This window comes from Setaria viridis, chromosome 2, assembly GCF_005286985.2.
Source record: "Setaria viridis chromosome 2, Setaria_viridis_v4.0, whole genome shotgun sequence".
Classification (NCBI taxonomy): Eukaryota; Viridiplantae; Streptophyta; class Magnoliopsida; order Poales; family Poaceae; genus Setaria; species Setaria viridis.
In genome coordinates this window covers 32,655,288-32,726,346 of record NC_048264.2, presented here as the reverse complement: position 1 = coordinate 32,726,346, position 71,059 = coordinate 32,655,288, and the positions used below count along the sequence as shown (strand labels likewise).

At 46.9% G+C, this 71,059-nt stretch overlaps 3 protein-coding genes across 3 annotated transcripts; 2 read left to right on the top strand and 1 right to left on the bottom strand.

Annotated features, from left to right (window-relative positions):
- Positions 1-37,514: 37,514 nt before the first annotated feature.
- On the top strand, positions 37,515-40,619 carry LOC117843613 (protein CURVATURE THYLAKOID 1D, chloroplastic). The gene is made up of 5 exons (XM_034724263.2): positions 37,515-37,715; positions 37,804-38,018; positions 39,983-40,087; positions 40,272-40,343; positions 40,430-40,619. The coding sequence occupies exons 1-5, from the start codon at positions 37,640-37,642 to the stop codon at positions 40,499-40,501; spliced, it is 540 nt and encodes a 179-aa protein (XP_034580154.1). The 5' UTR covers positions 37,515-37,639; the 3' UTR covers positions 40,502-40,619.
- Positions 40,620-43,448: 2,829 nt separating this feature from the next.
- On the top strand, positions 43,449-47,728 carry LOC117843611 (glucose-6-phosphate isomerase 1, chloroplastic). Its single transcript, XM_034724261.2, has 14 exons — positions 43,449-44,108; positions 44,577-44,690; positions 44,805-44,903; positions 44,991-45,074; positions 45,225-45,368; positions 45,439-45,504; positions 45,592-45,660; positions 45,749-45,856; positions 45,973-46,025; positions 46,102-46,240; positions 46,321-46,477; positions 46,565-46,643; positions 47,207-47,273; positions 47,350-47,728. The coding sequence occupies exons 1-14, from the start codon at positions 43,572-43,574 to the stop codon at positions 47,488-47,490; spliced, it is 1,857 nt and encodes a 618-aa protein (XP_034580152.1). The 5' UTR covers positions 43,449-43,571; the 3' UTR covers positions 47,491-47,728.
- A 159-nt stretch (positions 47,729-47,887) lies between these two features.
- LOC117843612 (uncharacterized) lies at positions 47,888-50,318 on the bottom strand. The gene is made up of 6 exons (XM_034724262.2): positions 49,935-50,318; positions 49,023-49,113; positions 48,676-48,830; positions 48,558-48,585; positions 48,373-48,481; positions 47,888-48,201 (listed from the first exon to the last, which is right to left on the bottom strand). The coding sequence occupies exons 1-6, from the start codon at positions 50,211-50,213 to the stop codon at positions 48,120-48,122; spliced, it is 744 nt and encodes a 247-aa protein (XP_034580153.1). The 5' UTR covers positions 50,214-50,318; the 3' UTR covers positions 47,888-48,119.
- Positions 50,319-71,059: the final 20,741 nt, after the last annotated feature.

The window sequence follows — 71,059 nt, the reverse complement described above, 5'->3', positions numbered from 1 at the left end:
CGGAGGAGGGAGAGGGCGATGAGCATATGCCACAGGATCTCGGGCTAAATCGGGAAACGAAAAGAATGAGGAGTGAAGAAGGGCAAAATGAAAGGAAGGAAGAAGATAATAGTGAAAAGTACAAGGAACAACCTAGTATTAAAGGGGCAGGTCTGAGAGCCTTCAAAGACAAAGTGCAGGAGATGAATGAACAAGAGTTCATGGCTTTCTTAAAAGAAAAGGTAGAGGCAATCTTTGATATAGCAGTGGCTAAGACATTAGATGATTTATAGAAGAAGGTCATGGCAGAAGATGAAGATACTTCGATGTTGAATATTGATTCAGCAAAAAAAGGATTGCACCTTAGAGCAGTTGATGGAAGAATCAATGGACAATGAATAGGGAAATAACACTCCTCATGTTGAGGATAGCAGGGCCGGTGAGGAAGGGCAAGTTGGGCTGAATTTACAGGAAGATAAGGAAGGAAGTGGGAATTCCAAACATAATATGGAGATACTGGTGCAGATCGCAGGGGAGAAGGCTCTGCTGTCTCACTATGTCAAGGCTGGGGCTGTTGAAAGTGGGCTGCCAGCTGCTGCAGCTATTCTAGAAGCAGTGGTTTCTCCCATGAGAGCTAGTACGAGGCTGGTCAAAGCTAATGAAGAGCACATGTTGGCAAAGGTCGAGCGTAGGACGGCTGAAAAGAATCTGGAGCACATGGAAGCTAACGTTTCAAACAATCCTTGCCCTCCTTTAATTTTAAACAATGCTATGTTTAAGATTAGGTAGCTAGAAATTTGTTGCGGTTCCTCTGGTAGTGAGGCTGTTAGTTTAGTAGAGCAGCTATTTTCCAGTAAAAATGATACTACTTCACTTTCTCTTGGTGTCGGTGTTTAGACCCAGCAAACTACCGAGGGGGTGCCCGAGGTAGTGTTTTGGTTAGTGGGGCTCACCGAGATCAGGAACTCAAAGGTAAACGCAGACAAACGATTTAGATAGGTTCGGGCCAGTAGATTGCGTAATACCCTACATCCTGTGTGTTGGTTGGATTGAATTGATTTGGAGGGGGACCCTGCCTCGCCTTATATTACCGGGGGCAAGGTTCCGGGTCAGTTGGTTACAAGAATACTAGTCGGATACGACTAGAGGAGTTCTACTCTTATGACAATGAGTACTTTCCTAATCGTCGACTAGTTCATGTCTTTCCATATAGACTATGTCATCCTGGACCATGGTCTCCATGTCGGATGTGTCTTGGTATCCAGCCCCATATTTAGGACTGCCCAAACCTTCTAGTGGGCCCATAGATGTATGTACGACAAGCCCTCGAATACTTTTTAGTCGCATGCAGCAGTTCCAAGTACTTTTGTAGACTTCACCGACTAGTTTTGGTGCTCTTCGAGTACTTCATCTGGTTAAATCTTCGAAGGTACCCAAAAACTATCATGCGGCTAGAACGTGCTCAAGCCTCATTTAACTCAGTCCCATATCCTTCAATGTTGAATTTTATATGGAAGTACAACGAAAGTCACACTCCATATGGAGTAGCCCCTGATCCTTAGGTTGAATCGAAGAATTAGGCTGAGGGTCAATCTGTAATTTGCATCACTTTCCCCTTAAAACTCGGAGAAAAAACTTTTTGTCAATGGACATGTAGCACACAACCCCCGAGCCTTTAGCCGACTAGTTTGGTGGCTATAAGGGTCAACCTTTAGTCAACGTGACCTTCTCTGAAAGGAGATCTTATCTCCTCCTGAAATAAAGGTAACTGACAATCAGGTGTCCAGAATTCTAGGGATCCTTTAAATCAAAATCCCTTTATTTGCACAGTTTTTACCGTTCCACTGTTATAAACAACGGAGAAAGTTATCCCATCCATTTTACCCTTGCCATTTGCCTTTCCAACTCCCACACTTTAGCCCTAACGCCGCCACCAGCTGTCGGTGTTTAGACTTGGCATGGTACGATCTCGATTAGTGGTTGTTGATGGTGCCGCCGTCCTCCCACCAAGCAACCCCCGAGCATATGCGACAGAAGAAGCTCGTGACAGCAAGGATGGGTATGAAAGTTGCTGCGTCCAAATTAGGCAAAGGCAAGAAGAAGAAAACATCTGATAAGAAGAAAGAGCCGCAGTTGCCACCGCCCAAATACGGGAAAACCGATCAGACCACGCCGCCAAATCCCATCTGTGCCTGGAAATGGTAACTTTGAAGGAGGAGGATATCAAGGCGCTCGTAGCCACAAATTTACTCCAAGATAAGGACTTTATCAACTCGCGATCTGCATATGGCAATGCCTACCCTTGGAGACCTATCCCAATGAAACGGTAATATTTGCTCACTTTATTGAGCGGGGTCTCACATTGCCAACTTCTGATTTCTTCCAAGGCTTGCTGGATTTCTATAAGTTGGAGTCGGTTCATCTGAATCCCAATGGAATCTTCCACTTTGCGATCCTCGTACATTTTTGTGAAGCTTTTCTAGGGATTAGGCCGCATTTTCAATTATTCCAAAAAAATTTCCGTGTGAAGCCACAACCCTCGAGGGAACACACGTTTTTGTTCGGGGCGCCGAAATTCAGATACGGGAGACAACCGGTAGCCAGTATTTGGATTACGAGTTGATAGACTCCAATGCTGACAAGGCACTGTCCCTCCTGGAACAACCAGTGGCTTGATGAGCCAAAGCATGGCGATTGCCTGCAATTGCCCGATTTGATGGATAGAATTGCCCAACTGAAACAAGAAGGCCTTACTAGAGTAGGAATGGCCTGCTTTATGAAGCGTCGCATCCAATATCCACAGCTGCAGTGCCATTATGGCTATGAGTATACCGGCCTCAATGATCCATCCAGATTCTCTTCTGATGAGTATTAGCACAGATGAAGTCACGGCGAGGCTCAAGTGAATGTTCAAGAACGTGGGCGAAATCCCCACTATTGTGCGGGAATTCAGTACCTCACACCTGCCGAAGCCTGTAAGTACCCGTGGCCTTACCCCCCAAGTACTTATTTTGAATGTCCTAGTCAACTGACTTGTCTCATTTTGTAGGAAGATGTTGCTTTGTAGTTCTCTGCTGCTCCTCCTCCCGGATCTGAAAATGTCTGTGAAGCCGCTCCTTGCTTGTTTACGCGAGAAGTCATAAGAGGCGATGACCAAGAGGAGGAGGTAATCAAGTCCTCCAGCGGAAATAGTTCTGATGCCGCAGATAAAGTCAGGCTCAGCCATCTGCTAAGGCTAGGTCTTCTTCCGTGGCGAAGAAACGCTCTGCAATAAATGAGCTTGAAGCCGCAATCCCTCCACCACCGAAGAAAACGAGGACCGTCATAGCGAAACGGGGCGTGAAGAAGTTTGTAGCAGCAGATGATGTGCCTCCCAAGGTAATTACCTATGAGGAAGGACAAGATCTTGATTGTCATATACTCGCAAAGGATATTTCCAATGTCATCACCTTATCTACTCAAGATGACATTGGTGGACTTCAGGTACTCGAGCCAGTGACGGATGCGAAAAAGGCAACTGCTCTGGCTGCGCAAGACAAGTCGCCGCTCATCGAGGAGGTGATCAACATTGAAGATCATCCGGAGCCTCTTGTAGTTGTTGATAGACACACCTGGATAGGTGGTGGACCCTGCCAACGCAAGAATAACTCAAACAGCAGAGGTGGTGGCTAAGGCTGGCAATGATTGTGCTACAACCATTCAAGTCGCTCCAAAGAGACTGTCTCCCACCACCAAACCTCTGCGCCTTACAGGAGAACCTTCTTTGAAGTTGAAGAGATCTACAAGGTATGTCTTGCTGCTCCTTTGAGTACTTATTGTAACTTCCTTTTCTATCTATTTGACAAAAGCTTATCTGTTTAGGAAATCTTCAAACATGGATTTGTTTAGACTTGACTCCGGTCCTTCGGCTGATGATGATAGCTGCCCAACCCGAGACATCATCCTGGCTCAAGCAGTCCTTTCGTCACAGGAGAAATTGTACAGAAACCGTCTACTCCAAGGGCTACGTCTGTCATGGCGGCTCTTATGCATGAGGTGTTGCCATTGTCTACCGATGTTGTGCCCTCAGCCCCGAGTGACAAGTACACGAAGAAGTGGCGGTGACTACTTCTGGCACCGTGGCTACTCTCATAGCCCCGAAGCAACAGGTGGAAATTGAAGCGGCGACAGTTTTGGAAGTCATGGCTGCCGACGCGTCCTCCGAGCTAGGTTCGTCGACAAATCTTGATGTGGTTTCGCATAGCACAACTGATTCTAAAGCTCGTGCGAATCCTCTGTCGGCCAGAGAAATTCGTATCAAAGAAATCCAACTGATCGACGATCCTCTGTTGCGCATGGATGTGGTTGATGGAATGATGGAGATGCACCATCGTATCAGCGCTTAATTAGAGGTATGCTTGTTCCGGCTTGTTCCATTGACACATAGTTTGCAATTAGTACCCATGCCTTGATACGAGTACTTATTGTGTGGCGCAGGATGTCATCAAGCGCTCCCGCCGCAAGTCTGAGATGCTTGAATAATATGGGGACATAGTACTCCGTGCTGAGGCCCTTGAGAAAGAGCTTGTCAAGGAGAGGGAGTACTCCTCCTAACTGCTGACGAAGTATGATGGAACTGCTGCTGAGTACCATAGTCGCATCCAGCAACTTGAGGAAGAGAAAAACCGTCTCAGAGGGTGCAATAAATCATTGAACCAGCAAATCAAAGGTAATTGCTCTCCTCGTTGGATTCTGAGTATTGATTCTATTTGTAATATTGATCCTCTTGTGCATTATTTGTGCAGCGCTCGAAAAGTCAAATGAAGATCTCCAGGGACAAGTCACAGATTGGAAGAATGCGCATTACCGCGTAACCGATAAGCATAATAAGCTAGTATTGAAATATGAAAATCTAGAGCATCACCTGTAGAAGGAGCAGAAAATGCATGAAGATGGTGAAATCAACTTGGTTAATGCCATGAAGACCATCCAGAAGCGTGAGGCTGAAATAATGATGGCAACATCCTTTTTGAGCAAAATTGTCGAAGCTGCCCAGCCAATTGCGGACATGATCGAGACCCGAGTTGAAGGTGTGGACTCTCGTCCGCTAGCAGATATACTCAAGGATGTGCCGAAGAAGCTTTCTGACTATATTCTGTAGATGGCCAAGTCGATCTCCCAGCAAGTGTTGAGCTTCGTGAAGTCGTTTTACCCGAAAGCTGATTTGGCACCCGTTGCTGAGGGCGTGGCGGATGACTGCACTGATGAAGCACATCAACAATATATGCAAGAGATGGCCCCAATTGCTAAAGAAGTGTCCAAGCAATTGGACCTTGAGTAGATCTGTATCAACCAAACATTAGTATTGTAAAGAAAACAATTATGGATGCTCGATATGTAATATATATATATATATATTAGTCTTTGCACAATTATTTTTTGTTGTGCGACTTGTTATTTTTAGTGCCTCTCACAATTAATCCTGATGCTTGCTCGTACAATTAATGTGAGTGTCTGCGCACAAGGCTTCTTTGTGAGCCTCATCAGATGCACATTGTAGGGTACTTAGGACCCGTGTCCTTTTGTGGAGCACGAGTACTTGAGCTATCTAGATAGTAGACTACTGGGCGACAAGTCAATTTAGAGTTTCGATGACTAGAGCCTATCTTTACAACTTCCCCAAGTTGTATTGATGTTACCCTCTAGAAAGCCTGGAACTACGGACTTGTTATTACAAGCCGAGACTAGATAGATTTGTCTGGTGAAATGTTACTCAAGAAGTTAATTAACTCTTGAGACACTGATGGCTTCTTTTTGCAAACCGTTAAGGGACAGATTTGTCCAATGAGTTAAGTCACTCATGGAGTTTACTACAGACTTTCTTTGCAGGCTGCAATTGGACGATTTTGTCCAGTTAGTTGAATAACTTATTAGAATTCTGCAGACTTGTTATTCCAAGCTATATTTGGGCAATTTTTGCCCAAGGAGCTAGATAGCTCGTTGGAGTTGTGCAAACTTGTTATTACAAGTCACAATTGGGCGATTTTGCCCAGGGAGCTGAATAACTCATTAGGAGTAATGTGAACTTGCTTTTGCAAGCCACGATAAGGCAAAAATAAGTAGTTGAATTATGATGAAAATATGACTACTTTATGGAATTGTAAATCTACGACTGGGCGATGGCTGATTACATGAATATGTAAATCTAAATAAAGGATAAAATTGATATAGTTGCTCGATGTTCCACAAGTTGTCGACGTCTTCACCAGAGGAGTGTTGTAGTCAATATGATCCAGGTCCAGTGACCTTGGAGATGATAACAGGCCCCTCCCATGGTGAGTTGAGCTTGTGCAACCCCTTGGTGTCCTGGATATGGTGAAGGACCATGTCGCCTATGTTGAACGATCGTTCTTTAATGTTGCGATCATGATAGCGGCGGATCCCTTCGATGTATCTCGCAAACTGGACAAGTGTTGCGCATTTTTGAGGCTATCAATGTCTAGATGCATTGTTTCTTCTGCTGCGCCTTCCTCATACTGCTCGATTGTTGGGGACTTCCACATGACGTCAGCGAGCAGTACGGCTTCAAATCCAAAGATAAGTAGGATGATTGCCCTGTACGCTTGCATGGCTGGGTACATAGCCCCCAGAGTACATTGGGTACCTCTTTGAGCCCCTTGCCTCCCTTAGTGTAAGAGATGTCGTGCAGCCTTTTCTTGAGAGCGTCAAGCATCATCCCGTTGGCGCTTTCAACCTAGCCGTTGGTCCGAGGATGAGCGACGGAGACATACCGGACGTTGATCCCACTGTTCTCGCAGTATTCCCAGAATCCATGGTTGTTGAAGTTTGAACCTAAGTCTGTGATTATGCGATTGGGGAAGCCGTAGCGATGAACAAGCTCGTCGAGGAAGTTGAGTACTCTGTCTACTTTTGGGCAGGTGACTGGCTTCACCTCGATCCACTTGGTAAACTTGTCAATGGCCACCAGGACTCGGTTGAATCCTCCAGGCCGTGGGGACCATGCCAATCATGTCGAGCCCCCAGCACGCGAAGGGCCAAGAGGGTGGTATGGTGATCACCTTGTAGGCAGGGATGTGCTGCTGCTTGGCGAAGAATTGGCACCCTTGGCATCGACGGTCTAGTTCCTCAGTGTTAGCGGGAGTTGTTGGTCGATAGAACCCTAATCTAAAAGCTTTACCAATGATTGTGCATGAGGACGCGTGGTATGGTGATCTAAAAGCTCATCGAGATCAGGAACTCAAAGGTAAATGCAGACACACAATTTAGACAGGTTTGGGCCGCTAGATGCGTAATACCTTGCGTCGTGTGTGTTGGTTAGATTGAATTGCTTTGGATGGGGTCCCTGCATCACTTTATATTGCCGGGGGTAGGGTTACAGGTCAGTTTGTTATAAGAATACTAGTCAGATGCGACTAGAGGAGTTCTACTCCTATTACAACGAGTACTTTCCTAATCATCGACTAGTTCGTATCTGTTGGGGATCGCCCAAAAGGCGGTCAACCTCGAGCCTCGTTCGAATCAATTCCTGCCCATATAACACCGCAAACCGCTTGACGTCGTAAAAGATCTAGAGCTTCGGGCGGAAAAAGGCAGCACAAAAGGGGCAACTTTGACTGAAAGTGAAATAAGAATGAACCACTCCTTCGATCAGTAGGCCTTGATTATGCGAACTCTTGAGATTAACTTCAGGTACCGTGCTATCTATTATTTAGTGCCAGTTCGCGTCCTTTATCGACAGGAGGTAAAGGATGAAGCTAGGATGATCAGAGCTCCCAAAGCTGTACTAGCTTCGGGTGCAAAGCTGTGGACTCAAGGACGGGGAACACTACTCTCCAACTGGGAACGAGAGCGAAGCGATCGAAAATTGGAACGCGAAGCCCAGGCAGGCTGGAATCCCGAAGCCAGACAAGTCTCATGCGCGAAGTCAAGACTCATGACGTGAAGAGGCGTTGAAGCGGTCAAGGTGTGATTTACGGAGCACTGTGAGAGCGTAATTTGCGTAGCTGTCGGCCGACATGAAAAGCATGACAACCAAATGACCTTCGTGTAAAGCATATTCTGAGAATGTAGTGGTTGAGTAAGGGTAAAGATGTAATGTAAAATACCCCTCGAGGCACTATAAAAGGGGATCCCTACCTTGTTGTAAGTTTTTACGTTCACCATTGAATGAAAGGATAACCATTGTACCATTTTCGTTCGAACCTAAAGAAGTTGAGCATTCTAAACTCGTTGTATCTTGACCTCGCAAGGAAGAAAGACACAACATTATCTTTCCATGTAGACTACATCGTCCTATGTCATGGTCTCCATGTTGGATGCGTCTCGGTGTCCAGCCCCATATTTAAAACTTTCCAAACCTTCTGGTGGGCCCATAGATGTATGCCCGACAAGCCTCTGAGTACTTTTTAGTCGAATTCACCAACTAGTTTTGGTGCTCTTCGAATACTTCATCTAGTTGAATCTTCAAAGGTACCCAAAAACTGCCAAGTGGCCAGAATGTGCTCAAGCATCATTTTACTCAGTCTCAAATCCTTCAATGTTGAATTTTCTATGAAAGTGCGATGAAAGTCGCACTCCATATGGAGTAGCCCCCAAGCCTTAGGTTGAATCGAAGAATTAGGCTGAGGGTCAATCTGTAATTCGCATCACTTTCCCCTTGAAACCCGAAGAAAAAACTTTTTATCGATGGACACGTGGCACACAGCCCCCGAGCCTTTAGCCGACTAGTTTGGTGATTATAAGGTTCAACCTTTGGTTAGCGTGACCATCTCTGGAAGGAGATCTTATCTCCTCCTGAAATAAAGGTAACTACCAATTAAGTGTCTGAAATTCTGGGATCCTTTAAATCAAAATCCCTTTATTTGCGCAATTTTTACCGTTCCACTGTTATTAATAACGGAGGAAGTTATCCCATCCATTTTACCTTGCCATTTGCCTTTCCAACTTTCACACTTTAGCCCTAGCGCCGCCGCCAGCTGTCGGTGTTTAGACCTGGCATGGTAGGATCCCAATTAGTGGTTGCTGATGGTGCCGGCTCTGTTATGGACAGCTTGTGTAGCTCATGGATGAAAACTCCTGCTGGAACTTGAGCGCGGGTAGATCCGAGCTTTGATAGGATGTACACAACAACGTTATTGTCGCTGGCGACATGATGGAACCCCAAACTAGAGAATTTGTTCTCTAACTTATTTACTTCTAGACAGTACGCATCCATGTTCTCCTTGTGGTAGTCCCAATCATCATTGACTTGATTGATCACCACCGGTGAGTCGCCGTAGACCAACAATTGCTTTATTCCTAGCGAGACTGCCAGGCGGAGACTGTGCAAAACCGCCCGCTTCATTATTGGATACTTCCCAGAAGATTTGCAGGACTTAATTGAGTTGTTCGCCTTTGGGAAATATCAAGAATACCCCTGCGCCGACACCCTCGAGCTGGAGTGATCCATCGAAATACATGACCTAATGCTCTGGACGCTCCGCTGGTGTTGGTAGTTGATTCTCCCACCACTCTGCCATGAAATCGACTAAGTCCTGGGACTTGATTGCAGTTGTCGACTTGAATTCTAGGGATAATTCTCCAAGTTCTACTACTCACTTAGATATTCTTCCTGTTGCATCCCGATTGTGAAGACTTTCTCCTAGGGGGAAGTCGGTGAAAACGGAGATCTTGTGCTCCTGGAAGTAATGTCATAACTTGCGCGAGGTGAGTAATATCGCCTATAGCATCTTCTGGACCAGTGGATATCTGGTCTTAGAGTCTGACAACACCTCGCTTATGAAGTAGACGGGCCTCTATATTTTGAATACATGGTCTGGTTCCGGTCTTTCAACCACAATCACCGTACTGACAACGTGAGTAGTTGCGGCAATGTAGAGTAGCAAGTATTCATTAGGGTTTGGTGCCGTAAGGATCGGTGTCTTTGATAGAAAGTTCTTTAATTGTTATAGGGCTTAATCTGCCTCCTCGGTCCACTGAAACTTGTATTATCGCTTGAGTAGTTTGAAGAAGGGTAGCTTAAGATGAATCTGTTGAGGGCCGCCATGCATCAGTCAGCTTTTGGACGTCCTTGATGCTTGATGGGGCATGCATATCGGTGATGGCGGAGATCTTCTCAGGGTTAGCTTCAATGCCTCGGTGACTAATGATGAACCCAAGGAGTTTCCCGGAAGGCACGCCGAAGACGCACTCTGTTGGGTTGAGCTTCCACTGGAACTCTCGCAAACTTGCAAAAGTTTCTTCTAGATCCGCAATCAGGTCATCTTTATGACCACGTCATCCATGTACGCCTCCACGTTGTGGTGTAACTACTTCTTGAAGCACTCCTGCACTGCTCGTTGATAAGTAGCGTCTGCGTTCTTCAACCCGAAAGACATTGTTGTGTAGCAGAAAGCTCTGTAAGGGGTGATGAACGCAGTCTTGATCTGGTCTTCCTTCTTGAGAGCTATCTGGTGATACCCCGAGTAGCAAATCGATGAAACAGAGGAGGGCGTATCCAGCTATGGAGTCGATGAATTGATCGATCCTAGGGAGCTCGAAGGGATCCTTTAGACAGTGCTTGTTGAGGTCTCTGTAGTCGACACACATCCTCCACTCATTGTTGTTTTTCTTTCGCACTAGGATGGGATTGGCGAGCCACTCTGGATGATAGACTTTTTTTATGAAGCCTATCGCAAGTAGTTTGGGCAGCTCTTTCTTGATGGCTTCCCTTCTATCTTGGGCGAATCATCGTAGGTGTTGCCTTTTTGGTGCAGCTTTTGGATTCACGTTGAGTGAGTGCTCGATCAACTCCCTAGGCACCCCTGGCATGTCCGCTGGTTTCCATGCGAATATGTCTTGGTTGGCCTGGAGGAAGCTGATGAGCGCGCTTTCCTATTTGGGATCCAGTCCTATGCCAATCAGGGTTGTCTTGGAGCTATCACCAGTCTCAAGGTTAATGGCTTTGATGTCTACTTTGCTTGCTGGCTTGACCTTGGTTGCCCCCGACTTCTTTTATGGAATCTCGAACTCTGTCAGGGACAGCTTCTTGGATGCGTTGAAAACTTTTATCGTTGAGTTTGGTACTTGGGTAGTTGCTGCTAGTTCCACGGCTTCTATGTCGCAGTCATACGACCTCTTCAAGTCTCCGCGCAAGAAGAGTACTCCCTTGGGTCCCAACATCTTGAGTACTAAGTACACATAGTACGGCATGGCCATGAATTTGGCCATTGCTAGTCTTCCAAGGATGGTGTGGTATGATGTTTCGAAGTCCGCCACCTCGAACTAGATATATTCCGCCCAGTAGTGTTCTTTGGTCCTAAAGGTAACTGGCAAAACCACCTGTCTGAGGGGTACAGCCGCGTTGCCCGGGATGATACCATAGAACAAAGAGTTCGTTGGGGTGAGCATATCGGTGACGTTGAGACCCATCTTCTTCAGTATCTTGGCGAACAGGACGTTGAGCTCGTTGCCACCGTTGATAAGTACTTTAGTAAGTCTGGAGCTAGCGACAACCAGGTCCAGGATGAAGGGATACCGACCTAGGTCTGAGAAACTAGTCCATTGGTCCTTCCTGGAGACGGTAATTGGCATCTCGGACCATTTGAGGAACGTTGGCATTGCAGGCTCAATGGACATTATCTCTCGAAGGGTGAGCTTCTGGGACCTCTTAGTAGCAGTATCCGGGGTTCCACCAAAGATGACATTGACGGTGTTCAGTCGCGTAGCTAGGATTTCAGACTAGGGTGGTCCAACTTAGCATAATTTTTTGTAAGACTATGAATTTAATATGTCAATTTACCAAACACAATTCAATCAAATAAAAGAGTCATACGAACATCTTAAAATAATGAAGTATGAAATATTGCAAATGTGCATCCTCACAGGGAAATGATTACGGTACTTGCGCCCTTTCACTTTGTGGCATCCTCACAGGGAAATGTGCATCCTCACAGGGAAATATTACCAATTTGTGGCGTTGCGCCGACTGTCGCCATTGGCAAGGCAGTTCGTCCTGCATGGGGTTTAGTGGGGAGAGAGTCAGGGGCACCCGACAAATGGCCATACAAGGGAGCAAGGGGCAGAGGGGGAGACAAACGGAGAGACGAGGATGAGAGATACCGCCCACCACCCATTGTTAGCTGTTGTTCACCGACACCTGCCATCTCTGGTTTGCACCTTGCGCAACACTACCAAGGGTGAGCTAGGAGGCAAGGGCACTCTCTTCGCAGATCGGCACAGCGACGAACCGACGAATGATGCGAACAGAAGAGACACCGGCCAAAATTCTTCAGACGTAATGGGCCTTGTCCAAAATTCTAGGGTGGTCCATGGCCCACCCGGACCACCCTGTGGCTCCACCCCTGACGGTGTTGGATGGATTCTGGAACTTGCCATTATCACCATCGTCTTCGTCTTCCTTGGTCTTGCCCTTGTCTTTGGTGCCAGATGGCTCTGGTAGTTCAATCATGACTCTTCGTAGACTGAAACAATCTATCGCAGAGTGCTTGTGGTATGAGTGCCATGGGCACTGTTTCTTCAGGAGCTCATTGAATGAGGGCCTGTCTTGATTCTTACCGCCACCTTTCTTGGACGACTACGAAATTGCCGCGACAGTATTGTCTGGCTTGTGCTTGCGATTGTAACCTCCCGAGTAGTTATTTCGGTTGTCATTGTTGGGGCGATCGTTACATTGGCCATTGTTCTGATAGTTGTTGTTCTGGCCCTTGTTGCGATTAGACTCGAACCTTTCGATCTCCCTGTCCTCTTCATCTGCCCACATCTCTAACATGATCTTGAGAGATTTGACATCATAGTGGCGTCTTCTGCCAAAGCCATGGAACATTCGGTGCTCGTGGAGGCCATTCTGGAAGCAGTCAGTAACGTCGCGCTCTGTGACATGCGTGATTGTAGCCTTCTTGTCGCTAAGCAATGTAAGTAGCTCCACAGGGTCTCGCCTTCTTGTTGTTTAACTTGAGACAAGTCGATCATGTTGTTAGGATGCTGCATTGCCCTTGCGTAGTTGTTGGTGAATGCTACCTTCAGGTCCTTCCACGAGTCGATGGAGTTCTTATCCAACGATTCGAGCCATGTAAGTGGCACCGTCTCCATGCAGATGGGGAAGTAGATGACTTTGATTTCGTCATTTCCCCCAGCTGCTTGTACTAACAGCGAGTAGCATCGAAGCCACTAAACTGGGTCTTTCTTTCCATCGTACTTGGTGATACCCGGGGGTTTGAACTTTTCAGGTAGAGTTGTCCTCCTCACACATCTTGAGAAGGCGGGGAACCCATCAATATCATCTCCTGGGTGTTCGACTTCTTGCATGCACTCGCGGCGCTGTCTGTCGATGATGGTACGAGCATCGCGGTTTGCGTTGGTCTTGTTGTGAAGGTCTCCCACTGAGCATTCAGTCTATGGGTTAGCCCCACGATGGCCACGGTCTTCCGAGGGTCCTGCCCGACTACCTTCAGCTCCAGGTTGGCTTGGTCTAGCGTCTTCAAGTTGACTTGATCTGGACGAAGGGCCTCTATAGCAGCTGCCATGTTGACTTCACTGGGATGGGGAGCGTTGGACTTACTATTATCAGTGTTTAGACCCGGCAACCTACTAGGGGGGTTCCCGAGGTAGTGTTTTGATTAGTGGGGCTTGTCAAGATCAAGAACTCGAAGGTAAATGCAGACACACGATTTAGATAGGTTCGGGCTGCTAGATTGCGTAATACCCTACATCCTGTGTAGTGGTTGGATTGAATTGCTTTGGAGGGGGACCCTGCCTCACCTTATATTGCCAGGGGCAGGGTTACAGGTCGGTTGGTTACAAGAATACTAGTCAGATACGACTAGAGGAGTTCTACTCTTATTACATCAAGTACTTTCCTAATCCTCGACTAGTTCCTATCTTTCCATGTAGACTATACTGTCCTGAGCCATGGTCTCCATGTCCGATGCGTCTCGGTGTCCAGCCCCATATTTAGGACTGTCCCAACCTTCTGGTAGGCCCATGGATGTATGGACGACACTTGATTCTGATGATGAGAGTAGACTTTTGTCGCATGATAGTGAAATAGAAGATAGCATAGAAGTGCTGGAAAAGATGGCTATTAAATAGCTCTGCGAGGATCTAGTGGAAGAATTGTTTGATGATGACAGTTATCACCTATGTAGTGATTTTAGTACTGTCACAAAAAGAAACAAGTCTAGTGCTCAGTCGCATAAGAAAAAGACTTGTAAGGTGAACTTATCTAATAAGATGACAATGGTTTTGTAATGAGAGGAATTTTTTGTAATAGCAGAGGTCTTAGTGACTTGGCTAAAACTAGATTCCTAGCAGCTAGTGTAAAAGAACATGGCTTAGATTTCATTGCTCTGTTAGAAACAGGGAAGAAAGATTTCTCCCAAGCAATGCATAACAAATTCTATGGGGGAAGAAATTTTATTTGGCACTGGACAGAACCTCATGGAAGGTCCGGAGGGATTTTACTAGATGTCATTGATATTGGGAGCATTGATGAAGGGGACTTCTATGTGAAATTCCACTTGAGAAATATGAAGGACAACTTCCAATGGGTGTTGGTGGCTGTTTGTGGGGCAGCCCAACCTGAGTTCAAGGAAGTGTTTCTCACAGAATTAGTTCATGCATGCAGCAAAGAGAATCTACCTATTATGTTGGGAGGTGATTTCAATATCATTAGAAACCCAAGTGAAAAGAATAATGATAGGTATGATGATCAATGGCATTTCCTTTTTAATGCTATTATTGATGGCTTAAATTTATTTTTTGAAATGAGCCAGCAGGAGAGCTGCCGCTATATTAATATAGAGGAAGAGCCCGACGGGCTAGGGAAAAAAAGTTCTATACAAATTGTACACTCGCATCCCAGAACAAGGGGAGCCAAAACTCCGCTATGTCAACTAAAAAAACTAGGGAGAAGGAGGGAGTAGTTCCTGCAAGTGTTTAGCCCCCGCAGCAACCCACAGCGCTGCTTGGCTCTTGATGCCATCAGTTATCTGAGCAAGTGTCATTTCTTGCCGTTGAAAGATCCTGCGGTTCCACTCTAGCCAAATCTCCCAGAGGACAAGCATGATAAGGGTAAGCAACCCTTTTCCACCACCTCCCGAGGTAGCAAGTGTAGCAGCCCGCCAACTACGTAGAGACTCATACCTGTCCCAGCGGCTTGGGTCAATGTTAGGGCATTGAGTCCAAATATTGATTTCACCCCAGATCCGGCGTGAAAAGCTGCAATCGGCGAATAGGTGGTATCCAGTCTCCTGAATTGTGTTGCAAAGGGCGCAAGCTGGGTTGTTAGTCCATCCCCGATGTTGCAGTCTGTCCGTTGTCCATATTCTATCTTGAATGGCTAGCCAGCTAAAGAATTTACACTTTGGTGGCGCCCAAGCTTTCCATATAAGGTCATCTAGGTTAGTTGTCATGGTCCCTATGAATTGTGCTCTGTAGGCTGACTATGCGGTGTACCTCCCACTCTGTGTGAACTTCCATGTAATGGTATCCGGTATACTCGGTGTAAGGTGGAGCCGGGTAGTCTCGACAAAAGTCGATGATACTCCATGAAGTGTTCGGCAGTAAACCCTTGATGCAGAAGGTTTATATCTCTTATCTACGTATGCTTGTTGATTGCATCATGAAGCGTCCAATTTTTACTTTTTGAGATGTGATATAAATTCAGCGCTAAGTCCCTTGGCCTTTGTCCACCTACCCAGCCGTTGTCCCAAAAAGAAATCCTATTGTCATCTCCTACAGTGATTTGTGTTGCCGTTGCAAAGAGTTTGCAATCCACTTGGGAGCACGGGATCTCCTGAGTCGCCCAGTGTGGACTTTCATTCATCCATTCCCGCCAAAGCCACCTTAAGCGCAAGGCCCTAAAGAATTTTCCTTGGTGCAAAACGCCAAGTCCGCCTCCCTTTCTATGCCTAGTTGTCCACGTCCAATTCACTTTGCATTTGCCTCCTGTGACCTACTCTGTCCCTGCCCATAGAAAGCTTCTTCGTTTAGCGTCGATACTCTTCATTATTTCCTTTGGCGCTTTGAGGGTCGACAATAAATAGACAGGTTGAGCAGTCAGGACCAATTTCACCACAGTTAATCTCCCCGTTGTAGTCATGTTTCTTCCGCTCCAACCACTTAACTTTGCCGCAATCTTGTCTAATAGTGGTTGGAAATCTACCGCCTTAAGTCGCACAGTGGACAACGGAAGCCCTAGGTATTTAATCGAGCAGACGCCCCTTCTTGCTGGCAAGTTTTCAAGAATTCCACTTAGTTGGACACCTTCACAGCATATGGGGATGGCGGTCGATTTGTGGAAGTTCGTTTTGAGCCCCGTCGCTTCCCCAAATAGTTCCAGAATGTTGGCAAGAGCACCAAGTTCCTCTTTTCTTGGCGCTATGAATAAAGTTGCATCGTCCGCATACATTGAGATACGACACAAAGGCACTCTTTCGCGTAGCTTTGTAAAGATGTTCATATCTGTCGCCAATTCTAGAATTCTTTACAGCGGGTTGATCGCAATAACGAAGAGCAGTCGCGACAGTGGGTCACCTTGCCTCAACCCTCGGCCATGCTTTATTGGTGGGTTTGGGACGCCATTAAGGAGAACGCGCGAGGAAGAAGTAGAGAGGATCACCGCAGTCCAATCACACCAGCGAGTAGGGAATCCCAGTCGATGTAGCAGCAGTAAAAGGTAGTCCCACCGAATGGAGTCAAAGGCTTTAGCGATGTCCAATTTAAGAAAAACCGCCGGCACCTTGTCCCTATGATATCTACTGGCCGTGTTTCGTACTGACATGAAGTTGTCATGGATACTCCGCTTCTTAATGAACGCACTTTGACATTTGGAGACAATTGAATTCATATGGGGCTGCAGCCTGAGTGTCGTAGCCTTCGTGATGATCTTAATGAACGAGTGTATGAGGCTTATGGGTTGAAAGTCTTGGACGGTGTTCGCTCCCTCTTTCTTCGGGATGAGTAGAATGCTCGCTGTGTTAATGAGTTGGAGGCTATTGCATCGGAGACAGTAGAAGGCATTAACTACGGCCATGAGGTCCAGCTTGATGGTGTCCCAGCATGTTTTTAGGAAAAGGCCTGTAAAACCATCTGGGCCAGGGGACAAGCCCCTGGCATATTGCAGACTGCTTGTTTGATTTCATCTTCGGAGAACGGGGAGTCAAGGGATGACAGTTCATGATGGTTGAGACGAAGTAGATCCCATCTAAGATCCACCATGCGTGGCTAGGGCTGCTGCAAGGCTGTTGTATAGAAGTTTTGTATGTCGGCTGCTTTTTCCTCGTGCGTACACACCCAACCATTCTCTCTTTTAAGCTTCTGAATGTAATTCTTGCGCCTTCTCGAATTAAGTCGCCGGTGGAAAAAATGTGTGTTGGCATCTCCTAATTTAATATTAGAGATTCTGCTAGCTTGACACTTACGCGCACGCTCAATTATCGCCAGCCCCATGACCCTTAGCTTTAGATGGCTACGCAGGGTTTGCTCTGCCTCTGAAACCTGACGATGTTCCTGTGCTATGTCAAAACATAGAATCACATCTAGGGCCATGTGCAGTTGCATTCTCGCATCTGGTATGAGGCGTCCGCTCCACTCTCTAAGAGCTACCGCAGTGGTATGAAGCTTGTGGTAAAGTCTATGAAAACATTCATGATGAGGGGACTGTGTAATCCATGCTCGTGCTACCGTTTCCTGGAACCCTGGGAGCATTGTCCAAAAGTTCTCAAACTTGAAGGACCTGGGACGTCTGGGGCCACTCTGATTAGAGAGAAGGAGAGGGCAATGGTCAGAAAGGGAAGTTGACAGCGCGTGCAGGACGTGTGAGCTGAAAGCACTTTCCCATTCCGCATTAGCAAAAACTCTGTCCAATCTAACAAGTGTCGGGCGTTGCCTCTCGTTACTCCAGGTGAATTGCCTATTTTGGAGATGTATCTCTCGTAGATCGCTGTCATCCAGTGCTTGTTTGAAAAGGTTCATAAGCCTCAAATTCAATTTGCTATTGTTCTTGTCACTCGCCTTGTAAATGAGGTTGAAGTCGCCAAGGACTAACCATTGAGAGCCACGTTGTGGTTGTTGCGCTTGAATTTATATTAGGAACTGAGGTTTCTCACTATGACGCGTCGGGCCGTAAACTACGGTTAGCGTGAACGTGTTTTCCGTTTCCTGCATTGCAACTATTGCTGTTATGTGCAAAGTACCTATGACAATGTTTGTGAGTGCGACGTGGGAGTTGTTCCATAGCAGCAGGATGCCGCCCCTAGTTCCATTGGGTCCTCCTGCCGGCTTGTAGGAGTGGCTGTCGAGTCTAGAGCCTCCTAAGTAACTGGCTGTGAAGTAGTCAATATTGCATAATTTTGTTTCTTGAAGGCACGCAATATGGCACAAAGTGGAGGAGATGGTCTCTCTTACTGTATCTCTTCTCGCTCTTTGGTTTAGGCCTCGCACATTCCAGCAGATGATTTCAAGATTCATGGTTAGCTTGTAAAACTCTTATCCCCGTGCTTATCCCAAGGCTATCTGCCTCCTGGATGCTTGCAGCGACACAGGTGCAGGCAGCACAGCAAGGGAGGCATCTCACACAGGATTTGCAAGCAGCACACAGCAGGTAATATAATAGCAACAGAAGCAGCCAGGGCTTGGACAAAGCATAGGCCGGATAGATTGCAGACATTCAAGAAGCAACATAACACTGTTCAGGTTCATAGGTTACATTCCAGTTGAGGCGAAGCATAAATGGGATGACGGCTGAGAAGCCGCGAGTAGTGAACATAGATGATGTGGATAACATGATAGCTTGCAAAGCTCTAGGTGGCTGCAGGGTGATCATCAGTTGTCCATCAACGCCGGTGCACTGGTGGCAGCAACCACCTCCACATGGTTATTGTTAGCGCCTTCCCCTCCTCCTTCCTGAGCAAATTCTCCCTGGATGCCCTCGATGGCCTCACCTACAACCCTGGCCATGGCCTCGTCGAGCTACTGGGCCACCGGATCATCAAGGTTAAACGCCACTGTCAGCGCCGCAATGATGTCTTGAGGCACCGGGCCTTGGAACATGGCCAGATAATCCTGCAAAGTAGCCTCGATGGGCTGGAGTTCATCTGTTAGAAGCCCCAATTTGCAATAGAGATTGTGTTGCACTCTTTGAATCATCGGCATCGGCCTGCGACTGGAGAGCCTTGCACTGCGACGTACCGTCGACAAGTCAAAAACACGCCTTAGGTGGCTAATCTTGGCCGGCTTGGCCTGTTGGCAGTGTGTGTGGTCCTTCAGCTACTGCGTGTTGTCCTTCTAGCCTACTCCCATTAGTGATAACTGGAGCATCAGTGCCAGCCTGGTGAAGAAGGCACCTCCCGGAGTTGTGTTATTGTCGTTAGTTTCAGCACCTTCAACGGTCGTCACCTATTCAACCTGGGGAATGTTAGATAAGCAATTGTCACTGTCCACCAAGGTTTGTAGCGTCGCTTCTTGGCTTAGGCTCTGCAGGTGCACCTGGAGATTATTCAGTGCAGACTCTACCTCCTCCATGGAGATCGGATCAGCAGCACCGTTGTTTGCACCCCCTGTGTCATCGGTGGAATTGAGCGCCATCTGTTGAGGAACCAGGTCAATGAGAGGGAGGCAACTTGGTGTGTGAGTAGCATGTTCAGGCGAGGAAGAAGGCAGTAGCGAATATTCAAGGTTGTAGGAGGAAGACAAGTCAGCTTTGATGCGGTCGAACACCTTTGCCTTTACCGTCGGCAGGATGAATCTATCCTTGCCACACTCCCCGGACCAGGCTTCATCCCCTTCATACGATAGGCGGAGAGCATTGGTCAAGTTGATCGCTTTGTTGATGTAGTCGTGTAGGTTGGGTAGCTGGGGGGTGTTGTCGTCGAGCTTGGCATTCCCGGATTTCCTACAGAGATAGTTTGCAGCAGCCTCCTTCATAGTGGAAGCGTGGTTAGTGAACAGGAACTGCATCTCAACTGCTCTCGCGTCGCGGGTGGGGCCAAACATAGAGAGCTGATGAGGCCTGGTGTTGCCGGGCTGATGATGTGTGGTGTTGCGCTGCCGCTCTCCACAACTGCTCCTGCCGCCCCATGTCCGTCGCCTGGGTGAGCGGTCACGCTCGTGGCCAGATTCCCTACCCGTGCCCTTAAGCGCGTCGTGAGCGCGTCGAGCACGGTCGCCTCGCCCGTGATGGCCACTGTCATCGTCGTCGTCCTTCCTGCGGCGCCAGACATTCCACCTGCTCGAAGAGTGATCGTTGTTGTAGCTCTTCCGCTGGCGTTCCTCCTTGCCGTTGCGCCACTCAGTCTCCCCCGCCGCGTTGCTCCGGCCATGGTGAGAATGGTCAAAGCGCGGGGCCGACTGTTGGCGTGCAGCACATTCCACCGCCCGACGAGGCCTCGACTCCCCATCAATGCACCCAAGATGCCAAGGAGCGAGCCGGCGGATTGACGGCGTGCAGGACGTCCTATCGTCGAGGTTGACGTACACCAGGGTGTAGTCCTGGATCTCTTCCAGGTGGAGGATGATGCAGTGCTTGACGTCGCGTTGCTAATGTCCTGGCAGTGTCTTGGTCACCAGCACATCCTCCAGCCAGGGATTGCGTGCCCGGCCGGTGAACGTGAGCCAGACGCACTTGGGGATGGAACTTGGGTTAGCTGTCCAAGCCCAAAGGTTGATCGTCTTCATCTCCAGCGGCTGCTCGAGGTTGGTGTCCATGGCTTCGAGGGCGCAGGTGCCACCGATGATCCTCTCCGTGATGTCGGCTCGCCATGTGTGCATCGGCACCCTATCGAGGCAGAGTCTAACCCGGAAGAGCAGCGCCACCCCTTCCGCGTCACGGAGGCTCCTACACCTTGTGAAGAAGACTTCGACACCAGAGCCTGCAGCCTTCCCCTTCTAGAGTGCTTCGGCACAATGGCAGTTGTGCTTAAATTTGATCAAGAAAGTCACAGAAAAATGGCATGAGACCATTACCTCACCGTGCCACAGCCTGAACTCCTCCCTGATGGCGTGCTTGACATCGCGAGGATCCACCGGTTCCTGGCCTCGCACAGCCCAGGTGACCGCCGCCATTGTCTCCCACTCGCGCAGATCGGCGTTGATGTCCCCAATTGCTTGAATCAAGCAATCCACCTGCTCTAGCCTTGTCTCGAGGTCGCTAAGCCGAGACATGATCATCGAGGGTGTAAGCTTCGGTGGGGGAGGGCAGATGCTGTTGAAGCGCCGCCTGTCGAGGATGCGGCTGTTGTCGTGGTGACGAAGGCGGTTGCTGGCGTGGTGAAGGTGTCGGCTGCTGAGGTGGTGAAAGTCGGGCTTGGCGACAGCGAGGGAGCTATCGAGGTTGGTGAAGAGGCGCTCGGGAAGGGCAGAGCTTGGCACGGTGGCCGGTGCAAAGGCAGCAGTAGCACCGAACGGGTTGGCGGCAGGACGCGGCGCGGTGGTCCGTGTCCAAGCAGACAAAGCAGCGCCTATTCATTGTGGCCCGGAAAGCTTGCAGAGTTGGTGAAGGCTGAAGCTGGGGGTGGGCACTGGCGGAGCGGTGTTGAGGAGCTGGCCAGCCAGGCGGACTTGAATGACGCCCATTCCTCCACCAGTATCGCTGTCTGACGGGAGTCCAGCCATCCTGAGGAGTGAAGGGCCGTCCTTGTGCCTCTCGCTGGCCACCTCAGGCACAGCTACAGAGGCGGCAGGGCGACGGCCATCCAGAGGAGTGAAGCGGTTGTCCTTGCGCCGCGCGCCGGTCACTTTGTCGGGCATGGCGATAGAGGCGTCTGGGCGGGTGAAGAGTGGAGAAGGTGCGCGGCGAGAGTTACTGCGGACAGGACAGTAGCTGGGCAGAGGGGGTGCGTGGCCGGGAGCAGAGTTACTGCGGCGGGTGGGAGAAGTAAAGGCAGCCGGTGGAGTCTTCGCAGCAGAAGTCAACTTCGGCGCAAAATCACCCAAGACAGCTTGCGCGTAGGAGAGGTGAGGCCGGGGCGAGGGGAGGCGGTGCGGCTCTTGTAGCTCCGACGATACCTGCACGGTGGATCTTACCTGAGATGCGCATGGGGTCCTGAGATTCAAAAACTAGAAAGGGGATCTGGGGAGATTTGTGGCTGCGGAGATCTGCTGAGATCTCTGCGGTGTGGGGCGGGGGCTGGAAGGAAGGCGACGGGCTGGTGGGGACGGCCAAGAAGCGGTCGAGGTTCTGGGCGCTAGGATGGCACGGTGGTACGGCTTGGCTGCCGGCGGGACGGGAGTCGCCGCCGCCCGGGGTGAAGCGGAGGCGAGGCGTTTCATCTTTTTTTTGATGGCTTAAATTTAAGGGGATAGAAATATCAAGGCGCAAATATACATAGGCTAATTCCTTACAAACACCAACATATGAAAAACTTGATAGAGTGCTAGTAAGCACGGAATGGGACAAAATTTCCTCTAGCCACAGTTGTTGCTCTGAGCAGGGAAATTTTAGACCATACACAATTGCTTTTAGACATGGGGGAACACACACAAACTAAGAAGCAAGCTTTATTCAAGTTTGAACTTGGGTGGTTTTTAAGAGATGGTTTCTTTGAGATGGTGTCGGATGTTTGGAACAAAGAGAATAAGGGTTCCACGCCAGTGCAAAAATGGCAGAATAAAATTAAGAGACTGAGATAGTTCTTGAGGGGCTGGGCCAAGAATATGAATGGGGCATATAAGAAAGAAAAACATGAACTTCTTAGAAAGGCAAAGGAATTAGATAAAAAAGGTTGAATCTCAGCTTCTAACACAATAGGAAATTGATTTAAAGCAATGTGTTAAAGATAGATTGGCACAACTTATTAGAGAGGAAGAGATTAAATGGGTTCAAAGAGCCAAAACTACGAAGCTTTTGCAGGGAGATAGCAATACCAAATACTTTGAGTTGGTGGGAATGGCAAAAGAAGGAAAATAAGAATTTTTAGGCTTCAAAAGGATGGAGTTATAGAAGGGGAAGAGAATCTTAAGAAATATATCACAACTTATTACAAAGGGTTGTTTGGCCCGGGAGATAAAAACAACTTTTATTTAGATGAGGCTAGAACCGAGGATATCCCTCAAGTGACTAGCCTAGAAAATCAGATTTTAACAGAATGCTTCACAGAAAAAGAGATCAGAGATTCCATTTTTCAAATGAAACACAACAAAACACTAGGGTCTGATGGCTTTCCAGCTGAGTTTTATCAAGTGTTCTGGAGCCTTATAAAAGATGGCACGATAGCCATTTTCAAGGAATTTCATGATGGCAACCTCCCTCTGTTCAGTTTAAATTTTGGGATTTTAACGCTCATCCCAAAACTGAAGGAGGTTAAGATAGTGCAACAATATAGATCAATTTGTATGCTAAATGTTAGCTTCAAAATTTTTATAAAGGTTGTGGGTAATAGGCTTAGTATAGTAGCAAATAAGGTTATCACACCAATGCAAACAGCCTTCCTACTAGGGAGGTACATCATGGAAGGGGTGGTCATTCTGCATGAAACAATTCATGAACTCCATAGGAAAAAACAAGATGAGATCATTCTCAAACTAGAATTTGAGAAGGCTTATGACAAGGTAAATTGGAACTTCATACAACAAGCACTAAGAATGAAGGGGTTTCCTCCTCAATGGTGTCAATGGATTGAAAGTATCGTAAGTGGGGGTAGTGTGGGAGTCAAAGTGAACGATGATCTTGGACACTTCTTCCAGACAAAGAAGGGGTTGAGACAAGGGGATCCCTTGTCACCCATCCTTTTCAATATAGTTGTGGATATGCTAGTGATCCTTATCTTAAGGGCTAGAGAGAATGATCAGTTTAGAGGCCTAGTGCCTCATTTGGTGGAGGGAGGTTTATCGATTCTCCAATATGCCGATGATACAATCCTTTTTATGGAAAATAACCTTGAGCAGGCTGAAAACTTAAAATTAGTGCTATGTGCTTTTGAAAAGTTATCTGGCCTCACAATCAATTTCCACAAGAGCAAATTATTTTGTTTCGATAAGGCTAACGATCTGGTAGGAGAGTATATACAACATTTTAGCTGTAGAGAAGGAACCTTCCCTTTTCGGTATCTTGGCCTACCAATGAAATACCGTAAAATCCGTAATAAAGATTGGAGTGAGATTGAAGAGAGATTTCATAAAAGAAATTGAGCAGTTGGAAAGGGAAATGTTGTCACTAGGGGGAAGACTGGTGCTTATAAATTCAGTTCCCTCAAGCTTGCCTATGTTCATGATGTCCTTTTTTTAGAATTCCTAAAGGAGTTTTAAAAAAGCTAGATTATTATAGATCTCATTTTTCTAGCAGTGTGATGAGCACAGGAAGAAGTATAGACTAGCCAAGTGGAGTATTCTATGTCAAAAAAAAGTATGGGTGGTTTGGGAATTATTAATTTAGATGTCCAGAATAGATGTTATTGAGCAAGTGGCTATATAAATTGTTAAATGAAGATGGTGTATGGCAAGAAATGCTCAGGAGAAAATATTTAAACAACAAAACACTGTCACAAGTAGATAAGAAACTGGGAGACTCGTAGTTCTGGAGAGACCTTATGGAAGTTAAAGATCAGTTCATGTCCAGAGGCTCCTTCAAAATCCAAAGTGGAAACCAAACTAGATTTTGGGAGGATTTATGGGTAGGAGATATAACTTTAAGAGATAGATATCTGGTGTTGTATAGCATCGCTAGGAAGAAAAATGAATCGGTGGCCAAAGTACTAGGCACTATTCAACTCAATGTATCCTTTAGGAGGACTCTGACTGGGAATAAGTTGGCTCAGTGGCTTGATCCGGTGGTGTCGTTGTCAAGAATCACGGGTCAAAACTACGACAAGTGAATTTGTTTTCTATGCGCGTAAGGCTTGGATGGTTGCGCGTAAGTCAAAACTACGACAATGTATCCAGTGTGGGAGACTGCTCGTGTTACTCGTGCAGAGTTTGCAGTAGGGGTTACAAACGGGCGAGAGAGGGAAGCTGGTCCCAAGTCTCTGTGATCGTCTACTGATGCTCGTGAAGAGAGGTTGTGAGTTAGGGGATGATCGGTTCGCTTGAGAGCCGTCCCTGTCTCGGGCCCTCTGGTCCTCCTTTTATAGTGTAAGGGGGGCACAGGAGTTACAATCGAGCTAGGAGTCAAGGGAGGTAAAAAAGGTAAGCAGGGAAATAAAGCGCAGGGAGAAGGACCGAGCCTCCGGGGTCGCCGCCTTCCCTTCCGGTTTCTATCTCCTGTCAGCATGGCCACCGGAGAGGGATGGTTATCGTTGGGCCCCGTCGACGACCTAGCGATCAGCCACTGTAGCTGAGCATGCGAGACGTGTGTGGCGACCGACCACTGTAGCCATGCAAGTCGATGATGATGACTGGCCGTCGTAGTTGTGCACGTCGTGGATGACGGGCGACCTCTGTAGCCTCGCGTGCTGACTGGGAGGCGCGGCCAACATGCCCCTGCCGTCGGGCCGAGCGGGAAACAGGGCGGCGCTCCCTCCTTTGCTAGGCGGCATGGGCAATGAGTGCCCTATGACGAATGTCACAGGGGAGAGTTAGGACGGTGCAGGTGTAGCCCCGTGCGGTCTTGGCTACAATGTACTGCCCGAAAACTTTGGCGGGTCACGTCGAGGAGCACGGGCGCCTTTCTACGTGTCAGAGCCGCATTCCGGATTGGCGCACCCCATCGGTTGCATCTATGGCGAAATTGGTGGGGACCGACAAGATCGGGCCCCTCGTCTGCTGGTCCGCGCACATCCCCGGGCGAGGCGGAGCTCTGTTTGGTGGGTCCGGATACGTCCGACCCCTAGCGCCCGGGGTCGGGCGAGACGGGGCCTTGCGGCGAGGGGTCGGGCGCATCCGACCCCTTGCGCCCGGGGTCGGGTGAGGCAGAACCTTGCGGCGAGGGGTCGAGCGCGTCCGACCCTAGAACCATGGGTCGGGTGAGGCGAAGCGGAATATTCCCTGGCTGTGCCAAGTCGACGGAGGTCACTGTTGCTGTAGGTGGGCCTGGACCCTTATGACCGTTGTTTAAGGAAAATAAGGAAGTCGTTAATATTTCCCCCCAACAGGTGGCAAGAGTAGCAGGTATCTCTCTGAATGGATAGAGGGACGTGTTTGTTTGGAAGCTGAACAAGAGCAACAAATTCACAGTGAAATCCTTATATGCTGATTTCATGAGTACAGAGGAAACACCTTCTAAATGTGCCTCATGGAAGCTAAAAATACCTCTCAAGATTAAAGTATTTTTATGGTATTTGATGAAGGGAGTCATACTGACAAAGGACAACTTGGTTAAGAGGAAGTGGCAGGGCAACACTAAATGTTGCTTTTGCTGCTCTCATGAATCCATACAACATCTATTTTTTTGATTGTCATATAGCTCGGTCCATTTGGAATGTTGTACATATCATTATTGGTATTCAACCACCCAGTAGTATCTCTAATCCGTTTGGTTCTTGGCTTGCAAACCACCCAGTAGTATCTCTAGTATGTTTGGTTTTTGGCTTGCAAATTTCTCTTTGAAGCTTAGAAATCAAATCCTTGTGGGGGCTACCGCTCTTTGCTGGGCATTATGATTGAGTCGAAATGATGTTGTTTTCAACAGAATTTCCTCTAACTCCTTTTTGAGGTTATTTTCAGGGGATCTATTGGACAAGAAGTTGGTCGCTGCTATCTAGAGAAGAAGAGAAGACTAATCTAAAAGAGAGTTGTCACAAGCTAAGAAATTACAGTAATGAAGTTTTTCAACAGCTTTGGTGGAAAGCGAAGAATAGACTCCAGAACTAGTTTGTGTTTCTTTTTCTCTGTTTGCCGTTGTAATGGTAGTGGCCTAAGTGCTACTTTGTGACCTTCACCTTGGCTGTAGACATTCATCGCGAATTGTCGAGGCCGGTTGTTTTCCTTAATTAAAAAATAAAAAAAAAAGTACCTGAAATTTATTTACAAGAGTTTATGAAGGTTTTAGAGCCGATGGTTCAGTAAAATGTACCTTGAGAACGAGAATCGCTAGTTGTTTCTTTTTTCTTTTAAAAAAAGGAACGTGAATGTCAAGTCCCGTCGGGGTCCAATCCAACACGGAGTCAATGCACTCGTGACGTGCTGCTCGGCGGCACGAGTGCCTTCCCTCACCGATGCGGTAGGTGCCGTTCACGTTCGTGATAACAAAGAGCATGGCCTCCCAGAGGATATAAACTGGCTTTGGCCCTCTTCAATTGATGTCCGACCTACTTTTACTAAAATTGCGGAAAACGGATCTCTACAGTGGACCAGCAGCTTCATCTCGGCATCTTCGTGCTGTTCGGCCCTGCGCTGCTGCAAACTGCACCAGTCCCCTACTACTCACTGTTCTGTCTGTTCGACTCGTGACCGCTGCCCGATCGGGGGGTCGTGTACGTCGTCCCTGCCATGTGCCCAGCTGCGAAAGTCTCTGGCTCTCCGCGCGCCCCCGTTGCATCGCTGGCTCCCCGTACCTCGGCTTCTCCCCTCTCGCCGTCGTTCCACGGCCGCGTTCGCTCGCCGGCCGCGATCAGCCGTCCACCCTCGCGGCGCGCCTGCACAGAGCACGGGAGCACGCGACGGCGTAGCCTTTGCCCCCATCCGGCTATGCGCCGTAGGCGGGCAGGAGCAGTGCTCGGGCTCCGCGCGAGCGCGGCGTCCCATAACGGCCGGGGGATTCCTGGCGTCCTGCGGTCCTGCCTCTCGGCGGAACGGCAGCCGAGCCGCTCGGCCTGGTGTTCGTTCAATGCGAGCGCCGACCGACAGGCGGGCCAGGCGTGCGCGCATCTCGTGAGGTGTCGGCCCGGCCGGCGCGGCAGCAGGGGATGGGATGGTCCTGGTCCAGGTGTGCAGTACGGCGTACGTATTGAAGGGGGTCACGGCATCTGCGAGAGCCCGGTCAGCGACCGGGTACCCACCCCTACTACTGACGTTGACGTGTGTTCCGTTCTCGGGCCGGTTCCCTCGGTCAAGGGGGCGTACCGCGTACGTAATCGTAGGCCAGGGCACGCCTGCTCCGACGACGGACGGAGTCGGGTGACCACGCTAGCGCTAGCCACTCCAGTGGTGGCGGAGTGGGAGGTCGCGATCGAGAGGTCCTCCCGGCCACACACACTTTGCCGATGCGCCATGATCCATTTTGCTGAGGCTGCGAGGGTACATGGTCCACGGCGAGGGTGACGGCAGGCGGTGATCGAGATCCGAGCTCTCGAAATGGCCGCTTGACCGTTCGAGGAACGTTGTTTTCCAAAAAAAAAAAAAAACGTTCGAGGAACGCCTTTGCCCTTTTGCCGGGGCGCTAGTTTTTTCCCCCATGAGCCGGGAAGGTGACCACTCACGCAGTAGCTTGCAGGTCGTTACTGCTTACTAGTATAATACTTGCCGGGCGATGGCGACGGCGTCACGGCGATGTGTGTACGCGCCGAGCCCAAGTCCGAAACAGTGGCGCAAATGTGGGCGACTCGTGCCTGCAGGCCCTGTGATGGTGGACAGTTCGAGCTGCTATTTCTTTCAGTTCGGCAAGGCTGCAGGTAGCTGCGAAAGTCGGCGTCCGGGTGGAGTACTTTGCATACGGCGAAGTGCTCAAGTGTAGACCATGTCTCCACATGACCGTTCACGTTATCACGTAGAGTACTACGTGGGTACGTACACGGACACGATGCCGACGGGCCTGTGCTGTCTGATTACTTTACATGAACAAAGCTTGTGAAGTGATATTCCACTTGGTAAATGTTAGTGTCTATGACGATTGACGATAATAGTCTATCAAAATTTTATTCTCAGGTAAATTGAATAGTTTGCTGTTGGATTAAGGTACATGGTTCAAAAAGGTGTTTTCTCTTGCACCTACTCCGTGTCATCGGCTGTGTTGAAGTAGAGACAGTCAAATGTACCATTTTGATAGTTGGCGGGGATGGAGTCAGAAACTCGATTTCCGGTGTTAGAGAGAGAGAGAGGGAGGGAGCAATGCTAAATTTCTCAAAAATTAATCAAATTTTGAAATATTTTTTTTTTGTGTGTGGTGGGGGTGGGGGTTGGCGGCGGACACAGGAATTGAAGGTTGGGTGTACATAGGTCCTGTTTGTGATCACCACTCCCGCAGCAACGCCGACAAACTCGGTTAATCCCACAAAATGCCGCGCGGCAGGCACGCTTCTCCTCATCGCGCGGCTCCCACACTTCAATTTTTTAACGGGCCGTCGCGAGAAGTGAGACACGGCTCGCCACGCTATTTTAGGGATCATGAATGTGGCATGTGGCATACACGATTCCTACAACCTCGGTTCCAAACAGGACTATAGATATTTATGTGCTTGAGGTTCTATGCTTACCACTTTGGTTCCACTTTGAATTCTGTGCTCCACGATTTGCAGTACTGGTGTGGAGATACTAGTTGCAGATGATTTGGCTTCTTGGTTGTTCTAGACGATAAAGATTTCAAATCAATATCCTTCAATCTTTTCGACGCCTACAATTAAACAGATATGCTATATCAAACTACTGAATCAAATATTGAATATACCAAATCACCGAACCTGAATCAGTTGCAACAAACACAGACTGGAACTAATGAATTAATGGCCAATTTGCACTTCGCACGAACCATCGGTGCCACAGCTGCTGGACTTCCTATGGCTGTAGGCCTGTAGCTGCTGCATGCGGCGGGGATGTGGCCTGCTCATCCTCGGCGACGGCTGCGTATGCCTTCTCCGCATTTGCACTCGCTAGCGCCACTGCGCCAGAGCTGGTCATGCCTAGCCGGCAATGCTTGCGGCAGCCGGCACTTCCGCGGAATCCGCGTCCGGCGTCTCTATGAATGTTCTACATCTGTCATGGCCACCCGCCTGGCGCGGTGGCGCCTGTGCAGCTGCAGCGAGCATGGGTCGCGGGCGCTGCCGACGCGCCCTACGTTTGATCAGCGATCGGTGAGCAAGCGCGCGGACCCTTGATTCATCCACCCTTGCGCTCCCCTCCCAGGCGCCGGTGGCCCGCCAAACCTAGGTCCCTAGGCCTAGCGGCGCACGCGAATGAGAAGTCGAGATACGTGTGGCCGAATCGCAAGCATTCGAGCGTCGTGAGGCAGCATGTCGGCGTGCAGGCCTATTTCTCTCGTTTGGGCTCAAATACATACCATCTGACCCGTCCTAGCTAAGATCCTGTTTCGTTCTTTAATCTCACTTTAGTTCATGGACTAAAAGGTGTTTGGTTCTATGAACTAAAATCCATAAATACTGTTGAACAAAGACGCTTCTGCCCTTCTTCCCCTACCCCTAGTACTCCTGTGTGAAAAACATCCTTGCGCTCTTCCTCACCAGCATCACTTCTCCGCCCCGCGCCACTTCTCCTCTTTGGTGGCGGCATTGGTCTCTAGCGGGTCGGGCAGCGCACTCGAGTCCTCCTCCTCCTACCTCCGGTCCCAGGCCGAACCTTACCTCGCAGCGCTCCGCCGCGTGTCCGCGCTCGCTGAGGAGGCAGCGCTGCCCGCGGACCCATCAGCCGCGTGGACCGGCTCCGCAACGCCATCGAGGAGGTCGTGGTGCGCGGGGACGAGGCCGTCCGGAGGGTGGAGGATGCGGTCGGGTTCCTCGGCTGGACCATGGCCGCCGTCGTAGGCTCACCGAGGCTGCCGCAGCTTGGCGGATCCGGCGAGGGAGCTTCGGGGGCGGCGGATCCGGCGTCGGGGATGGGGGAGCTTTGGGGGCGGCCGGACCAAGGCCGCCGGTTTCGATGGACGCCTTGGGTCGGGTGGGAGGCTAGGTGGGAGGGAAGCCGGCGAGGAGAGAGGGATCGAGCGGCGACCGGGTTAGGGGAGCGCAAGGACCGGCAGGGGAGCGTGCGGGGTCTGCCGGTGGGGATGGGAGTACTTGGGGGTGGCGGATCCGGTGGGGAAGGGCGCGGCCGGCGGTGCTTGGGCGCGGGCACCGGCGTGGAGGAGGCTTCGAGCGGCAGCCAGGTTGGGGGAGCGCAGGGACCGGATGGGGAGCGTGCGTGGTGGGAGGACTTGTGGGCGACGGACCGGTGGGGGAGCGTGCGGCCGGCGGCGGTTGGGCGCGGCCGCCGGCATGGAGGATGGATCTAGCGGCGGCGGGGTTGGGCGAGTACGGGTCTGGCGGCGGGGGTGGGAACGGTCGTGAGGAGGGTGCGGGGGTAGGGGGCTTCCAGAATGCTCGAGAGTTAGTTTTAGTCGCTTTTAGAAGGGGTGGGGGACTAAAAGATTTGAGCCTTCTAAAATGTTTTAGTCACCTTTTAGTCAGCCTGTTTGGCTATTTAGCTACCTTTTAGTCACTTTCATTTTAGGAGGTGGGAATCAAACAGGTCTAATATTTTTTTCAACAATTATTAGGTGTACATATGTGCGCTCCATATACCTCTACTGGGTCCCCGGGGGGCGGCGCGGGGAGCATGGACCCTTCCATCTGCCACTGATCGTTAAATTGTGTGTTTACGTCGATGGCTCAAAACAAAAGAGAACCAACTGAGGTTATGAAAATTGCAAGAGTTACGTGCTAGATGGTTACACATCCACTAAGTCATCGTTACCCGTTCCTCCCTCAATGTGCTTTATCTCTTCCTCCAATTCGGCACCTTCCTCCTTTCATCCTTTCATCTTGTTTAATTTCTTCCTCAACTCTGTCGCACCTAATGCCTTCTATGACTCCATTACGACCCTTCCCTACCTCCAAATCCATAACAGTTGATTGCCACTCGATGCAATCCAATAAACGCTTGTCGCCTCACCTTACAACCCACTACCGCCTATGAGTTTGTACTACTAATCTACTATTAGGGAGCAACCCCTTTAAATTTATGTTGAGATTCCCTCCCCAAAACCTATACCCTAAATTCCTTAGAGCAATCCATTTATTTAATTTTTGATAGCTTATGGATAAGTTAAATCTCAATCACCTCACAAAATAATACATAATGTTTCTCCAAACTACAAGTTCAATATTTTCCTATTAGATCAAAAATCTAAGGGGGTGTTTGTTTCTTTAGTCCCTCCTAAAATTCCTATCACATCAAATGTTTAGATACTAATTATGAGTATTAAACATAGACTAATTACAAAACCAATTGCACAGATGGAGACTAATTTGCGAGAGGAATCTATTAAGCCTAATTAGTCCATGATTTGACTACGTGATGCTACAGTAAGCATGTGCTAGTGATAGATTAATTAGGCTTAATAGATTCGTCTCATGAATTAGCCTCCATTGGTGTAATTAGTTTTATAATTAGCTCATGTTTAGTTCTCCTAATTAACCTCCAAATATTTGACGTGATATGAATTTTAGTCCGGACTAAAGATCCAAAACTCCCCTAACGATCCATCATTTTCTCGTCCAACCGGCCAACCTTATAGTTTTCCCACCCTAATGCTCTACCCTTGAGCTATCCGTGACTATGTCCCATCTCCCTTGGTGTACCTCATCCTCCCTCTTCATGTGTCCCTTCTCTTACAATTCGGCATGTTTCTCATCTCAGACTTCAACAAGCCTTACCCTCCCCCCTCCTCCCCAACAAAAAAAAAAAAAAAACAGTCTGCTGCGCCAGTCCCCTTTCTCCAATCTCCGGTCTTCGAATCCATGACAATTGACTGCTGCTATTGCAAACCATTCACCACTTGGCACCTAGTCGTGGTGCACTCTTGCACACTCCTTGCCATGTCTTATCACTGCCCCGGATCTCCACACCAAAACCTAACTCATCAATCTTAGACCCTAAATCAATCCATTTATATTGAATTTTTATGGCTTATGGATAAGACCTCAGTCACCTCAGAAATGAGTAAATCCCCAAACGTTTTTTTAGGGCAGTAAATCTCCAAACGTTAACGCGAAGAGAAATGGGTTGAGTGAGCTCACTCGGCAAAAGAGAAAGAGATCTCTGATCCTTTTTCTCCTGTACTAATGGACGGAACTACTTTTTTTAATCTTAGGACGTGTCATGTGTGGCAATCCTAAACGCTAGCTGGTTAGTGGATGATAAGCGGTCATTTCGCTTCAGCTTATCCAGCCGGCTTATCAGCCACCAAACAATATTTTCCTCTCACAACAAATCAGCCGTTTCAGCTTTTCAGCCGACTTATAAGCTGAAGCGAACAGGCCAAAGCATTTTGACATGAAATATGAAACTACGTACAGGTACCACTACGTACTGTATTCACGAATCCCTAGTAAGCAGAACGTACAGTGAGACATGTACATATGCATGTTCCACCGCATCGGTGGTCGTGACGATGTCGCGTTCCTGGTCATGCATTACCTACGGTGGGTGCGCTCAGCCCTGTCATCACTGCAAGATCAAAAGTCAGAGGGGAAGATTACAAGGCGGTAAAAACAAAACAAGCGACAGTCTCCACAGCGCCGTGTTGGCTTTTCCTATTTGACCGATCTGCGCCTACGCCGTGCTTTGCTGCTTCGAGCTCCATCTCCGAGGCACGCACACATGACCCGAGGTTAATGCAATCGTCGGTCCGAACGGAATCGTCGGCACCTTCTCAGATTTTCAAACGGAACAGGGAGCCGGGGTTGAGGAACGGGTTGGTGAAGGTGCTACCGTCCAAGCCTAGAAATGGAGAGCGTCAACTTTTTACGTTTGGTCGTTGCGTTTGGAGCTTTGAGCTCCCACGCTTGAATCCAGATAGGTCGCTGTGCATCAAGTCAACATTGCATCGGACACTGAGCACCAGCCACTGATGCGACGATGAGACCAATTTGATCGATGAGACAGGCAGTGTTTGCATGATGCCAGTGGACACATCCTAGCTATCTCCCGAGTTTTGGAAGCTGCGTGCCATCTGCCATGGATTGATTTTTACTCAAGTTGAGCATGCATGTGCATCTCTGATTGGATCAAAGGCAAATTGAAGATGCTGGAGCAGCAGGTCCTCAAGTTACATGTATGTTCTGGAACATCACTTAAGTTAGTAGGACGAACACGGGGAGCAAGGCATTTCTTTTTTTCTGGATCGAGAAGCAAAATATTTTTGTATGCATAGTAGAGGAGCGAGGACATCGCATGTCATCATATCATACCACTCTCTAGATCTGTCAGCTGATCGATCTGGTCATCCGGGTAAACCGGGTCGCCGTCGTTTATGCATGCTACAAATATATCGCGCGCTTCGTTTCAAAAAAATACATCGCGCGCTTGGGGGTAGCTCGATCGAGTAACGGACCCGGCTCGAGACCCCATCTGCACTGCACCGCGCGTCGACCGACCCACACACCGCCCTGCCCGTCCCCAGCTCGAGCTGGCCGGCCGTGGCCCAGCCCCAGCGCGGCAACGGGGACCGCGGGCAGTCTGCCGCCCTCGCCGGAAGCCGCGGTTGCTGCCAGCTCGAGCGGCCGTGCCCGCACCCTCTAGCCCCGCGGTCAGCGGCCGCGCTCTGCCCTGCCCATCCCGCCGACCGTACTCCTCGTGCCCGCCCGCCCGCCGTCGTCATCTCCCGTGGCGGTAGCCATGTTCCGCCCCAACTCACCTGCCCATCAGCCCACGGCGACGATGTTCCTGCAGATCGAGGCAAAGAGGGACGAAGGGGGATGGGAACGGCAGACCTGTTCGCTTCAGCTTATAAGTCGGCTGAAAAGCTGAAACGGCTGATTTGTTGTCAGAGGAAAATAAGTGGCTGATAAGCCGACTGAATAAGTTGAAGCGAACAAGCCGGCCGGCGTTGTTGGGCCCATCATCCTTGAATTGAGTGCTATAGAGTATCGATGGGTTAAGCGTGAGCACCTTCTCTCTCCTACATGGAGCTCTTATAGAGAGCATATCAGCCCCATTGCGAGTGCCCTAAGTACTATCTACACACACTACATTGGCAGGACGGTGTTTTCGAGTCCACACTAAACTCCAATCACGTACTCTCCCTCTTTGGTTTGTGGCGTGAATAGGGATGGTAATAGATCGTAGCCGTCATGTCTCATTTACAATCCAATTTAGTTCTATCTATTTTTATTTCAAAATCATATAATATTATGATCTGATTTTTATTAAATCCGATTTTTAAATTATTAGGTTATAGCGTGATTGGCCCTTTTGAGCGGTTGGAAGGCGGAGCGCTAGCTGCGCGCTCGCGGCCGGCGTGCGTCAGCGATGGGAAACCCGAGAAGCTGCTGTTAATTGCAACTGTATACATGCGCCTCGATCGGGGTTCATTATGCGTAAAGAAATGTTGCCCGATGCATGATCAAGCAGCGGTGCTCGCAAGGCTCAAGGAGGAGGGGAAGCAAAAGAAGTGGCAAGAGAAAATTAAGGATGATGATGATTGCCGCACTATTAGCTGCAAAAGCCAAAGGGAGACGGGATTCTTTGCGTTTCAGGTAGTTGAGTTTAGAATATGTCCTGGAAAGAAAGTGTTTAGAAGGTCCATGCTTGATCGATGCTTCGATAACGAAATGCTTTGCAGAATTGCAGTTAGGCCTTGTTTACTTCCCTCCAAATTCCCAACTTTGACACTATGCAAAAAGAAGATTCCTCATCACATCAAACTTGCGGTACATGCATGGAATACTAAATGTAGACGAAATCAAAAACTAATTGCACAGTTTTGTTGTACTTTACGAGATGAATCTTTTGAGCCTAATTAGTCAATATTTGGACAATAATTCACAAATACAAACGAAATACTACAGTTGCGCATTTATGGTAAAATATCAATTTTACCGCTCCCAAATTGGGAACTAAACAAGACCTTAACAGTTGCTAACAACACTGGCGGGTGTCGGCAGCGTTATAGGGCCTATCCGCCTATGGCAGACTGGCAGCAGATACGGAACTTGGGCCCTTCTTTACAGATAAACCAGGATGGAGCCCAAAAGTAGTGTTGGTCCTATAAGGTGACTTTGGCCCAAAAAATTTACTCAAGCGGCGGCGGCAGCGCGGCTAAATGAGGAAAGCCCATCATTTTCGGAAGAAACGGCCCAAAGCTCGCCGTTATCGCCTCTTCGACGGCACGCCACGCGGACGCGCGGACCAGTCGCCTCCCCACTCCCCAGTGGCCAGTGGCGTCCCCACTCGAAGCGCTTGCCTCGCTGCGCACCGAACCAAACGCCACGGCACACGCGGCGCTCCGGACGAGGCAATTCGGAGGGTGTCTACCCCGGAGGGCATCTTCTACTGGCTGACGCGTGGAAGAAAGAGGTATGGTTGTGTTAGAGATTAACGGCCCTGGATTTATAAGCCGGCTGAATTTAATATGAGAAAAAAGTATTGTTTGGTAGATAATAAGTCGGCTAATAAATTGAAGCGAACAGAGCATTAAGTTAGTGGAGTGCTAATGAATTTGCTTTTTTTTGACTAATGTAAGCAAGGACCATGGTACTTCCGTGTAAACAATAGGTCCTTCCAACATCATTTGTTTTATATCGTATAAGTATTTTTTAAAACACAATAATATTTTTTTGCATTACTACAAAAATCGTTTCATTCTTTTCATTTTTTAGGGGGAAAATATTTTTCTTATTCTAATTTCTCTAAACAAGAAATAAATTTACATCATAATTCTAAAAAAATCTAATTCAGGTTTTTTAGAAATAAACCGCATGCATGCGCATGTACAATCTCAACTCTAAAAATTCATCTGCTAAAAAACAAAAAATGTCTACCATCAACAAAAATGTTCATGAACACATAAAAGATTTACAAATCATAGTGAAACAAGTCACCAAAATGAATCTGTGTGCACCCTCGAGCATCCACCGCGTCCAAGAACCTTCAGGAAACCTCCTCTGGTTGCCGTCACCATCGTCGTTCCACACCGGCGAGCAATGTTGGGGAAGGATTTCTCCAGTTGATGCCAAGCCGTGCGCCGTCACGGGGAGACATGGAAGAGCTTATGAACGACGAGGAGGAAGGTCGGGGACGGCTGCCTCCACGGATCCAAGGATGGGTGGGAGAGAAAGGGAGAGAGTACCTTGCCCTGTCGTGAAGGAGTTGGGTCCCGCCGCTCCTCATCTCCCACATCGACTCAACTCCCCACCTCCACCACAGAGCTCGTGGAGGAGCTCGCCCTCTTGAGATCTAGCATCACCTTATCACGAGCCCATCGTTGGTAGGTAGCGGGACCTCGAGCTCCACCATGAAGAAGCTCCACCTCCACCGGATCTGGTCGAGGACGACGGTATGCGGGCGTCCACTCCATGGATCTCACAACCATGGCTGGCCTCTCCTTCATCGGAGGAGATAGAACGGCGATGGGTGGGAGGAAAGAGAAATGGAGAGAGGGAGTCAGCCGCATGTGGCATGGGGAATTGAGCAGGTTCGTGTATTGTCAATACGATCCTGCAGTAAATATGTGCTAATTAGAATTAATAAATTCATCTCGCGAATCAGCTTCCATCTGTGCAGTTGGTTTTGTAATTAGTCTATATTTATTAGAAATTTAAATATTTAATGTGATCGGGACTAAATTTTAGTACGTGGAATCAAAACACTAAGGATAACGATCTCTTTCCTAGTCTCCCTTCTCTCGCCAACTTTCTCCATCGATCCTCGATCTAACGGCGACGGCACACCACCTCCTGGGTACGCACCCGCAGGAGGTGATTTTCGCGGCGCTCCGCAGCGCAGCGCGTCTGCTGCAGACCTGCAGTGTACCGAGACGAAGCGGCGCCGCCAGCTCCCCAAAACCTCGCCACCTCTCTGCCCTCGCCAGAGAAAAAGCAGAACGAAAAGGGGGGAAAACAGAGCTCAAGCACTCACCGCAGCAATGGCTCTCACCGCTCGCGCCGCGCTCGTGCGCGTCCTCCCTCCGCGACCCTCACCGACCTCGCAGCTCAAGCAAGGTACGCTTCGCTCTCCCCCGCTCCCGGTGTTCGGATCCCACGGGTGCCGACAGAGCTAAAACCCTAGTTTCGGTTTTGCCCCCACAAGGTTTAGGCGGCCGCGGCCGGGCCTCGCTCGCCGTGCGGGTGAAGGACTCCGACGACTACGGGGCCCTGCTCTCGGAGAAGCCCGCGGCGCCGGCGAAGCGGGACGGGTGGGAGGGGTTTGGCCGGGGCGTGACCAGTGCGGCGGAGGAGGAGAAGGAAGAGGAAGCGCAGAGCGAGCCGGCCTCGTGGGATGTGCTCAACCAGATCGGCGTCGAGGTGAGCGCGCGCAACCTATTGCTTGTAAGCTTGTCGTGTTGTGGATTCGAAATGGTTGTGTTGGCTTGAGGTGAAAAATGCAAGGGAAAATTTCCTGACGCTTTATTCAGTGCGTTAATTTACACAAGGTTTAAAGCATATTGAGCAGTATCGAAATTAGTGCAAACTACAAAGCCGCAGCTGATTTGTTCTTAAAAGTAGAGAGCACGCAAGCCACCAATCACTAATTACCATGCTATCGAATTTTTGTGAAGAAGGTTGGTGCTGAGATGCATGTTTTTTGATCTAATGTCAGTCTTTAGAGAATGGTTGATGGATTTGATGATAAAACTAAAGCATTGTGCTCGTTATTGTTCTCTCTCTATATATTACAATTGATGCTGTAATTGAGTGCATTCATATTCTCTGTTCATGGAAGAAAACTTTTCATGCAACCTTTTAAGAAAGGTTTCAGTGCACCATCAAAAGAATAAAAGAAGAAGAAGAAAGGCATCGCATCACACATTTTGGACAAAATCCAAAATAACCTTTTTATGAGACGTCGTAAATAATTCACATATCTTTTGTCAATGAGGTAAATGACAAGAAAGGAAAGACATGCATCTTAGATTCAGAATTTCTTTTCATTTGGCCGCATGATTCAAAAATTATATCTGATAACTAGTGCTTATGTCTTACTAAAAGGAAAAGGTATAGTAAGCTTTCTCAGTTATAATAGAAACTGCAGCTCGGACAGATTAACCACTCATTGGTAACTGGTAAGGGCTTGGGGATGGGGATAACCACCTTGGACGTTGGAGGGGCTACATCAATGTAGTCACTATTAACGGAGGGGAATGGACTTTGCACGTGTTTCTGGGACTACATCTTTTCCAATCGTTGCATTCACAAAACTGTCTGCTGGTTTGTTGTAGTTTGATAGTGTTCTGTTACTGAAATACTCAGTAAACCTTGGTTGCTGCTTTGATTTGGTATGTTTTTACTACTTTCAATTTACTTTGATAACTTTATGCTAGGCATTTGTAATTTCGCTGTAATTGAATTCTGCGGAAGTGGGGATCTTCCTGTTATGGTAACATGAACGGGAGCAATAAAATGGATGGAATGGTACAAACTTAAGGGCAGGAAACCAGGAACTGTAAATGGTAATGCACTGTGTCAAGATCTTTCGGTGTTAAAATACTAAAATGGGGGTATCATCTGATGGTATGTCGCTGTTTTTCCTTCTTAGAATGGCTATCCCCAAAGTTAACAACCTAGAGCGTCTCATCCAAGGATTAAAAAATCAGATATAATGAAAAACATGGACCTCCACTGGTGCCAAAAAAACCAGGTGGTTACTGGTTCTATACCAGCCAAATATACTGTCCGTTTTTTCAAATTGAAGACTGGTTACTGTCCGGTAACCGACTGACATTTGCTGGTATTCTGCTAGTTGGCAATGAACAAAAAACCATGATTAGTTGATTACTATATTATATTGCAGACAGAATAAATATTGCAAATGCTGAAATATTGGTTCCTAACATATGCTTCTTAGGTAATAAATTTTCAGTACAGCAAAATTTGATATTTGTAAGGCATTGAGTACACTGTACGCCAAAGGTTGCTCGTTGTGCACAGTGTCACGTAAATATCTTGGAATAGGTGCTTCTTTCTATTAGTGTGGATGAACTCAATTAGTTTGACACTATATATACTTCAATTGAACTTGAGTAAAAGAAAGAAAGCTACAATTTTCTCGAATATTTTAAACCCAGAGTTTGAAGTTATAATTCTAAACTTGTTGGACTGGTATTAATTTAGTGGTCCAGGCCATCCTGGTTGGTTACTAACGGCAACTGACTAGTAACCTTTGATTTGTTATTTTTGATTAAGCAACTGACTATCTGATGGATTAAGCAAGAATACAGTTTTCAATTGCTTACCTATTATGTGTGATTCTAAGAACTATTCTTGTGCAGTTGGACTCTGACAAATCATATTCCGCCCTCGTATATGGCACATCTGCTCTTGTTGCAATTTGGATATCATCAATTGTGGTTTCTGCACTTGACTCAGTCCCTCTGGTATGTAACCTTCTCTTCTCTGAGCATGTGATATGTTTACTTCAATAACAGAAATAGCAGTAGATAAGTATTAGTAGGATCACAAGACCAATGATAGTTTTGAGCCAGCTGGAGTGTTATTCAAACAACTGGAAATTTTTGGATAGCGTCTCCCAACAACATGATGATTGTTTTGTATGAGCAGGTTCCTCAGGTGATGGAAGTTGTTGGCCTTGGCTTCACAATTTGGTTCACATCAAGATATCTGATATTTAAGGTGATTAGGCATGCTCCATTAGAAATATCCACGTCCATTTAATGGCTCCCGTAGTGATATTTCGGTGTGTTTTTGTGTGTGTGCAGGAGAACCGTGATGAACTTATCACCAGAGTTAGCTCCATCAAGAAGCAAATATTAGGGTCTCATGAAAACTGAGCGTTACTCTTACGTTCCGTTAATCCGTACTGGGTTTTATTGAAAACATTGTTCTAAATAATTAGCAGTCTTTTTTGGACTTTTCCTTTCACTAATCTAAAAAGTGGCAGTTGGGCTATGTCATTTCCAATTAATTTAGGTAAGGGCAGGCCGCTATGCGATTCTCTTTTGCACAATTTTCTTTGTGTGCTCTGCGGACCCATCGAGGCGGCTAATCCTTCCAGAGTCGTTCTTAACTGCGTAAGGTATGTCATGGGTGCAGTACCTGTCAATTTTGAGCTGTGCCTAGGCTCCTCTGACCCGTCTTACGATTTGGTTGGTGCTGAAATGTAGTTTTTGCCGCCGCTCGCCGCCGCCCGTCCCTGCTCGCTTGTGCTTCTTCGACAGCTGCTGCTGCGGCTGCTGCTGCATGCAAGCCGATCGGCTGCACAGCTAGAGCACATGTTTTCCAAAAAAGAAAAAAGCCTATCAGATTGCTTTTCTTTCTTTACTCATAGGACAGTAATCTGCTTGTAAAAAGCGGCTGCTGGCATGCTGCTGCAGCGCCTGTAGCTGTTGCTGGGTGGCTGCAGCAGTTGCAGCCACAGCAGCTGCAGTAATCTGCTTGTAAAAAGTGTTCTTGTTCCGTTGCTCCTACTGTGTTTGGGAGGAGGAGGCTAAATTTTAGTCCTGTCACGGATGTTTGAAGACTAATTAGGAGGACTAAATATAAGCTTATTACAAAACTAATTGCAGAACCCCTAGGTTAAATCATAAGACGAATCTATTAAGACTAATTAATCCATCATTAGTGAATGGTGACTGTAGCATCATATTGTCAAATCATGGACTAATTAGGCTTAATAGATTCGTCTCGCGATTTAGCCTAGGGGTTGTGTAATTAGTTTTGTAATTAGTCTATGTTTACTACTCCTAATTAGTGTCCAAACATTCGATGTGACGGGACTAAAATTTAGCCCCCTCCTCCAAACAACCCCAGCCCGGCTGCTCGCGATTTAGCCTAGGGGTTGTGTAATTAGTTTTGTAATTAGTCTATGTTTACTACTCCTAATTAGTGTCCAAACATTCGTGATGGGACTAAAATTTAGCCCCCTACTCCAAACAACCCAGCCCGGCTGCTCCGTGGAAGGGACTTCCGGTGTTTGGTGTCCGGTCTTGCCTACAGTTACGTGTTTGACCCTTGGAGCTTGCAGGAAGCTAAGGGTCAAAGGAGAAGCGTAGTGGGTGCCTGGTGCAGCATGAAGCATGTTCTTTCTTTCGAGAGCCGTGAAGCATTTGGGATACGGAAGGGATCAGTTAGCCGGTCAGGTTAGGGAGGAGGCAATCAGACAGAACTAAACGGCCGTTAGCGTTTGCATGAGGCAGCAAGTGTATGATCTGTCGCGGTGGGCTGACCACTACAGACGGGGCAATTAGCAGATAAGATCCACCATAAACTATTGACAAAAGGTGTACTAGATTATCAGTGAGACCAAAGGTTTGTCTCGAATGCAAGAGTTACCCCTGGAACAGTTCGAGTCCCATAAGTACTGCGAAAAACAGCTGTGTTCGAAACAACAACAAAAAGAAAACCTAGCGGAAGTGGACCCAGCTTGGCAGGCCCCGAGGCCCGTGAATTGGCGCAAGTGCCATCAAAATTGCTGGCCACAAAAAAACACGCGTAAAAGTGCCGTCGATATCAGACCACAATCCCACGGCCACCATCGTCCAAGTTTTTTACGATAGCAGAGAACGGCGATTGCTCTGTTCGCCTCCTCCGCCGGGGTCGCCGTCGACGAGCCCGAGACCAGCCAATTTTGAGACGCAAGAAAACACGGACGCGAGGCGCAAATATCCGCGAGCTCCTGTGTGGTTTACACACTAATTAGGAATATTAAATATAGATTAATTATAAACCAATTGTACATATGGAGGTTAATTCGCGAGGCGAATCTATTAAATCTATTTGTCCATGATTTGATAATGTGATGCTACAGTAAATGTGTGTGTTAATTATGGATTAATTAGCTTTAATAGATTCGTCTCGCGAATTAGCCTCCACCTGTGCGATTGGTTTTGTAATTATTGTATATTTAATACTCTTAATTAGTATCTAAACATTCAATATGACCTGGACTAAGGGCTTGTTTGTCTCCCAGCGGTTAAACTTTAGCCCCTATCACATCGGATGTTTGGATACTAATTAAGAGTATTAAATATAGGCTAATTACAAAACTAATTGCACAGATGGATGCTAATTCATGAGACGAATCCATTAAGCCTAATTAGTCCATGATTTGACAATGTGGTGCTACAGTAACCATTTGCTAATGATAGATTAATTATGTTTAATAGATTCGTCTCGTGAATTAGCCCAGAGCTTCTGTAATTAATTTTCTGCAATTAGTTTTATAATTAGCCCATATTTAGCTCTTTTAATTAGCATCCGAACATTCAAAGAGCTAAACTTTAACCCCTAACCTCCAAACAACTTCTAAATTTTAGTCCGTGAAACCAAACATCCTCCTGCCCGTGCGGGCAAGAATTGTAACCCAAGCTGGCTTGGCAAGAATTGGAACTCCTCGTTTGTCCCGTACCCGGCCCGTCCCCCTCACGGCCTCACGGAAAGATCCCCGGGCCCACGCGCGATGCGCGCAGCCGCAGCCAGCCACCACCTCGCCGTTCCTGTTCCGATTTTTCCCTCGACCCCGGCCGGCGACAGGCGACAGCGTGCCTCACCTCCCCCACACGTGCGACCACCCCCTCCCTGGTGAAAATGCATCGTCCCCCCGTGGTACCGAGCCCACCTCTGGCAGGTGGGGTGGGTGACGGGTGGGGCACCCAGGTGACGCGGTTGACGTCCGCCTTCGTCTTCCCTTTTCTTTTTTCTCTCTGTTTTTTTTAGGGCGGCCTTCGTCTTCCTCTCCCAAATAAAGCCAAGCCCAGCGAGGCAGCGAGGCCACCAACTCCACCTCGTGGACTCCTTCCCCCAAAACTAAACCCTCGCATAGGAGGCGCGTGAGCCCGTGAGGTGGACCAAGCGAGGGGCCCACGCCGCCACCGCTACCTGCTGCGACGACTCCGGGCGGAGATGGCGTCCATCTCCGGCGCGGCGGCGCCGCCCTCGTCCGCCGCGTGCCGGCTGCGGCTGCGGCGGCACCTCCTGCTCCGCCCCTCCCACCTCCGCCTCCGCGCGCCCCACTCCATCGCCGACCTCTCCCGCTCGTCCAGCTCCTCCGACTCCGCCCCGACCCCGGCCCGGCCGCTGGGCTCCAGGGCGGAGAACGGCAGCGGCGGCTGCCGCGCGGTGGAGAAGGACCCAATCAAGCTGTGGGAGCGCTACGTCGAGTGGCTCTACCAGCACAAGGAACTCGGCCTCTTCGTCGACGTCAGCCGGATGGGGTTCACGGAGGAGTTCCTGCAGCAGATGGAGCCGCGGATGCAGCGCGCCTTCGCCGCCATGCGGGACCTCGAGAAGGGCGCCATCGCCAACCCCGACGAGGGCCGCATGGTGGGGCACTACTGGCTCCGCAACCCGGCCCTCGCGCCCAACTCCTGGCTGCGCGACAAGATCGAGACCGCGCTCGACAGCATCCTCGCCTTCTCCCAAGACGTCGTCTCTGGCAAGGTCGCTGCAAATTTCCCATTTCTAATTACTTGACATACTTGCAATTGCTTCTGCTGCAGAGTTGGGATTGCTCAGCATGCTTGGTTTGCAGTGCTAATCTAGCATTTTTAGCTCCATCCATTAGAAAACCTCATTTTCATTGTAATTCGGCAACCATAGCGAATCTCAAGTCTGTCCGAGAAATGGTGCCAGCTATACGTATGTTTATCTGACCGAGGCAAAGCACCAGGAACAATTTAGGGGATGCGATTGTACAAGTGGATTACAATCATCTCTCTTTTTTTTAATATGGGTAGTCCTTTGTTACAAAATATTGTGATATGCCATCACGAGAGAGCTTAGAGGAGCATACCTGCGAATAATCTTGCTCCAATGTACTGAAGATATGACATGATAATCATATACATCTTATTCAGGCTTTTGGTACATTCTTTTTTGTGCTGATGTCTTATAACATGGTAAATGCAGATTCAATCCCCATCTGGTCGTTTCACTTCAATCCTGTCTATAGGAATCGGAGGATCAGCTTTGGGCCCTCAATTTGTCGCTGAGGCACTTGCACCTGATAACCCCCCACTGAAGGTACGCCCCTAATTCATAATCCAAGCAATGCACTTTAATTGCATTAGTCTATCCTCTGGATTTAAGATGTCCGTCAGTTGTAAGATATACCTCTTATTATGCTTGATTTCTCAGATAAGGTTTATTGACAACACCGATCCTGCTGGGATTGATCATCAAATTGCTCAACTAGGACCTGAACTTGCGACTACTCTTGTAATTGTCATTTCTAAGGTACTGAAAGATCCCAAATTTGATTAGTTTGTAGATCTTCTCCCAGCTGTATTATTAACTTATTTGTGGTACTGATTATTTTTACAGAGTGGCGGCACACCTGAAACCCGCAATGGTCTGCTGGAAGTACAGAAAGCCTTCCGAGATGCGGGGCTGGAATTCTCAAAACAGGTTTTGACCTCAGGTTCTTGCTTGTTTTTTATGATTCTGTTGCAAGTAGTTCAGGGGCAATCGTTTTTGTTGGTTCTTGCACTGTTTCCACATGCTTGATATATGATCGCGTGAACAATTCATTATTTGACAGAATGGTCTGTTTTGCAGGGTGTTGCAATTACTCAAGAAAAATCTCTGTTGGATAATACTGCCAGAATAGAGGGATGGTTAGCTCGGTTTCCTATGTTTGACTGGGTTGGTGGGAGAACTTCGGAAATGTCAGCTGTGGGTTTACTTCCAGCTGCATTGCAGGTAAGTGCTTTCCCACTTTTCCTTTATGTTTATTCCACACTTCCAAATTAACATGAGGAGTTGTTGCCAGGGTATTGATATCAAGGAAATGCTTGTTGGCGCAGCTTTGATGGATGAGGAAACCAGGAACACTGTGGTATGATTACAAGAACATGGACAATGTACAGTTGAACGATATGGTCATCTATCAAGAATGTTTCAAACATGGTTTTCCTCTTGACAGGTTAAAGAAAATCCAGCAGCATTGCTTGCATTATGTTGGTACTGGGCATCAGAAGGGATAGGCAATAAGGTTTGCAGCTTCATTGGTTGCAGCATCTTCTATTGATGAATGTAGTTCTTAGTACTCTCCTTACTGTTTTGACTTTCCTCTCTTTCAGGATATGGTTGTACTTCCTTACAAGGATAGTTTGCTACTTTTGAGTAGATATTTGCAGCAACTTGTCATGGAATCCCTCGGGAAAGAATTCGACCTGGATGGCAATCGGGTAAAAAGTCTTAAATATTTTAGTCAATTTACTGTAACCGGTTTCTCTGAACTAGTAGGTTTCAGATTCTATATTCATCACTTCTCTTTGTTTAACATAGAAATTTCCAATGGCAGGTTAATCAAGGGCTAACTGTATATGGTAACAAAGGAAGCACTGACCAGCACGCGTAAGTGTGTGCTCACTTTTCTGCAATATTTACTATAGTTAAATTGCAGGATCTAATGAATTATTTCTTATCACAGTTACATTCAGCAGCTGAGAGAAGGTGTACATAACTTCTTTGTTACTTTTATCGAGGTCTTGCGAGACAGGCCTCCTGGTCATGATTGGGAGCTTGAACCTGGAGTCACATGCGGTGACTATTTGTTTGGGATGTTGCAGGTCAACCTTGAACTTTAAGGAGACAAAATTATGTTGATTTGTCTATGATAGACATAACTGAGATATACAATATTTTGCAGGGAACTCGCTCTGCTCTTTATGCAAACGACCGGGAATCTATCTCCGTTACGGTTCAAGAAGTAACTCCTAGAGCTGTTGGTGCACTGGTTGCACTTTATGAACGTGCTGTGGGGATTTATGCTTCTTTGGTAAATATCAATGCCTATCATCAACCTGGTATGCTTCTCAAAACAAAGTAATGTAGCTCAGTATCATTAAGCTATTTTGTTTTATGCATTTATGTGTGGGCTATGTGATCTACAGGTGTTGAGGCTGGTAAAAAGGCAGCTGGAGAAGTATTGGCACTTCAGAAAAGAGTGCTGATTGTATTAAATGAGGCCACGTATGGAATCTCTGATTTATTTTTTGGTTATTGTTTCTCTATGAAGTGATTGGTTGTGTGTAGTATTTTTTGGTCATATTACTAGTTATGATGCTTTACTTGGATCACTAGAAGTGCACCCCACCTCACAGTTGTGATAATGCCCCTTTCTCCTAGAGATTTCCATTGAAAGCCTTTTAGAAGTTCGGCATGGTATATATTTGAAAAAAGAATATTTTGTTGGCTTATTAGTAGTCCTCTTGGGGCTGCAAAACTGCAGATAGACGCCTGCTTTTTTAGCAGTCACACATCCTTGAGTAGAAAACAATCAATATTCTAACAAATAGAAACATGTGTCTTGTATTTCAATATAACTCAACATTTCCTTACTCATGAAACATTTTTCTTTGTTCCCAATTTCCAATGCACATGAACTCAACTTTCATCAGCACAAGCAAGGACAAAATTTGCACATGAAAGGACATCACTTAAGTTTGTTTACAAATATCTGCATTTTACTCCCCCAATTGATTGATTCCTGAATGTCTGGATTCCTCCTGATTTATGTATTTGTTGTCTCCCAGCTGCAAGGACCCTGCTGAGCCATTGACCCTAGATGAAATCGCAGATCGCTGTCATTGCCCTGAAGATGTAAGTTTCACAGATTTTCATCAGCATAAACCAGTTGCTCTTTGAACTAACACATGCTGTACACTTGCTCGCTCAGATTGAGATGATCTACAAAATAATACAGCACATGGCTGCGAACGACAGAGCGATTATAGCAGAAGGCAGCTGTGGTTCACCTCGGAGCGTCAAGGTTTATCTCGGAGAATGCATTGTAGATGAAGACATGCAGGCTGCATAGATTTGGGGCGGTATGGATCGGTGTAAAATTATGTTGGAATAAAAAGGAGCCTCACCATGCGTGCGTCTTCCTGATGTGCCATTACCCATTAGTTCCTTATTTGGTTGTGCTCGCACACGGTTGCTGCAACGATGTATCTTAGAATTTTTTTTCCCCCTTGGGTCTCCCTTTATTTTACTTACAAAAATACGAAGGGACGAAGAAAGGTGCCGGCATAAATTACGTTCGTTTAAACGCATCTTCCATGAGAATATGCTTTTGGCAGCATCCGAGCATTTCGTTGTGGCATCTTCTCCATCAAATCCACGTTTCATGCAAGCAGGTCAATGAAGGTTTCTCGTTTCGTTTGATACAGGGAAACAGTACGAGAAGAACATTTCTGAATAACTCGGGCATATTGAGTTATTCTGGCATAAACACAGTTTTATTGAAAAACGAATGGAATATTTACAGTTGAGCGATACAAATGCTAAATATAACAGTGGTACTACAAATCATTATCTCGCCCGCCAACACAGATTTCCAGCATCAGAACGGACTGAACAAATGATTTCAAGTTTTGTGTTACCCTCTACCTGAACAATGGGAATCACACGCAAGTAATTGCAACATAGCTGTTGACTCAATATTCATAGAAACTTGGATATCACACGGCAGGACGTCCGAAAGGCTGTAGTTGCGACCGTAAGCAATGCTCGGTTATTGTAGACGCTGCATAACCAGGTACAGCAACATTATTTTCATAACAATATGGAGACTGGAAGGCCAAGATCAGCACCCCAAGACTCAGTTCTTCATTCAACTTGGGAAGTAAAATGTTTTGAGAAGAATTAATGCTATAGTAATGATTCGTGTCCAAGGTTACTATAACGAAAGACTTACCCAACAGCTGTAGCACCCCATGAAGCAACATTATAAATGACTTTAGTCCCATCCCAGGCCTTCCTGATTCTACTTTTCTTCTTTTCAGCTGAAAATGTCTTCCGAAGTGCTGGCACAGGAATGGCAGAATTTCCGATCAAAATACGATTTAATCATTCACCTATATTAAGAAACGAGGAACTAACCTTTCTGAAGTTGATCAGGAGACAAGTCCTGCACAACATGACACTCGGCATTAAGCACCACTCATGCAAGGAGAGACATAAAGCTCCTGGTGCAGCATCAAGTACAGGAAATAGCTACCTTAGTCTTTTTGAGCGATAACAAGTATGCGGCCATAAAGGACGTAATCCCATCAACTACATCCTCCTGCTTAACAAGAACATACCCATCATCTGGGTCATCATCTTCCCACAAATCCACTGCCTTTATTATATCCCATGATACATCAGGTTCAACTGTGCCAAAGAAGTGTGGAGAATTTTTTTTAAGTACAGTTATCTTTAATTCAGGGAAATGAGAGTGAAAAGGAACAGGGTAAGGAACACATCTAGCCATCTAGGTGCATATTCACTACAATAGTAATTTCAGCTGGTCATACTTACATGACTCTTATAGTAATATAATATGTACATCTAGCAGAGATGTACCTGTGCCATCTTGATATACTGACTTCTGAATACCATCGAGCTTTTTAAGGAACTCAAGTGATTCAACCTTAGATTTAAGAAGGTCACACATCTGCAAGGTAAAAGCAAGTGCTTAAATTTTAGGGCAGAATCAGAGCATATGAACCATGTGGAAAATTCTGTGTCGCCTCGCACTCCAGAAAGAGATTTCTGTTAAGTGCCATAAAGCTGTTCACCCCACATTCCAGACAGGAAATTGGAAATACATAATGAGGATACTGGCATACTGCAAACGTGATTTGCCTAAACTTACAAATACTGTTCTTTTTTTAATAACAAATACTATTCTTGCAGCATCTGAGACAGAGGCACCAAAATGTTTATTTTCATATTTTGGAGAAATATATATGCAACGTATCACACCTAAACTTATCAGTAACATCCAAAGTCATTTATTTCATGCTGTACCTCTATTTCCACACTTGCAAACTACCTAAAAACGACAGAACGCATACCCTAGTAGTTGCCAAAGTCAGAACGGCATGAGCAATCAGCATCGAACTGGCGGTAATGCAACTGCACATAATGCTTGATACTAAATTTACCAAAGGGTTGACAATAGCCTGAATCCACCCAACAAGCTACTGAAACACAAAGACCTTTTTAGTCTCACCACAGCGCAGAAACAGTGACAACGCAGTAATTCCGAACCACGTGTCCATCTCAGATAGTTATGAAGTGTTTGGTTTCAGTTTGTAGTGTCTAAATAGTAGCTAATTCAGTTAGCTCATCGCAATTTTCCATTACCATTAGTTACGCCTGTTGCAACGACTTATAATTCGGAAATCCAAATCCTATACTAGTTCCCGGAATCCTCAACCTGTCAAGAACTCGTGACTCGTTAGAGATCACGACGCCTCCTGTCCTGCTCACCTGGGTCGTCTCGTAGTCGGAGTCACTCGCCACCGACGACGACGCCGCGTCATCTGCATCGTCACCGACACCGGCCTTGCGGTCCTCACCCTCCGGCGGCGCCGCTGCGGTGTCCTCCGAGAGGGACGTGCCGAGATCAGCGTCGGCATCGCGCAGCATCTCGACCGCCCGCTGGACCTGCTCCAGCACCTCCTCCAGCGCCCGCTTCCGCACCCTCCTCACCTCCGGCGACCGCCGGCGCTCCGCCGCCGGCGAGGAGGAGGATGGCGAGGGCTCCATCGGGGATTGAAGGGGACCTACAGCCGGCGACGGTGGCGACGTCCGGATTAGGACTCAGAATCGCGATGATTGATTTGATTTGGCTAATCGTCGCGTGATCGTGTTGGGTGCGTGTTGCTTTGCAAAAGGCAACTATGAAGTGGGGCCAGGGTCATGGGTCCTACCTGTCAGTAGAAGCTGATATTTGATGGGCTTGAGGTTTACTTAGAGGCCCAACTATAAACACCGAGACCGACCGAGGAGGCCCATTCTAACGCAGGCCATCCGGGGCCAGGCAGTCTCGGGCCGCGCGCGGTGGTGGTGTCCAACAAGATGGACGGAGATTGCCGGTGAAGTTTGAAGGTCCAAGTCTGAACGTGAAAATTTTGGAAACATAATGCAGTGATGTTGATTTTTCACACTTCAACCTCTAAACTGAGGTAATCACATATGATTTGAACATGTAAGCAAAGATGCAGCCACATGGGTACAAAAATGATGGTTGCTGCTAGACTGTACTCAACTTAATTATTTTTTTTGAAGACCTAGTCAACTTAATTGTTAACGACAGCAAAGTCAGCATTGAGACATCATGATAATCAATTTAGTATCAAAATCTTCTGTTAGTTTTAAGTTACTTCCAATATTTGATCAGATCCGGATGCTTAATTTCTGTAGGAGGGGAAGACAAAGTACAACCTAGTTCAGAGAGTAACAATTGAATCTAGGTTAATTCAGCGGCAGCTAGAGCAATACTCTCATATTGATTTGATTCTCCGCTACCCACCAAGGTAGAAGATTGCTTGATCCGAAAAAGAAGCATGCTTTATTTGCTTATAGAACAAAAGTATACGTTTTTTCAGGGGAAATATAGTCTATCATATGGAATATGGAATAGGGCATTCAACAGCTTGAAGAGGTAGCTTTTTTCAGTAGCTGTCTACTACTTAAATGGAACAGATCATGATCTAGTGAAAAGTGGAAGTGTCATCGAAAAATATTTCAAGCCTCTACTGTTGTTTAGCCACTATAGTAATCTGTCCAAAAACACATGACATCAATATTTTCTCGAGACGAGGCTCGACCCCATTTCAATTCCAACAAATCGGAAATACGTGACAGCAACATAATAGCAGCTATAATCAATAACTAGAGATTGAAAACAAACTATGGGAGAGATATTTACAGTGATGAGGCACCAGTTTTAAAACTAAACTTTAAGCTTGAAAACACCTAGTTTGTAGAGACTGGTTAAGTGAATTTTAGTCCAATGTTCAGCATGCCCTTTGGTGTCTATGAAAATAAAGTTGGTAAAATGGAAAAGAAGGCATAGAAAACCATATACCTACTTTAACCTTCACTACCCTCTCCACACCTGGTGTAGAACACCGTGTTTATGGATGGTTATGAAGCAGAGAAAAGAAAAATGCATCTTTGTTACCATGAAAATCTTGTAACAGATTGTTCTTGAAAAAAAGAATGGTGTAGCAGATGAAAAAAGTCTCAGTGTAGCTAACAATGGGCGGGGAGTAAATATCTCCACAGTATAATTTTCAAGAACCCACAATGTTGCCTCATAAATGCTGACTACTCTTCTATCTAAACCAAACAGATATTTTTCACCCAACAGGGAGCATAGAATCATGTATTTAGAACTGATGCAGCTAACAAATCAAGCCCAAGGTGCCCATGCCAATAGATTACTTTTCCCAGATTATTCAAACGAGTTAGATGAACCAGTTGAAGCTTCCTGATGGCATGGTGGGACAAATATAGATTCCAGTGGGCTTAAAAGAACACAAATGCTGGCTTGTTGGACTTGGCCCAATTGTGAATGTCGACTGCCACATTGATAATTTGCACAGAGACAACTCATCCAATAAATTTGGCTGTGTTATATTATTTATTCACCAAGTATATTCTAATTTTAACAGAATGATTGTTTTACTATTCCCTAGTTTAGGTCCTCTTGGGCTTTCCCTTGGTAGGTAATCTACTAGAGTCCCAAAAGCTGATAACAACCTAAACTTTAGTACCTAAACAAAGGCACACAAAAAAAAAGTAAGGAGAAACCAGTCTGAGAAAAAAAAATACCAAAGATGTTTTGCAGGTTCATGCAATCAGATCCCAACGAGGTAAGTTATCAAACTTGCAAAATCTCAAAAGGAGCGGGACATCAAATAGCGCAAGAATTGAGCTACAGAATGGGATATAAAAGCTCGACTTAGTTATTGTAGAGGTCTACTAAAAGCAATGCTACCCAAACTCAGTCTAATTCCTTTTCTGTAAACAGTGCAAAATCAGAATGCCACCTTACTGTATTGAACTCTATGCATTGTACAGAACAAATAATAGGTTGATCTCTTGATCACCTGAATTACAGTCATCTGTATGCATGCCTCCCGCTTCAAAATTTTACCGCATACCATAAAAAGGGCATTTCTCGTTTCAAAAAAAATAAAATAAAAGGGCATTTCATATATCACAATGACATTTAGAAAGATCAAGATTCATTCAAATATTCTGTGTACGGCTGTACGCCAAGCCCCTGCTCCCCGCGTCCCAAAATAAGTGTCCGTTTAGAAAATTTTAGATACATTAGTAGTAATGAGAAATATCTATGTTGCCGCTAATAGTAACTAATACTAATTGTGATTGAAAATCGTACTGTCTGTTTAGTTTTTCGGAGTGCATTAGAATCATAGAAATAATATCAATTGATCGTTTGATCGTCTCTACGCGCTTCTCTACATGCTTTTTTTTAATTGATGTGAATGTTGCTTTAATTAGATGAGGTTTATTAGAGGTAAAATGACACTCTTTGTGGGATAAATTTTTGAGTCTAAATGGACATTCTTTGCCGGACGAATGGAGTATTTGTTATAATGTTATAGAATAATCAATTAAGTGTCACTTCCTCCATAGTGAACGGGATATTTTAATTGATTATTTTTTTTAATGTAGATTGCCCATTTCTGGGGGCTTTAAACAAGGTTGTCCTCAATGTATCTGAAGGTGGGAGCAATCCAACATTAAATTGTCCTCAATGTATCTGAAGGTGGGAGCAATCCAACATTAAACTAGTACTCTTTAAGTCCATTGTTACTGGAACTATGTGAAAGGCCTAATTTAATACCTCAAGATGCGCAGTGGAATCTATAGCTATACCAAACTTGTCAGAGCTCCATATTAGAGGGCAAGGCACTGCTAAAAGTGACATTGCATAATTTGCATTAGGCGCTGATGAAAGGAATAGCGGGTGGCAGGATAGCCACACGGATTTGAGAATGAACTGCAGAACAAACATAAAAGAGGCAGTTGAGCAAACAACCAGGCCAAACTCCACTTTGATGCTAAATAATTCGAAAGGCACTGCTACTTGCAGAACAACCCTTCCCGTGCAGGTGCAAACCGAATGTACAAACTACTATAAACTTGTACTTTATTACCTCCTCGGATGTCTGATTAATCAATGTCTACTTGAACCCCTGTCCCCTGGCCAAGATTATCTCAGCAATCCCTTTTCGCAGTAAACTGTAAGTATATGAGCCAAAACGAAAGGACCAATAGAGAATGAATTGCTAGCCTATCTGACACCTGAAAGGAACTAGTGAACCCTTTTATATCAGTTCTTCTCATCAATTAATAACCAAACAGTCAACATTTTCAATCTGTTTGTAGTCCGACACTAGTTTGCAACCAATGATCCTCCTGAAGAATAATGCCCATCCACATCGAACAAACCAGACCAGAAAAACACCACATCTCTCCAATGGCGAGTCTAGGCCCCTCCCAACCAGCATCAGCTCACCAATTAATTTTTTTTGAAAGGGAAATATTCCAGCCTCTGTATCGATTGATACATATAGCTGTCCATTATTACACACAGGACCAAGGTCCGACTCAAAGAAAAGGTACTTGAATAGACGTTCATCACATCCAACACACTTAAATCAAGATACTGTAGTCTATTACTAAAACACCAGCCATTTGAAGCAAAGGTCTCAATCACCGCTGTCTCAAGTACACGGCACCCCCAATTTATTTGGAGTTTTTCTCCTTCCTGCTGCAGCAATGCCCAAAAGTGACACCAATATGTTCCTCTGAACAGTACCTGCATAGATGAAAAAGCTCGTGTCTTGCTAAAAACCTCATCGTTGCAGCTTAGCCAAATGCCCCAACACATGGCACACGCTCCAACCAAGGCTTGGTATTTAAGTTTCTTTTCTACGCCTTGTAACCAATCATTAAATATATGGTTAACACTTAATGGAGGAGGTAAATTAAAAGAAGCTTGTATCAATCTCCAAATAAACCTAGCGTTCTGGCAATCAAAGAAAAGATGTTGTATTTTCTCGTTCAAGTTACAAAAACAACATTTAACACTTTCTTTCCACCACCTCCTTCCTAAATTTCCTCAAGTTACAAAAACAACATTTAACGCTTCCTTTCCACCACCTCCTTGCTAAATTTCCCTTGGTTAAAGTAACTCCTTTCAGTATGTACCACATAAAGATCTTAATCTTTTGCGGGATTTTTAGCTTCCATATAATGTGATTATGGGGCACAACATTGGTTACAGCTAACGCTCTATATATAGAACAAACCGTGAAAGATCCATGTTGATTAAGGGACCAAATGAAAACATCCTTTTGATATGTTAGTTGGATATTCATGACCCGAGCAACTAAGTGTAGCCACACGGTCAGGTTATTACCAACAAGAGATCTTCTAAAAAAGACATTGAAGAGTATCTTGACCTTCTAAGTGGGTTTTGGTGGATTAATGACGCGAGCTTAAGTGTCTAATGAACTTTCAAGTGCATAAGCAAGTTTAAAAGAAATGATGGACATGGAGCACTTATGATTGACTCCTCAAAAAGGAAATAAATAGATAAAGGGCATACCTTGAAAGCTAAATTTGTTTTTGGTTTGAATTTGAGTATAGGAATGCCGCAATATTAAGAGGGATGCGTAAACATTGGTCTTTTGTTGAAAAAGGTGCTCAAGATGATCTAACCAACCTATGAGAGATACATTTGCACCTGCACATCCCATGAGGATACTTAGAATGGTGCTAACTTGAGAGCTCCGAATTTTTCCGGAGATTGTTCCGAAATATTCTGGAGGACCAGAGTTTTCGAAAAATGTTCCGGAAGAAACCGGAGGTTCTGGAGTTTGCGAAGAAAGTTCCGGAAAACTCCGGAACTTAACCCCCAACGGCTAGTTTCGGGGTGAAGGGGTATAAATACCCCCTCACCCCTCCCACAGTCAATCTTGACCTAACCTCGTGCTGAGCTACAGAAAAGCATTCAAGTCCCCCTCTTTATTCCCCTTTGGCATTCTTGGTGAGATGTGGTGGGGATTTAAGGAGAGATTCAAGGGTAAGGCAAGAGAGAGTGCTAGTGAGCTGATTGTCGTACATACATCTATAGGCCCACCCGAAAGTTTGGACAGATCCGCATATGGGGCTGTACACTGAGACGTACTGGACATGGAGACTATAGTGCAAGATGGCGTAGCCTTCATGGAGTACAAGGAACTAGTCGAGGGCAAGAAAACTACTTGTAGTAGTTGGAGTAGGACTCTCTGGTTGAATCCAACTAGTACTCTTGTAAAATAACCGACCGGTAACCTTGCTCCCCCGGTATATAAGGGTGGGTAGGGACCCTCTCTAGACAAGTTCAATCCAATACAAGAAAACAACATACAGGACGTAGGGTATTACGCGATCTAGCGGCTTAAACCTGTCTAAATCACGTGCCTACGTACACCATCGAGTTCCTGATTTTGGTGACACCCAGCAACCAAAACTCTACCTCGGGTACTCCCTTGGTAGGTTGCTGGGTTTAAACATCGACAGCTGGTGCGCCAGGTAGGGGGAATCACCGAAATTCCCCCTGCAAGTTCGATAGCTCAAGTCATCATCAAGCCCACAGTCGCGTTCAAAGCAGGCGCGATGTTCATCTTCGGCTCCTAGGTTTGCGTCGTAGATGGCGCTGGAAACTTCGACCGCTAAATCGTGGAGGCTCTGGAGAAGAAGCTCCACGACATCAACCTTCGTCATCAAGCTACGGAGGATTTCGTCGAGAAATTCAACAAATTCTTCGATCTAACAATAAACGAGTCCGAGTTCAACTCGAGCTCTACATCCACTCGGATTGGTCCGCACGAGCAGGCAATCCAGCCATCGTGCGAATGAACTCAAACTCCGAGCCAATTCCCATTCAGACTCCGTAACGCGGTTTCTGTCCATCAAGCAACCCTATCCAAACTGCAATCCGACTTGGGGCCGCTTAAGGACCGCGACTTCGATCTCTATTTGGATTCCGTCGAGGAGACTCCTTCATCAGGTCCACAGCAGGGCCTGGTGATCTCAACACCCCAAGGCAGATTCGTCTACTGGCTAAGCATGAAGCCATCTTTTCTCACCCAAGACAACGAATCACGCCTCATCGCCCACCTCAACGTTCTCCCGCACCAGGAGGGAATACCCCTGTCTCTTCTCCATGAAGACAATGGCTCCACAGAAGTCATCACCTCGAGCTCTGGTAGCTATTCTCCAGATAGAGAACTGTTTGCTCTTATCACAGCGGGCGATGGGGAGGACGGCGATCAACGACAACCAGAGAGGAATCCTTGCCAGGAGTGTTACCCAGATGATGTCTCACAGGATGAACTTTCCGCCAACATTGTCGGTGAAGAAACAGAAGGGCAGAGAACCCAACGACGAGAAAGGAACGCATCGAGAGCCAAACGTCGCCAACAATTGGCAGAACAACTCCCGATCATGAACCTAGACAAAGCTTTTGAGGCAGTGCAAACGCGGAAGCACCGGACGCCCCTCGCCACTGTCGCCTCCATTGACATCATCACTCATGCCATGTTACAAGACAAGTACACCACAGTATTGTCACAGTTAGCGAAACATGCCTACGAACTACTCGACAGGCAGAACCTGATTCCTTCAATATCACATATCCCGTCCATGTGAAGTCAGCATGGCAGTAGCCACAGAGACCATGCAAGACCCTTGGCTCGACTACATGAGGATGCCAGACACAACCGGGGTGCAATTGAAGGCCCAAGATAGAATAGAGATATACCGAAGGGTAGTCGGACAACTTCTGTGGGAGGTCGGCGCCACCGCAGAGTTGATCCCGAACCCGCACATGACGTCGAGGATCTCCGACAGAAGATAAACAACAATCACGATGCTCGAAACATCATCAATGGACGACGTCATGAACGCGAACTCGAAAACGATTATAGGGGCGACGACAACAACAACGACAGCTTCCCCGCCTTTACAAGTCGGGTCAGAAAGACTATCCTACCCGAGAAGTTCAAATCTCTGGGTATCTCCAAGTACGATTGCAAGCAAGATCCAGTCCAATGGTTGCGATTCAGTTCAAGCTGCAGGGGGCACCGATGACACAAAAGTCATATATTTTCCCATATGCATGGAAACCACTCCACTAACTTGGCTCGAGTCCTTGAAGCCAAATTTGATCAACTCTTGGCAAGACTTGAAGAAGGCGTCCACCAACAATTACGTGGAAGCGATGCAGCACCCGACCAACAGAATCGATTTGGCACAAATCAAGCAGCGGCGGGACGAGACTCTACAAAGCTACCTGCATCGTTTCTTCAACAAGAAGGTCACTATCGTAGACATCTCAGAAGAAGTCGTAATTGACTGTTTTCAAAATGGTCTCTACAATCACTGTATGTTCCAAGACTTCGGCAGGCGACGTCCTCAGGATGTCAAGTCGCTCAAGACCATGGCACAATCTTGGGCAGACGAAGAAGACAAAGAGATCGAAAGGTTCGAGTCAAATTGCAATCGAGGCCAACAAAACAACAATCAAGGCAACGGCCAGGACCACAACAAGAACCGTAACAGTGACCATCGAAATAACTACTCGGGAGGTAAAAACCGCTAGCGCAAGATAGACAACACTGTCGTAGCGATGTCGCAATCGGCCAAGAAAGGGTCCAGCAAACATGAAGACAGGCCTGCTTTCAGCGGGCTTTTGAAGAAACAATGCCCGTGGCACCCTTATCACGAACACGCTGCGATAGACTGCTACAACCTGCGTAGAGTAATGAAGGAGTTGCCAGAACCCTCGAGTACCAAAGACAGTGAGGGCAAGTTCCAGACCCCATCCAAAACTATCAACGTCATCTTTGGTGGAATCCTGGGTACCGCCTCCAAGCGGTCTCAAAAGCAAGTACTACGGGAAATCATGTCCATTGAGCCTGCTATCCCAACACCTTTAAAGTGGTTTGAGGTACTAATTACCTTCTCCAGGAAGGATCAGTGAACCCTCTCGTCCTGGACCTGGTTGTTGTTGGCTCCAGACTTACCAAGGTACACATCGATGATGGCAGTGGTCTCAACATCTTGTTCGCTAAGACTTTGAAGAAGATGGGCCTCAACATCATGGAGATGCTCACCCCAACAAGTTCTCCCTTCTATGGAATCATCCCAGATCTCTTGGATAGATAGTCCTGCCAGTTACCTTCGGGACCAAGGAGAATTACCGGATGAAGTACATCCAGTTCGAGGTGGTGGATTTTGAGACTTCTTATCATGCCATCCTCGGAAGACCAGCATTGGCCAAGTTCATGGCCATCCAGCATTATGTGTACTTAGTACTCAAGACGCCGGGACCTAAGGGAGTGCTCTCCCTCCTCGGAGACTTGAAGAAATCATACGAGTGCAACGCCGAAGCCGTCAAATTGGCCGTGACTACTCAAGTGCCCAATTCAATGCAAGTCTACGCCGCTTCAAAGAAGCTTTCCCTGATAGAACTCGAAATTTCAGAAAACAAGTCAGGGGCTACCAAGGTCAAGCCAGCAAGCGACGTGGACTTCAAAGCCATTGACCTCGAGACCGGCAACACCTCCAAGATAGTCCTGATTGGCACAGGGCTGGATGCTAAATAGGAAAGCACGCTCGTCAGTTTCCTTTGGGCTAACCGGGACATGTTCGCATGGAAACCAGCAGACATGCCAGGGGTGCCCCAGGAGCTAATCGAGCACTCACTCAATATAGATCCCAAAGCTACTCCAAAGAGACAACGACTACGACAATTCACCCAGGACAGAAGGGAAGCCATCAAGAAAGAGTTGGCAAAACTACTTGTGGCAGGCTTCATAAAAGAAGTCTTCCATCCTGAGTGGCTCACCAATCCTGTCCTGGTTCAGAAGAAGAACAACAATGAATGGAAGATTTGCGTTGACTACACAGATCTCAACAAGCATCGTCCAAAGGACCCTTTCGAGCTCTTGAGGATTGACCAAGTCGTCGACTCCATAGCTGGATGCGCACTACTCTGTTTCCTAGATTGCTACTTAGGGTACCACTAGATAGCTCTCAAGGAAGAAGATCAGGCTAAGACCGCGTTTATCACCCCTTATGGAGCTTTCTGCTACACGATGATGTCCTTCGGGTTGAAGAACGCAGGAGCCACCTACCAACGCGCAATCCAAATGTGCTTTGAGAAACAACTACACCACAATGTTGAGGCATACGTGGATGACGTGGTAGTCAAAACCAGAAATCCAGATTACCTCATCGCCGACTTGGAAGAAACGTTCGCTAGTCTGCGGACTTTCCGGTGGAAGATCAACCCAATAAAGTGCATTTTTGGCATACCATCATTGGCCATAGAGGCATTGAAGCAAACCCTGAGAAGATATCCGCCATCATCGACATGCAAGATCCGTCCGGTATCAAAGATGTTCAGAAGCTGACCGGGTGCATGGAGGCCCTCAACAGATTTATTTCAAGGCTTGGAGAACGGGACCTTCCCTTTTTCAAACTACTCAAGCGGCAAGATAAGTTTTAGTGGACCGAGGAGGCAGACAACCCTGCTACAATTGAAGGATTTCTTGTCAAAACCACCGATTCTCACAGCACCCATTCCTAATGAAAACTTGCTGCTATATATCATCGCAACTACTCATGTCATAAGTACGGCAATAGTAGTCGAGAGATCCGAACAAGGCCACGTATACAAAGTACAGAGGCCAGTTTATTTCATCAGTGAAGTACTCTCAGATTCCAAGATCCGGTACCCACCGTTCCAAAAATTGTTGTATGCCATACTACTTATCTCATGGAAGCCGCACCACTATTTCCAGGAACACAAGATCTCCGTTATCACCGACTTCCTCCTGGGCGAGATTCTCCACAATCGAGACGATACAGGCAGGATCTCAAAATGGGCGGTAGAACTTGGAGTGCTATCCCTGGAATTCAAGCCAAGAACCATGATCAAATCCCAAGCTCTAGTCGACTTCATGGCAGAGTGGCGGGAAAATCAACTACCGACGCCGGCAGAGCGCCCAGAGCATTGGGTGGTGTATTTCGACGGGTCACTCAAGCTCGAAGGCGCCAACGCAGCAGTACTCTTGATATCACCCAAAGGCGAGCAACTGAAATATGTTCTTCAAATCTTTTGGGAGGCATCCAATAACGAAGCAGAGTACGAAGTGTTACTGCATGGGCTCCGCCTGGCAGTATCACTGGGAATCAAAAGGTTACGCATCTATGGTGACTCATTAGTAGTCATCAACCAAGTCAATGATGAGTAGGATCACAACAAAGAGAATATGGACGCATATTGCAGAGAAGTACGCAAGCTTGAAAACAAATTTTCGAGATTGGAGTTTCACCACATAGTCCGCAACAACAATGTCGTTGCAGATGTCTTGTCCAAGATGGGTTCAACCCGCACTCAAGTCCCAGCAGGAGGCTTCATCCACGAACTCCGCAAGCCATCCGTAGCAGAGCCGGCACCCGCTACAACCACCGATCGCGATCTCCAGGAACCAGATCGGGAGGTAATGATGATTGACATGGATTGGAGAATTCCGTTCATCGACTACGTAAAAGAGCAAAAACTACCCTAGGAAAAGCCGCAAGCAAAACATGTCCTACGACGAAGCAAGAACTATGTTCTAGCCGGAGACAAGCTCTACAAATGAGGTGCATCATTAGGAGTACTCATAAAATGCGTCACACGAGAAGACGACAAGGACATATTGGAGGAGATACACAAAGGAATTTGCGGCAACCATGCATCTTCACGCACGATCATGGGCAAAGCCTTTAGAGCAGCATTCTACTAGCCAACCGCCCTAACAGACGCTGAAGAACTAGTCCGTCGATGCTAGGGTTGCCAATTCTTCGCTAAACAGCAACATGTCCCCATCTACAAGGTTATTAACATACCTTCAACATGACCCTTTGCATGCTGGGGGCTCGACATGATTGGTCCACTTCCAACGGCACCCGGAGGATTCAATCGAGTACTGGTAGCCATCGACAAGTTCACTAAGTGAATAGAGGTGAAGCTAGTAACCTGCCCCAAGGTAGACAGAGTACTCAACTTCCTCGAGGAGATCATCCACCGCTATGGAGTCCCCAACTGGGTCATCACAGACCCGGGTTCCAATTTCAACAACCACGAGTTCTAGGAGTACTGTGAAAATAGCAGCATCGACATTCGTTACGTCTCCGAGGCTCATCCAAGGGCCAACGGTCAAGTCGAGCGCGCCAACGGGATGCTCTTGGAAGCACTGAAGAAAAGATTGCATGACATTGGTAACACCAAAGGAGGTAAGTGACTCAAGGAACTACCCAATGTTCTCTGGGGGCTATGTACTCAGCCATGCAAACCTACGGGGCAGTCACCCTATTTCCTGGTCTACGGATCAGAAGCTATCTTCCCTGCTGACGTTACGTGAAAATCCCCAGCAGTTGAGCAATACGACGAAGGGGCAGCAGAGGAAACAAGGTGTCTGGATATAGACAACCTCGAAGAATCACGCTGTGCAGCGCTCGTCGAGTCCACAAGATATCTCGAAGGGCTCCGTCGCTATCATGATCGAAACATCAAAGAACATTCTTTCAGCATAGGCGATATGGTCCTCAAGCATATTCAAGACACCAAGGGGCTGCACAAGCTTAATTCACAATGGGAAGGGCCATACATCGTATCCGAGGTCATAGGCCCAGGATCGTACAAGCTACAACACCTCTCCGGCGAAGATATCGAGAAATCTTGGAACATCGAGCATCTCTATCGTTTCTACCCCTAGTCAGAAGACTACGGGGCACTGCAAACAGGCCATCAGGCCAACGTTGCAAGTTTTTTAGCATATCAATGCAATTATTTTTTGGCGACATGCGACTACTCATCCTCGCCTCAATCACGGCTCGCAAAAGCGGGTCAACAGCATCTTATAAGCCATGGAGCCCTCCGAGCCACAACGCCCCTATGCAACTTGTAATTACAAGTCCACGCAAGTTATTCAACTCACCTAGCAGTTCGCAATGCGGACTAGCACCGCAAAGAGCCACCAAGTCGTCTGAGAGTACATAAACTACTCCTTCGACTACTTATTGATGACAATTTTGTCTTGAGAACATTTCATATTAACGAATTTTGCAGCTCCAGGATTCATAGGGTACATCAATGCCACTGCTCAAAGAAATCGGGGCAACAAAAATACAACAATATGCTCAACAACGACTACAAGCTTATGCTTATTAGTAGTTACAACAGAAGTCCTAGACTTTTACAATATCACACAAAGCGTGTGTGAATAGCCCCAGGGCTACTCTACACCTCGGAGCAAGAAGTGTCGAGGTGGAAGGAAAAAAAAAGAGCGCACGCAAGAAAGCTGCGCTCAAGGAAGTTGTACTTTAGTCTTCCCTCAGCAGTGACCTGGATAAAGACTGGGACGTACGATGCTCTGTCCTTACGAGAATTCTTATAGCATCGTGGCCTCCGGACTTACCCAAAGAGACTGTGGAGGGAAGGAGCATCTGGGCACTCATTACGAGAATTCTACTGGCATCATGAGATCTAGTAGAAGTTACCCCTGGCGAAGAGCAAAAGCCTCAAACCAACTATCGCTATCACCCGAGCCATGAGCTCTCCGAAGGTAGAAGCAGCACTATTTATAGCCAAGGCAACAAGCTACCATCCAGGAGTGATACACCACGCACCCATGACCGCATAGTAAAAATTCCCTAAGTGCCAGACACCAGTACAATATTCACGTGAAGGTTATCCTTATCGTCAGGAATCCGGAGCCCGTGCTCACATGCAGCTCATCCCTTTTACAACCAGATAAGGGAGAACAGTACTCCTGTGTGTCCTTCCTAACAAAACAACAATAATGCATGTCCTCCGCTACAAAGAGTCGTGGGAAAAAGCCCTATCGCGAGAAATCCTAGAGACACTACTTAATGATTACTACCGGATAGCTTGAGTACCCAAGTACTCAGCAAATCGCTGCCAAAGAGGCTCATAATAGTAGCCTTGTGCGTAGACACTCAACTTGGTCGAACGAGTAGAATCAGGACCAAAGTTTGAGATGCACTAAATGTTGCAGATAACTAAGTCGAAGAGCAACAAATCGCTCAAAGACTTAAAGTTATATACACAGGTATTCCATTACATGACTTATGCTTTTCATGCCCAACAAAAAAGGGGAAAAAGGATAAGTCTATTGCAGATCCAAATACTTGGCCACCTCTTCAGCGATGGGATCCACCTCTTCCAGATACTGCTAAAAGACTTCATCAGTACAGTCCCTAGCGATCCCCTCCGCAACAGGAGACAGGTCGACCTTGGGGTAGAAGGACTTGACGAACCCTAGTAGCTGCTTGGACATAGACTTTGCCATCCCTTGGATATAGTTGGTGATCTTCGCTGGCGCGTCTCAGAGTTTTTCCACTAGTGGGCGAGGTTCTACGCCTTCAACTAGGGGCTCCACCATATCAGCCAAGGGCTGAGCCACCTCAGCCACTGCTGGAGTTCAGCATGTTGCGCCCGGAGGGTATTCATGGCTTCAACAAGGCTTACTTCACCATCTCGATGCATTTTGGATTCCTTCTCCAGATCGTGCTCCATCTTCTCCACCCGTCGCACCAACTTATCATACTGATCGGTCAACCGGTAGAAGGCGTTCTTCCAATCAGTGACAGAGTTCTTCAGCACAGTTTCTTGATTTTTATATTCTGAGCAATGGAAACAAGAAGTCAATAAAAAAACTACAGATTACAGACAGACAAAGGCCGCAAATGCTAGTACTCACCTTCAATCTTGTGGTACAATGACTTGTTACGGGCAACGAGGCGGTCTTTTTCACTCATAAACTCTTGCCTCTCCACCTGGAAAGACGCTGACGTACTGTCAAACTTCATCATGAGCCGGGTGGATTGCAGTCATTCTTCGGCTAGTTGTCTCTCCAGCACCTCAATCCAGCGCACGGCTTTGCCATGTTCCCGTAGAAATTGGGCATTCCTACGAGAATGGTTGATCAGGTCCTATTCACCAGAAATTAGTACTCGGAGGATGCACAGAAGACAACTTGCAAGATAAATAGTACAAGACCAAAATCAAAATTTACCTCAGTATACGACGCGACATGCTGGTTCATGTCCAGAATGGTAGCCACCGTCTACGGATCCAACAGGGGGCTCTTGAAGGCCTGGATCTGCTCAAGCCGTAGCAGAACCTCCGTGGGCGACTCTCTCCTTGTGCCGGGTACCGAGACTAGCTCGCGGCCTGTTGATGTCCCCGCCTTAGACGATGTCCCAAGTGCGGTAGCCACGGCTTCAAGAGTCCATGCATCCTCGAGCTCAAAGTCTCCAGGATCAGCAGTGTTGAGAGGTATCACCTCCAAGACCTCTGACATGGGCGGATTCCCCACAAACACGGCTTCAGGGAGCGCTTTGGGCACAATGGGCTCGGGAGCTGGCACCATAACATCCTTTAGTGAGCTGATCACATCACGCATCAGCGCAACAACAAAGAATGTGGCGCCCGCCTCTAGTGCCAGAGCTGGATTCTCCTCGGCCGGGACTACGGTAGGCACGGGGGCTAGATCTTCAATTGAGCGGCTTGCGCCATCAGTTGTCGACCCTGAACCTGATACACCAAGGTCCACGTTCGAGGATGTTCTACACAAGACAGAGCATAAGAAAAGGAAGACAACCAAGTACTCGATACAAAATTGGTACTCAAATAACAACAAAGTACTCACCTGGTGGATCTTCACAGCTTTAGTGGCGGGTTCCCTACCAAGTGCATCGGCTGGACAGTGGGGGCGGACACCCTTGGCGGGGCTTGCGGCAGCATTTCCTGGATGTTGCCAGCCAGGGTAGTCCCAACTTCATCCCCTATGAGTACCTCAGTATCCGCAGGGTTCACTTCAGAAGTAGGAGGCTCGCGATCATCTCCAGCATTAATCTCCTCCCTGGCAGCTGGAACTTCAGTTGGAATGGTATCGGCTGCCATCTTCGTTGTCTCGACTATATCATCGACAGCCTGCAGGAAAAAGAAGCCATGATCAGTAGTCGTGGCATTACTATACAAGCTTAATCGTACCCGCACCTCAAGGTCCTGCCCTTCCTCAAAGTTTATTACCGACGAAGGAGCATCCTCGATGATGCGAAGACTACGCGAAACGCGCCTTTTGACAGCCGTCGTCTGCCTCCTCCTCGGCGGTGGGACTAAACTAGCATCAAGCTCATCTTCAGCAAGACGCTTCGACGTGCCAAAGGATGCTCCGGCCTGCTCGGAGGTTCGATGCTGCACAACAAAATCCTCAGCAGCATCAGTGTTAGAGCTGCTGAGGGACTCAGTCCCTTTGTCCTCCTCCTCCTCTTCCTCCTGGGTGGCCCCAATTACAAAGCAACCCAGTCCGAAAGTACGCCACATGTTTTTGCTTTCATCAGCACCGGGGTGAGGAGGGAGTGAAAAGAACACGAGTACGTCTTCCTGCATACAGGGAAACAAGTCGGCAAAGAAGATCACAACAAATAGGTACTCAGGGGCTACGGCCACGGGTACATACTTCTCTTGGCAGGTCGGAAGCATTGAAGGCCCTAACTACCTTGGGGATATCCTCAGCATTCTTGAACATACGCCCAAATCTCTCCATCACTTCATCAGTGGAGATCTCTTCAGGTGACATCCTGGATAGGTCATTAAGACCTGAGTACTCGTAACCCCATGTGTGACGGAGTTGCAGGGGTTGTACTCGTCTCTTCAAGAAACTGAAAGCTACCCCAATGCCTATCAGTCCCTTCATCTTCAGATCACCGATCCTGGCCAGAAGCTCGGGGTACTTGCATACTTTCCCCAGTCATCGGTTCGTCGATCCACCTACTGTTCCACACCGGGCGGTGGCAACTTCGGAACATGGTCTTCAACATAAAACCACTTTGCTTTCCACCTGGGGTGCGATTCAATGATCTTGTAATTTAGGTACAGACTACTGCTTTTCTCCCGGATCTGGATCCCTGCACCACCGACTACCTCGGTGTGCTCCTTACTGGGCTGCAGCTTCACATGGAATATTTTGCGGAACAAGTTGAAGTGGGGCTGAATCCCTAGAAAAGATTTGCACAGATGTACAAATACAGCAATATGGAGGATGCTATTGGGGTTGAGATGAACCAATTGCAGTTGGTAGTATTCCAAGAGACACCGGAAGAAATCGGAAGTGGGCACAGCGAAACCCCGCTCAACAAAAAGCCCGAAGGTTACCGTCTCATCTGGGTGTGTCTCCAATGGCCATGGATTCCCGTGGCTGCACCTCTAGCCTACAATGGCCTTGTCATTCAGTAGCTTCGCCATCACGAGCTCTCAGATCTCCTCCTTCATGCTCGACCTCTTCCAGGCCATGGCCTGGTTTTTTGGCGCAGTCTGGTTGGTTTTTCCGTACTTCGGCGGTGGCAGTTGGGGTTCCTTCCCCTTCCTGGATCCCTTCTAGGAACCCTCAGCACCCTTGGAACCAATAGCTTTCTTCCCCATCCTGATGCTCGCACGTCTCTTCACCCGCATACGCCCGGAGGCTCGGCGCGTGCGGGCCGGGGGGAGGGGGGCGCTAGCAATATGAGGTTGGATTGCGGCAGTGCTCGAGGGTAGGGTTTTTCACAAGAGCAGATAGCAGATGGCAAATGACAGAGTAAACGGGAGGGGTAACTTCTCCCATCTCTTTATAACTGCACAAAGTTAATGAAGTTAACGACCCGATGTTTTCGCACTTGTTCGGCAGTTACCAGATTTATCACAAGAGATAGAGTTGACTGTTGGCAAAAGGTCACGATGACCAGTGGTTGACCCTTATACCTCCTGGAGCTAGTCGTGTAATGGCTCGGGGGCTGCGTACACCGTGCCTGTTGGTTAAAAAATTCTTTTTCTTCAAGAACAAGATGAATACAATACAGATGCAGATTGATCCTTAGTCTGATTCTCCAATTCAACCTAAGGCTCAGAGGCTACTCCATATGGAGTGCAATTTTTCATCGCACTTTCATATAAAGATTGAAGGACAGATGTTCAAAGGAACCGTCAGATGAGGCGTGAGCACATTACAGCCGTATGACAGTACTTGAGTTACTTGAAGACTCAACCGTGACAAAGTACTCGAAGAGCACCATAAACTAGTCGAGCAAAGTTTGTAAAGGTACTCGAGACTGCTACATTTGACTCAAACGTACTCGGAGCTTGTCGTACATACATCTATAGGCCTACTCGAAGGTTTGGACAGATCCGCATATGGGGCTAGACACTAAGACATATTGGACATGGAGACTATAGTGCAGGATGATGTAGCCTTCATGGAGTATAAGGAACTAGTCGAGGGCAAGGAAACTACTCGTAGCAGTTGGAGTAGGACGCTCTGGTCGAATTCGACTAGTACTCTTGTAAAACAACCGCCCTGTGACCCTGCTCCCCCGGTATATAAGGGCGAGCAGGGACCCCCTCCAGACAAGTTCAATGCAATACAAGAAAACAACATACAGGACGTAGGGTGTTACGTGATCTAGCGGCCTGAACCTGTCTAAATCGTGTTCCTACGTACACCATTGAGTTCATGATTTCAGCGACAACCATCAACCAAAACTCTACCTCAGGTACTTCCTTGGTAGGTTGCCAGGTTTAAACACCGACACTGATTTCCCATCTCTTGAGCACCTTGTTATTCATCAAGCCGGTGGTTTCGTGTTTGTTACTCTTGGAGCTTTAAGCTCGTAGCCAGCTAGACGTTGCTCGTGGAGCATCCAAGGTTGTGGCTGCCTACGGGAAGTTTGTATTACCCCAACGATTGAGTAAGTGACTCTAGCTTGATCTTTGTGGTTGCTAGAGTAAGGAAAGTGGCTTAGGTGTGAGAAGCCCACCCTTTGTGGATCCTCAACGGAGACGTAGGCTTCAAGGTGTGAAGCTGAACTCCGGTAAACAAATCCATGTGTCTCTTGTGCTTGTTGTTTTTATTTTTGTTCATATTCAAGCATAGAACATATTTCTAGGGTTTGTGCTCGATCTACTTTTCTAGAAAGTTTCCAGCTATTCTATCTTGTGTCAAAGGCCTAGAATATCCTACTGCTTAACCTATTTTCAACGATTTACATTTGAGTAAGGCTTGCATAAGGTCATAGTTAAAATTAGAATTTCTCCGAAGAATCCGTAGATTTCTCCGAAAATTCCGCAAGAATTTCTCCGAAGAATCCGTAGATTTCTCCGAAAATTCCGCAAGTTGCGGAATTTTCGAAACAATCTCTAGAAACTCCGGAAGTTGCTGATAAACTTATTCGATGTTGTGAAAAATTTCAGGTTTGACTATTCACTCCCCCTTCTAGTCGATATCCTAGATCTTTTCAATTGGTATCAGAGCTTTTGTCTCCGGATTAAAACTTAACCGCTTGGAGTATCCAGATGTCGACGCCGGGTGGTCAAGAGGTGCCTCAAGGAGGTGATATCACCGATCCAAATGTCACTCAACAACCCGTGCTACCACAAGGAGTACAAACAAGTACTCAAGGAGGAGGTGCCGGTGGAGCAATCACAAGTGTAAGAAGGCATCAAGAAATTGAAGATTCCTCCGACAATGACTCCGACTATGATGATGCAACATCAACTCGCTCCGGACGTCGTGGTCCACAAAGGGAGTTTCACCAAATCTCTTTCAATTATGGTCGCTTAAATCTTAACATCTCATTCGGGTCTATCAACTTGGGAAAGACTCCTCATTTTGAGGTGGTAAGCTAATCCAAGTTGAAAAACTTGATGAGGGACTATTTGATAGCGGTCAACCCCGCACTTTGGGATATTGTTGAAGTAGGTATAACCTTTCCATGCGGAGATGCTACTCTTACACAAGACCAAGGAATTGATATTCAACGCAACTATCAAGCTTTGCGTCTTATCAAGAGCTCATTGTGTGCCGAAAAATTTGATAAGATTGATGGGTTGCAATCTGCCAAGGAAGTATGGGACACTCTCTTCATCAACCATCAAGGAAGAAGAAGGGTTAGAGAAGGAAGGATAAGAGCATTGGAAAGTGAACTCAACCGCTTCATCATTAGGGAAAACGAAACACCACAAGATATGTACAATAGGTTGAACAAGATCATAAACAAGATAAAATCTCTTGGAAGTGATAAGTGGGGAAGAAGAGAGGTAGTTGACAAGATTCTCTTAGCCTACATGGCTAGAGATGTTCAACTCCCTATCTAGATTAGGGAAAAGAGAGGGTTCAAGAAATTCACTCCGACGGATGTGATTAGAAGAATTGAAGAACATCTTATCACCGTCAAATGTCCAAGATACATGAGCAATTGGAAAAAGAACAATGGGGTAGCTCTCAAGGCAAGCAACAAGAACAAAGAGAAGGGAGCAATCACATCATCCAAGGCGACTATCAAGGAGGATAGTGATGATAGTGATAGTGAGAGTATGGATGAGGAAGAGATGGCCTTGTTCATGAAAAGAATAAATAAAGTGATGAAAATGGGTGGTTTCTTTGACAAGAACAAAGACAAGAACAAAATTAAGAAGAAGTCAAAGAGGCTATGCTTTGGATGTGGTAAGGAAGGTCATTTCATTGCTAATTGCCTGGAAGTCAAGATCAAGAAAAATGACTCATCCAAGTTTGACAAGAGCAAGTACAAGAAGAATGTTGGTGAAGCTCACTTGGGTCAAGAATGGGATTCAAATGAAGAAAGCTCGGACTTCAATGAAGAAGTGGGTTTGGCAACAATGGCTATTGGAGTGCCAACCTCCAAGTCATCTTTGTTTGAAGATCTTACCGATGATAAGATGAATTCACTCATACTTGCTTCATGGCTAGAGGACCTAAGGTAGATCCCAAAACACCTTCTCTTGATGATGATGAAGATGATGATGTTAATAGTGATGATGAAAAGGTGCTAAAAGGTTTGGGAAAACATGCTTCTAAAAGAAGAATGAAACTAATGATGGAAATAAAGGATATGGATGAAACTCTTGAGAGCAAGAAGAGTTATTTAAACCATTGCTCTTGAGAATTTTCTTGAAAATGAAAAAGAAGGGTTTCAAGATGCAAGAGGACTTGCTTAAGACTAAAAATGACACAATTCTTAGCTTTTAGGAATGTCTTGCTAAAGAGAAGATGAAAGTGGAAGACTTAACTAAGGAACTCTCCTTAGCTAAGGACACTAGTGCTAGTCTTAAGAATGGAAAGGTTGTGCTTCAAGAGAACCTCACAAGTTTGGAAGCCAATCACACAACACTTGAAGCTCAACTCAACACTCTTAAGAAGAGTACATCATCTAATTCTAATGATGCATCCATATCTTCTAATGCCTCTACAAGCAATGGTTGTGCAAGATGTTATAAAGTTGATGTAAATGCTTGTGCTAGTAACATTACCGAAATGAATGCTATGAAGAAAGAGATTGCTAGGTTATCAAACTCCTCAATGAAGAAAAGAACACCTCAAAAAGGGGTGAGTTTGAGAATCACACAAAGGGCTTTGGGTCAAGATACATGAAGAAGTTTGGTTTTAAGGATG

Bases quoted from the DNA above. Each gene is read 5' to 3' on its own strand.
- LOC117843613 (XM_034724263.2), top strand. From the start codon at position 37,640: ATGGCTCTCACCGCTCGCGCCGCGCTCGTGCGCGTCCTCCCTCCGCGA. The intron at 38,019-39,982 runs GTGAGCGCGCGC...ATTCTTGTGCAG, and splicing joins TCAACCAGATCGGCGTCGAG to TTGGACTCTGACAAATCATA. The intron at 40,344-40,429 runs GTGATTAGGCAT...GTGTGTGTGCAG, and splicing joins CAAGATATCTGATATTTAAG to GAGAACCGTGATGAACTTAT.
- LOC117843611 (XM_034724261.2), top strand. From the start codon at position 43,572: ATGGCGTCCATCTCCGGCGCGGCGGCGCCGCCCTCGTCCGCCGCGTGC. The intron at 46,478-46,564 runs GTATGCTTCTCA...TGTGATCTACAG, and splicing joins CAATGCCTATCATCAACCTG to GTGTTGAGGCTGGTAAAAAG. The intron at 46,644-47,206 runs GTATGGAATCTC...GTTGTCTCCCAG, and splicing joins ATTGTATTAAATGAGGCCAC to CTGCAAGGACCCTGCTGAGC.
- LOC117843612 (XM_034724262.2), bottom strand. From the start codon at position 50,213: ATGGAGCCCTCGCCATCCTCCTCCTCGCCGGCGGCGGAGCGCCGGCGG. The intron at 48,482-48,557 runs GTTAGTTCCTCG...TTCCTGTGCCAG, and splicing joins TCCTGATCAACTTCAGAAAG to CACTTCGGAAGACATTTTCA. The intron at 48,202-48,372 runs GTAAGTCTTTCG...CTGGTTATGCAG, and splicing joins TGGGGTGCTACAGCTGTTGG to CGTCTACAATAACCGAGCAT.